We start from the raw sequence: 68,156 nt of genomic DNA, 5'->3' as shown, positions 1-68,156 counted from the left end.
CTTGACTTTAAGGGTTCTCGAAGACTGGCAAAGGTTGCTCAGGGAGGTGGTGGAGTTCCCATCCCTGGAGGTGTTCCCATCCCTGGAGGTGTTCCAGAAACCTGTGGCCATGGCAGCTGGGGCCATGGTTTAGTGGCCACGGTGGTGTTGGGTTGATGGTTGCACTGGATGATCTTAGAGGCCTTTTCCAACCTGAATCATTTTATGGCTCTCTAACAGTCATGCTAAAAGGTCCATGGTGTAGGCCAGATGTGCACCATCAAGGACAAGGAGCAGTGATGCTCTTCTCCCTCCCTTACCTTTTCTTGGGGGCCATAAGGGAAGCCCCCTCCCAAGTGCCCTTCCTTCTTCTTCCCAGATTCCTGCAGGAATGCCCTGTTGTGTGCTTTATGTGCACATGGGTGTTAGGCATGGGCCCAGGCTCTACCCTGGCATCCATGGGAGCTCTTCCTTCATGTGGATAACCAGGCCTGCTGCAAGCTAGAACTGATAGAACTGTTGGCCTGAAATGGTGCCAGGGGAGGGGTAGGTTGGAGAGGAGGAAAAATTTGTTTGCTGCAAGCATGGTCAGGGATTGGCAGAGGCTGCCCAGGGAGGTGGTGGAGTCCCCATCCCTGGAGGTGCTCCAGAAAGGTATGGCCATGGCACTTGGGGCCATGGTTTGGTGGCCATGGTGGGGTTGGTTTGCTGATTGGATTCCCAGAGATCTTTTCCAACAGAAGCAATTCTAGGATTCTAATGTCTGGCTTTACTTTGGTTTCCACATTAGCAGCAAAAAAAAGCTATGGAAATTGAACAGACATAGCTGGAGCTTTCCTGTGGTTTCCTTAGGTCTGTGAGGAAGATATTTAGGACAGGATGTCACCCATATCGATCCTGCAGCAGCCTCCTGAGGACATCAGCAGAGAGCTCTGCCTAGAAATTGTTGGCACAGGGTGGTCCAGTGTCAGGGAACTGGAAATCATTAAATTGATGAGCTAATGGGGGAAGCAGCAGCAGCAGCCCTGATGTGCAGACTTTTTTATGATCTTTTTATCACATTTTAGTGCTTTCCATCACAGCAGGGCTGGAGGCCTGCAGACGCTACAGAGTCACAGAACCACAGAGTGCTCTGGGCTGGAAGGGAGCTCCAAGGCTCCTCCAGGCCAAGCCCCTGCCCTCAGCAGGGACATCCTCCACTGCAGCAGCTTGCCCACAGCCCTCTCCAGCCTCCCCTGCAAGCTCTCCAGCCAGGGGGCCACAACCACCTCCCTGGGCAACCTCTTGCAGGCTGCCAGCAGCCTCCTGGGGCAGAACTTGTTCCTCACATCCAATCTCCATCTGCTCTGCTCTCATCTCCAACCATTGCCCCTGGGGCTGTCCCTGCAGCCCTTTGGCAGCAGTCCCTCTGCAGCCTGCTTGCAGCCCCTGCAGGGCCTGGGAGCTGCTCTCAGCTCTGCCTGCAGCCTTCTCTTCTGCAGGCTCAACACCCCCAGCTCCCTCAGCCTGGCCCCACAGCAGAGCTGCTCCAACCACCTAATAATTGTTGTGGCCTTCTCTGCTCCTTTGGGCCCATGTTGAGGGCTCAGACCCAGGGAAAGGAAAAAAATTGTGGGGAATGGTGCACTTCGGACATGGTTTCCCTCAAAAGAGGTTTGGGGCCGTTCCCAGTGCTGTGGGATGGTTCCTGCTGCTGCAGGAAAGGTCCTGGCGCTGCCAGGATTGTCAACAGTGTGTTCCCAGCATTACCAGTGTTGCAGGTCAGGCTCTGGGGCTGCAGGTGAGTTTCAGGCTCTGCAGGACAGTTTCAGGTATTGCACACTGGGTCCACGTGCTGTCAGTGATGTTCGTGGTGATGCCAGTGATGTTCCCAGTGCTGTCAGTGATGTTCTCAGTGCTGTCAGTGATGTTCCCAGTGCTGTCAGTGATATTTTCAGTGCTGTCAGTGATGTTCCCAGTTCTGTCTGTGTGTTTCTAGTGCAATCAGTGATGTTCCCAGTGCTGTCAGTGATGTTGCCAGTGCTATTAGTGTGTTCCCAGTGCTGTCAGTGTGTTCCCAGTGCTGTCAATGATGTTCCTTGTGCTGTCAGTGATGTTCCTAGTGCTGTCAGTGATGTTTCCACTACTGTCAGTGTGTTCCCAGCGCTGTCAGTGATGTTCCCAGTCCTGTCAGTGATGTTCTCGGTGCTGTCAGTGATATTCCTGGTGTTGTCAGTGTGTTCACATTGCTGTCAGTGATGTTCCCAGTGCTATTAGTGTGTTCCCAGTGCTGTCAGTGTGTTCCCAGCGCTGTCAGTGATGTTCCCAGTCCTGTCAGTGATGTTCCCGGTGCTCTCAGTGATATTCCTGGTGTTGTCAGTGTGTTCACATTGCTGTCAGTGATGTTCCCAGTGCTGTTAGTATGATCCCAGTGCTGACACTGATGTTCCCAGTGGTGTCAGTGATGTTCCCAGTGCTGTCAGTGATGTCCCCAGTGGTGACAGTGATGTTCCCATTTCTGTAAGTCTGTTCCCAGTGCTGTCAGTGTGTTCCCATTGCTGTCAGTGATGTTCCAAGTGCTTCCAGTGATGTTCCCAGTGCTATCAGTTTGTTACCAGGGCTGTCAGTGATGTCCCCAGTGCTGTCAGAGATGTCCCCACTGCTGTCAGTGTGTTCCTAGTGCTGTGTGTTCCCAAGTCTGTCTGTGTGTTCCCAGTGCTTTCAGTGAAGTTCCCAGTGCTGTCAGAGTGTTCCCAGTGCCTTCAGTGTGTTCCCAGTGCTTTCATTGATGTTTCCACTGCTGTCAGTGTGTTCCCGGTGCTGACAGTGATGTTCCCACTGCTGTGAGTGTATTCCAAGTGCTACCAGTCATGTTCCCATGGGTTTCAGTGATGTTCCCAGTGCTGTCAGTGATGTTCCCAGTGCTGTCAGTGTGTTCCCAGGGCTGTCAGTGATGTTCCCAGGGCTGTCAGTGTGTTCCCAGTGCTGTCAGTGATGTTCCCAGGGCTGTCAGTCTGTTCCCAGTGCTGTCAGTGATGTTCCCAGTGCTGTCAGTGATGTTCCCAGTGCTGTCAGTCATGTTCCCAGTGCGGTCACTGTGTTCCCAGTGCTGTCAGTGATGCTCCCAGTGCTGTCAGTCTCTTCCCAGTGCTGTCAGTGATGTTCCCAGTGCTGTCAGTGTGTTCCCAGTGCAGTCAGTGTGTTCCCAGTGCTGTCAGTGATGTTCCCAGTGCTGTCAGTGATGTTCCCAGTGCTATCAGTGTGTTCCCAGTGCTATCAGTGTGTTCCCAGTGCTGTCAGTGATGCTCCCAGTGCTGTCAGTCTGTTCCCAGTGCTGTCAGTCTGTTCCCAGTGCTGTCAGTGATGTTCCCAGTGTAATCATTGTGTTCCCAGTGCTGTCAGTTATGTTCCCAATGCTGTCACTCTGTTCCCAGTGCTGTCAGTGATGTTCCCAGTGTTATCAGTGTGTTCCCAGTGCTGTCAGTGATGTTCCCAGTGTAATCATTGTGTTCCCAGTGCTGTCAGTTATGTTCCCAATGCTGTCACTCTGTTCCCAGTGGTGTCAGTGATGTTCCCAGTGTTATCAGTGTGTTCCCAGTGCTATCAGTGTATTCCCAGTACCATCAGTGTGTTCCCAGTGCTGTCAGTGATGTTCCTGTTGTTGTCAGTATATTCCCGGGAGGTTTTCAGGAGGAGACTTGATGGGGTGCTTGGTGCCATGGATTGGTTGTTTAGGTGTGTTGTAATGGTTGATGGGATGGACGTGATGATCTTGAAGGTCTCTTACAACCTGGTTTGGTCTATTCTATTCTATTCTATTCTATTCTATTCTATTCTATTCTATTCTATTCTATTCTATTCTATTCTATTCTATTCTATTCTATTCTATTCTATTCTATTCTATTCTATTCTATTCTATTCTATTCTTTTGTCAGTGATGTTCCCACTGCTGCCAGTGATGTTCCCAGTGCTGTCTGTCTGTTCCCAGTGCTGTCAGTGATGTTCCCACTGCTGTCAGTGTGTTCCCAGTGCTGTCAGTGTGTTCCCAGTGCTTTCAGTGACGTTCCCAGTGCTGTCAGAGTGTTCCCAGTGCCTTCAGTGTTGTGGTGGTTTAGGCTGGGTGCTGGCCCGGATGCCACTGCACAGAACACACCTGGGAGGTCCCAAGGGGTGGGCCCAGCCCAGGGGGTGGTCACAGGCAGGTATTCCATTCCCATAATGCCCTGCTCCCCTATAAAATGCCCATGTGGGGTCTTCACTTCCTCTTTCGTCCCCAGCTGCAGCCTAGGTAAAATGGCATGAGCTGCCTCCCTTGGGCCTGCCCCGGCCCAAGGCTGGGTTGGGGGGGAAGAAAGAGCCCTGGGCAGGGGGTTGGGTGTACCCCCAGGTGGGGATGGGATGTTCTTGGGCACGTTCTGGGATCTCTCTCTGTGTCACGGTGCTTGTGGTTCTCTGCAAAGCTTTCATTGGTGTTTGGTTTTAAACTGTTTTCCTATTTAAACTTTCCATCACTTTGCAATCCCTTTGTCTGAGTCGTTGTTTCTGCCTGTGGTGGGGAGGGGGTTTGCCCCAACCCATTGCAAGTGTGTTCCTGGTGCTTTCATTGATGTTTCCACTGCTGTCAGCATGTTCCCAGTGCTGTCAGTGATGTTACCACTGCTGTCAGTGTGTTCCCAGTGCTGTTCCCAGTGCTGTCAGTGTGTTCCCAGTGCTACCAGTGATGTTCCCATGGGTTTCAGTGCTGTTCCCAGTGCTGTCTGTGTGTTCCCAGTGCTGTCAGCATGTTCCCAGTGCTGTCAGTGATGTTCCCTGTGCGGTCACTGTGTTCCCAGTGCTGTCATTGATGTTCCAAGTGCTATCAGTGATGTTCCAAGTGCTGTCAGTGATGTTCCTGGTGATGCCAGTGATGTTCCAATTGCTGTCAGTGATGTTCTCAGTGCTGTAAGTGTGTTCCCAGTGCTGTCAGTGTGTTCCCAGTGCCGTCAGTCAGTTCCCAGTGCTATCTATGTGTTCCCAGTGGTGTCAGTGTGTTCACAGTGCTGTCAGTGATGTTCCCAGTGCTGTAGTGATGTTCCCAGTGCTATCAGTGTTTTCCCAGTGCTGCCAGACTGTTTCCAGTGCTGTCAGCGATGTTCCTGGTGATGCCAGTGATGTTCCAATTGCTGTCAGTGATGTTCCCAGTGCTGTCAGTGATGTTCTAGTGCTGTCAGTGTGTTCCCAGTGCTGTCAGTGTGTTCCCAGTGCTGTCAGTGACGTTCCCAGTGCTGTCAGTGATGTTCCCAGTGCTGTCAGTGTTGTTCCCAGTGCTGTAGTGATGTTCCCAGTGCTATCAGTGTTTTCCCAGTGCTGCCAGACTGTTTCCAGTGCTGTCTGTGTGTTCCCAGTGGAGTCAGTGTATTCCCAGTGCTGACAGTGATGTTCCCAGTTCTGTAAGTCTTTTCCCAGTGATTTCAGTGTGTTCCCAGTGCTGTCAGTGATGTTCCCAGAGCTGTCAGTATGTTCCCAGTGCTGTCAGTGATGTTCCCAGTGCTGTCAGTATGTTCCCAGTGCTGTCAGTATGTTCCCAGTGCTGTCAGTGATGTTCCCAGTGCTGTCAGTATGTTCCCAGTGCTGTCAGTGATGTTCCCAGTGCTGTCAGTGATGTTCCCAGTGCTATCAGTGTTTTCCCAGTGCTGCCAGACTGTTTCCAGTGCTGTCAGCGATGTTCCTGGTGATGTCAGTGATGTTCCCAGTGCTGTCACTGATGTTCTAGTGCTGTCAGTGTGTTCCCAGTGCTGTCAGTGTGTTCCCAGTGCTGTCAGTGACGTTCCCAGTGCTGTCAGTGATGTTCCCAGTGCTGTCACTGATGTTCTAGTGCTGTCAGTGTGTTCCCAGTGCTGTCAGTGTGTTCCCAGTGCTGTCAGTGACGTTCCCAGTGCTGTAGTGATGTTCCCAGTGCTATCAGTGTTTTCCCAGTGCTGCCAGACTGTTTCCAGTGCTGTCTGTGTGTTCCCAGTGGAGTCAGTGTATTCCCAGTGCTGACAGTGATGTTCCCAGTTCTGTAAGTCTTTTCCCAGTGATTTCAGTGTGTTCCCAGTGCTGTCAGTGATGTTCCCAGAGCTGTCAGTATGTTCCCAGTGCTGTCAGTATGTTCCCAGTGCTGTCAGTGATGTTCCCAGCGCTGTCAGTATGTTCCCAGTGCTGTCAGTGATGTTCCCAGCGCTGTCAGTATGTTCCCAGTGCTGTCAGTATGTTCCCAGTGCTGTCTGTGTGCTCCCAGTGCTGTCAGAGTGTTCCCAGCGTTGTCAGTATGTTCCCAGCGCTGTCAGTGATGTTCCCAGTGTAATCATTGTGTTCCCAGTGCTGTCAGTTATGTTCCCAATGCTGTCACTCTGTTCCCAGTGGTGTCAGTGATGTTCCCAGTGTTATCAGTGTGTTCCCAGTGCTATCAGTGTATTCCCAGTACCATCAGTGTGTTCCCAGTGCTGTCAGTGATGTTCCTGTTGTTGTCAGTATATTCCCAGGAGGTTTTCAGGAGGAGACTTGATGGGGTGCTTGGTGCCATGGATTGGTTGTTTAGGTGTGTTGTAATGGTTGATGGGATGGACGTGATGATCTTGAAGGTCTCTTACAATCTGGTTTGGTCTATTCTATTCTATTCTATTCTATTCTATTCTATTCTATTCTATTCTATTCTATTCTATTCTATTCTATTCTATTCTATTCTTTTGTCAGTGATGTTCCCAGTGCTGCCAGTGATGTTCCCAGTGCTGTCAGTATGTTTCCAGTGCTGCCAGTGATGTTCCCAGTGCTGTCAGTATGTTTCCAGTGCTGTCAGTGATGTTCCCAGTGCTGTCAGTATGTTTCCAGTGCTGTCAGTGATGTTCACACTGCTGCCTGTGTTTTTCCCAGTGCCATCAGTGATGTTCCCAGTGCTGTCAGTGTGTTCCCAGTGCTGTCTGTGTGTTCCCAGTGCCATCAGTGATGTTCCCAGTGCTGTCAGTGATGTTCCCAGTGCTGTCAGTGTGTTCCCAGTGCTGTCAGTGATGTTCCCAGCGCTGTCAGTATGTTCCCAGAGCTGTCAGTATGTTCCCAGTGCTGTCAGTGATGTTCCCAGTGCTGTCAGTATGTTCCCAGCGCTGTCAGTATGTTCCCAGCGCTGTCAGTATGTTCCCAGTGCTGTCAGTGATGTTCCCAGTGCTGTCAGTATGTTCCCAGCGCTGTCAGTATGTTCCCAGCGCTTTCAGTATGTTCCCAGTGCTGTCAGTGATGTTCCCAGTGCTGTCAGTATGTTCCCAGCGCTGTCAGTATGTTCCCAGCGCTGTCAGTATGTTCCCAGTGCTGTCAGTATGTTCCCAGTGCTGTCAGTGATGTTCCCAGTGCTGTCAGTATGTTCCCAGTGCTGTCAGTGATGTTCCTGTTGTTGTCAGTATATTCCCGGGAGGTTTTCAGGAGGAGACTTGATGGGGTGCTTGGTGCCATGGATTGGTTGTTTAGGTGTGTTGTAATGGTTGATGGGATGGACGTGATGATCTTGAAGGTCTCTTACAATCTGGTTTGGTCTATTCTGTTCTGTTCTGTTCTATTCTATTCTATTCTATTCTATTCTATTCTATTCTATTCCTTTTGTCAGTGATGTTCCCAGTGCTGCCAGTGATGTTCCCAGTGCTGTCAGTATGTTTCCAGTGCTGTCAGTGATGTTCACACTGCTGCCTGTGTTTTTCCCAGTGCCGTCAGTGATGTTCCCTGTGCTCTCCATGTGTTCCCAGTGCTGTCAGTGATGTTCCCAGTGCCATCAGTGATGTTCCCAGTGCTGTCAGTGTGTTCCCAGTGCTGTCAGTGATGTTCCCAGTGCCATCAGTGATGTTCCCAGTGCTGTCAGTGATGTTCCCAGTGCAGTCAGTGTGTTCCCAGTGCAGTCAGTGATGTTCCCAGTGCTATCAGTGATGTTCCCAGTGCTGTCATTTATTTTCCCAGTGTAATCAGTGTGTTCCCAGTGCCATCAATGTATTCCCAGTACCATCAGTGTGTTCCCAGTGCTGTCAGTGCTGCCGGTGCGCTCCCGCTGGTGTCCCGGGGCTGCGATCCGGGTCCCGGTGCTGCCGGTGCGCTCCCGCTGGTGTCCCGGGGCTATGATCCGGGTCCCGGTGCTGCCGGTGCGCTCCCGCTGGTGTCCCGGGGCTATGATCCGGGTCCCGGTGCTGCCGGTGCGCTCCCGCTGGTGTCCCGGGGCTATGATCCGGGTCCCGGTGCTGCCGGTGCGCTCCCGCTGGTGTCCCGGGGCTATGATCCGGGTCCCGGTGCTGCCGGTGCGCTCCCGCTGGTGTCCCGGGGCTGCGATCCGGGTCCCGGTGCTGCCGGTGCGCTCCCGCTGGTGTCCCGGGGCTATGATCCGGGTCCCGGTGCTGCCGGTGCGCTCCCGCTGGTGTCCCGGGGCTATGATCCGGGTCCCGGTGCTGCCGGTGCGCTCCCGCTGGTGTCCCGGGGCTATGATCCGGGTCCCGGTGCTGCCGGTGCGCTCCCGCTGGTGTCCCGGCGCGGCGGTTGCAGCCCAGTGCTCGCTCCGGCAGCTCCACCTAGCGAGAAGCGCTGTCCCCAGCCGGCTCTGCTGTGGTGCTGGGATCCAAAGCGGGTCGCCGTCTTGCTGTCCTCAGTCCTGGTCCTCCCCGTCCCATCCAGAGGTCCGGCAGAGGCAAGCTGCCCTCCAGCAATGCCACCCGAAGCCCCCGGCTCTCCTGGCCGAGCCTCTCCAGGAGCTAGGCTGGAAGAGAGAAGATCTGGATGGACTCGATGGTCCCCGGAGGTCCCTCCCACCTCTTAACATCCTCTGATCTCAGAGAAGAGTACGAGGAACCTGTTGGGAAGTGTTCTCAGGCTTTACGCTCCAGGACACCACCTGGAGTCCTGTGTCCAGCTCTGAGCCCCCAGCATGAGAAGGTCATGGAACTGGAGAGGATCCAGAGTAGGCCACAAAGATGATCAAAGGCCTGAAGAACCTTCCTTATGGGAACAGGCTGATAGCTGGAGAAGAGTAGGCTGCAGGGAAACCTCAGAGCTGCCTTCATGAAGGAGTCCTCAGGAGAGCTGGGGAGGGAAATCTGACAAAGGCATGGAGTGGCAGGCTGAGGGTGATGGTTTCAAACTGTAAGGAGCTGGATTGTGATGAGATATGAGGAAGCAATTCTTGCTTGTGAGGGTGGTGAGGCACTGGAACAGGCTGCCCAGGGAAGTTGTGGAGGCCCCACACCTGCCCATGGCAGGGGGTTGGAATTAGAACACCTTTAAAGATCCCTTCCAGTCCAAGCCTGCTGTGATCCTAGGGAACATGATGCTGTCAGCCTTTCTCTCACAGCCTTCTGGCAAAGCTCTCAGCTGAGGCATCTCAGTGACAGCTCCAGTGGCCTACAGCAGTTCTATCTCAATACTGCTATGCCTTAGCTTTTTGCTTGTGAATCACATTCATGCCTTACCAACCTTCTCTTGCTCCAAGACTCGTCTCTGAACCCAGGCAAGCTCAGCAGGGCCCTGATGGCTTGACCCTGCTGGTCCTGGCCTGGCCTAGGCCAGTGACAGGAGGACAAGAGGCTGGTTAGTCTCAGTGTGTGGGCAAATCTTGAAGGGATTCACTATGGGCTGCCTGGGCCAGTCCCCCTGCCCCATCAGAGCAGATCTGGGGTTCTCCCTCCCATCACCATGAAGTGTGAGCATGTCATGTCTTGCACGAGACCAAATGCTGGACTGCAACTTTAGTACTTCAGAACAATTTGATTGACAGAGGAGCCAGGGTGTGCCCAGGTGGGCAAGAAGGCCACCAGCAGCCCGGCCTGGATCAGCAGTGGTGTGGGCAGCAGGAGCAGGGCAGGGATTGTCCCCCTGGACTCAGCACTGGGCTTGACCCTGATGATCCCCCAGCTTGGTCCTGAAGATGCCATCCATGGGCTGCAATCCCTTTTTGAGCAGTTTGAGCTCACCTAAGCTGTCTGCTGCTCCCCACATTTGCCACCTCTGCCTTCCTGCATCCCCAGGTGGCACCCAAGGTGGAGGAGTGCCCTTGGTCTGCAGGCCAGCCTTTGGTAGGAGCTCTCCCACCAGGTTCTCAGTGTTCGTATGAGAAGTTTCAGGGGAAAACTGAATGAAGTTTCAGAGAAAAACTTCAAGAAGGGCAAGGGTAAAGTCTTCCACCTGGGAAAGAACAGCCCCATGGAGCAGGACAGTTGGGGACTGAGCTGCTGGAGAGCAGTGAAGGGAAAAGGATCTGGGGGGTCCTGGTGGATGGGAGGTTGACCTTGAGACAGCAATGTGCTCTTGTGGTTGGGGAGGCCAAAGGCATCCTGGGCTGCATTAGAAGGGCTATGCTGAGTAGGTCAGAGAGGTTCTGCTGCCCCTCTGCTCTGCCCTGCTGAGGCCACAGCTGGAATCATGTGTCCAGTTCTGGGCCCCTCAGAAGAAGACAGAAGGGGGGCCTGAAACTTTCCCACCTGTGCTGCAGGGCTGCCTGCTGGGCTCAGGCTGGGAGCTGCTTGCTCCCTCTCCCCAGGAGCCTCTTGCAGTGCCACGAGGAGGAGAAAACACACCAAGAGGCTGGAGACAAAGGGCAGGGAGAGCTTCCTCCCCACATCTGCTCCTGGGGAAAAGACAGTCTCGATCTGGGGAAACCAAATGAGCTGAACTTAGACCAAACCAGCCCCGATTTCCCAGCTGAATCACAGCAGGAGCTGGAGGTCTGGAATACAACCTGGCCTCCCAGCCCCTGCCCGCTTCCTGGGGCCAGCTCTGCTCTCTCCTTGCCACCAGTGGAACAGAGAGGCAGGCAAGGGAGGTCCTGCTCAGTGCCAAGCCACTCCGTGTTGCTTCCTCCTCAGGAGGAAAGCTCCTCAGGGTGCTGGCCTGCAGCAAGGGTTGTGTCCCTGGCACAGCAGGCCCTGGGCTGCAGTGCTCTCAGCCCCGCAGCGCTGCAGCGGTGCTGTCCTCTCCGAGGTGCTGGCTGGCTCGGCCTTGGCCACAGGCAGCTGCAGTCTGAAGGGCAGGAAGGAAGCTTCTGGCAGCTTCTGGCGTGAGCTCTGCCCTAGTCCCTGCCCTGCTGCCAGAGGCCTGTCAGACACGAGCCCGGCACATCCATTCAAGCCCAGAAGTCTGCTGCATCCCCCTGCAGGGGCAGGGAAGAGTTCCCCGAGGGAGCTGCAAGTGCCTCAGGTGCTGTGCCCATCCCCGTCGGGCAGCCAGGAACGGCCCCTGGGCAGCAGCCCCTGCCGGCCCCTGGCAACGGGCACAACACAGCCCCTCTGCCCTGCTGCCGCTGCAGCCCTTCAGCCCTGCTCCTGGCCCAGCCCTCTGCTGCCAGCGCCTCCAAGCCCCCCCCCCCCCCCCCCCCGCCCCTTCCCCACTGCCTGCCCACATCCCAGCCCAGGATGGAGAAAGGGAGGAAGAGGAAACTTGCACTGCGAGAGGTGGGCAGCCCGGGGTGCAGCTGGCTGGGCAGGCCTGAGCGTGCCCCCTGGGGGTGGCACGGACTGGGGACCCTCCTCTGGGGACACCGTGGGGGCGGGAGCCCTGAGTGTGTCGGACTGACGGCACAGGGCTGCTGGCTGGCAGCAGCTGCCTCTTGCCCGCAGCCTGAGCTGCTGCCTTTGCTGCCCCTTGCCAGGCTGGCCCCTCGGCATCCCGGGCCTCCCCGCAGTGCAAGAAAGTGCAGGAGCCACCAGCACAGGGTAAGGAGCTTCTGGGTGCCAAGGCAGGCTCGGGGCCAGGCTCTGTGCCCAGGGCCCCCCAGGGGCGGTCAGCAGGAGCACTCAGCCCTGCCCTCCCTGCTCTGGCAGATCCAGAGGAGCTGGAAGGCATCCAAGGAGAGGAGGAAGGAGATGAAGAGGAGAAGGTGGCTGCAGAAACGCACCGGTCACTGCCGGTGGGTGCTGCTGAGCAAGGAGCTGCCCTAACCGCAGCCAGCTCCTGCTGGGGGCGTGCCCAGGGGCCCCGGGGCACGACAGCTCCGGCCAGGCACCAAAAGGAGGCAGGGGTGCCCAGAGCCCCGTGCCACAGGTCTGCTTGGCTGCCAGGGCAGGGCCAATGACCTTCCCTGCTTGACTTTTGGCTTAGGCTGTGCCTAACAAGTGTGGAGGAGAAGGATGTTGAGATGAAAGAGGTGAGGATAGAGGTGGATGGCTGCTGGGAGGAGCCAATGGAAGTAGAGCAGGATGGACAGGAGCCAATGGAGGTAGACCAGAGCTCCCCCCCCAGACAGGCAAGTATTGCCCACCCTGTGCCCACAGCTGGGTTGGGTCATCCGTGCCATGCTGGGGGTGTGGCAGGGGTGGGTAGTCCCCACTACAGGGACACAGCAGCCTGTCCCCTTGTCCTGCTGGCACCACTGCCACCGTTGCCCTGCCCTGGGCACCTGTCCTGTCCCCTTGTCCTGCTGGCACCACTGCCAGGGTTGCCCTGCCCTAGGCACCCACCCACCTTGGGCAGGCAGCCATTCCTTAGGGCTCAGCAACCCAAGTGTTAGCCAAGGCCAGCGGCTCAGTGCCAGCAGCAGAGTGCCGCTCTGCCCAGCATGTGCCAGGGCTGTGGCACCTCCAGTGCCTGTCAGGACAGAGCCCAGCCTGCAGCTGAGCCATGCAGGAGCCCCCAGCTCTGCTGGGCAGGGGCTGCTCCTTGGGCTAACAGCTCTCTTGCTGCCTTTGCTTCCAGGGTCTGTGGAGAGTTGGAAGCCGCTGCCAAAGGAGGTTGTTTTAGGCAGAGCTGCTGTTGGCTTCTCTCTGCTGGCTTGGTGCAGACATTGACTGAGGTCTGCTGTAAATAGGTTTGCTTGGAGCTGCCTTCGATGTGTTTGCTTAGAGCTCCTGTAGATATGTTTGTTGAGGTCTTTCATAGATTCATAGATTTCATAGGTTCAGAGTTCATAGATTTCATAAATTCACAGATTCTTAGACTTTAGACATTCATAGGTTCAGAGATTCCATAGTTCATAGGTTCAGAGACTTTATAGTTCATAGATTTCATAGTTTTATTAGAATAGAATAGAATAGAATAGAATAGAGTAGAGTAGAGTAGAATAGCATAGAATAGAGTAGAGTATAATTAACCAGTTTGGAAAAGACCTAAGCAAACAAGCAAGAAGGTCTCCTCTGAGCCTCCTCTTCTGCAGGCTAAGCAACCCCAGCTCCCTCAGCCTCTCCTCACAGGGCTGTGCCCCAGACCCCTCCCCAGCTTTATTGCCCTTCTCTGGACACCTTCCAGCAGCTCAACCTCTTTCCTACCCTCAGGAGCCCAGAGCTGGACACAGGACTCAAGGTGTGGCCTCAGCAGTGCTGAGCACAGGGCACAAGGACTTCCCTGCTCCTGCTGGCCAGAGTCACAGATTCTTAGACTTTAGATATTCATAGATTCATAGAACAGTTAGAGGTGGAAGGGAGCTGAAAGCTCCTCCAGTGCCAACCCCCTGCCATGGGCAGGGACACCTCCCACCAGCCCAGGTTGCCCAAGGCCTGCTCCAGCCTGGCCTTCAACCCCTCTGGGAGGAGGCTTCCATCAGCTCCCTGGGCAACCTGTGCCGGTGCCTCCCCAGCCTGACTGTACAGAACTTCCTCCTCCTCTCCAGCCTCAATCTGCTCTCCTCCAGCTTCACTTGGTTGCCTCTCGTCCTGTCCCTCCCAGCCCTTGTCCAAAGCCCCTTCCTGGCTTCCTTGCAGGCCCTTTCAGGCACTGGGAGGCTGCTGGGAGGTCTCCCTGCAGCCTTCTTTTCTCCAGGCTGAGCAGCAATCTGTTTCTGTGTTTCTCTCCAGCCCTTTGTTTCTCTTTTGCCAGCAAGAGATTTGTTTCTGTGTCACAACCTCAGGCTCTGTCTCATCCTTGCCTTTCCTTTGGTCCCTGGGGGGGTTTGCCCACTGGGGGTTGCCACTTGCTGTGGGGTGCTGGGCTGGGTGTGCTGGCAGGCCCCCTCCGGGGGTAGGGGGAGGTGAGCAGAGCAGGGAGGGTCTCAGGGTGCTGAGCAGGGGCTGCTTGTCCCTGCTCCATGTCCCACTGTGCTGCAGGGCCGGGGCTGCTGCTGGTGTCTCTGGCACAGGGGCAGCTGGGCTGAGGAGGGGCCATGCCAGTTGCCCCAGGGCAGGTTTGGCTTAGGGAGGAGAAGAAACTCCTTCCCTGCAAGGGCTCTGCAAGCCTGGCCCAGGCTGCCCAGGGAGGGGCTTGAATGCTCATCCCTGGAGGTGTTTCCAGGAGGCAGAGCTGTGGTGCTGAGGCTGTGGTTCAGCCCCAGCCTGGGCAGAGGCAGAGAAGGGTTAGAGTGGAGGAGTTCCAAGGGCTCTTGCCAGCCCCAGCCTTCCATGGCTCTGTAGTGTGTGCTGTTCTCATCCGGCTCCTGCACTGCTCCTGGGGCAGGCTGGCTGCTTCCCAGTGGCAATTTCAAGAGGAGCCTTGGGCTGCCAGGGAAGAGGCTGTGGAGCTGCCCTTGCAGAGCAGTTTCTTGCCTGTCAGCTCATAGGGAGCTGTCTTCTCTTGCTGTGCAGGCTGGTGGCACCACCTTGGCAGGGGCTGTGGCATGATGAGGCAGGAACGGGGCCAGCAGGAAACCTGCCACTGACACGGACAGCAGCATCCCAGAGGAAAGCCAAGCACTCCCTGGCTCCCCTGCAGTGCCTGTGTGGGCTGCAGTGCCCATGGTGCCAGGGCTGTGCGCAGATGCTTGCCCCTGGCTGCCTGGGGACTTGGCCGGAGGGCAGCAGGCATGCAGAGGGTTGGGGCCATGCTGAGAGCCGGAAGAAAACAGCCTTGAGGGCCACGCTGGCATTGCAGGGGCTTGTGGGCATACGGGGGGGTGGTGGATCAGACGTGCTGCCCTTGCCCAGATCAGGCTCTGCTCACCGAGGTGCTTCCTGCAGCTCAGGGCAGGCTGGCACAGCCAGGGGCTGCTGCTGGCACTCAGAACCTGATGGCAGAGCTCCTGCCAATGGCTGGCCTGCAGACCAAGGGCACGGCTCCACCTTGGGTGCCACCTGGGGCTGCAGGAAGGCAGAGGCGGCACCTGTGGGGAGCAGCAGACAGCTCAGGGGACCCCAAACTGCCCAACAAGGGATTGCAGCTCATGGATGGCATCTTCAGGAGCAAGCTGAGAGATCACCAGGGCCAAGCCGCTTCTTCCCTGACTGCTGTCACGGGAGCGCTCTGTCCCCTCCGCCTTTCATCTCCATCCTTGAGTTCCTGAATCGAGGTCCAGAATCCAGCTCCTGAGCCCAGTTCCTATCTGATGCTGAGCCCAGCCTGGGACTTGTGCCCAGCATCAGTGGTACCAGAGGTGATTCCAGGTGTTCGAGCCCAGCCGAGCTGGAGCCCTCGCTCCCCGAGCCGAGCAGAACCCCATCCGCCGCTCCCCGAGCCCAGCCGACCAGAAGCCGTCGCTTTCCGAGCCCAGCGCAGCCGACCCCGGTAGAGCCGGTACTGCTGTCAAGCATCAGTGGTGCCTCTGGTGTCTCCTTACCATCAGGGGTTGGTTCCCACTTTGCTTTTTGTCTCTCAGTACCCAGCTGCTTTAGTTTCTTTCCCACTCCCTCAGCCTCTCTCCCTTCTTCCCTTTCTCTTCTCTTTGGGAAGCAGATGGGTTCGAGCGAATCGAGCCCAGCTGAGCCGAAGGCACCCGAGCCCAGCCTAGCTTAACCTCTTTCGAGCCGAGCCGAGTCGAGCCGAGCCAAAGCCGTCGCTCCCCGAGCCTGGCCGCCAGCCCCCGGACTGACCCCGCCCCGCCCCTTTGCAGCGTCCCGGGGCGGGGCCATGGCGGGGGGCGTGGCCATGGCGGGGGGGCGTGGGGCCATGGCGGGGGGCGTGGCCATAGAGGGGGCGCGGGGCCATGGCGGGGGGGGGGGGCCATGGCGGGGGGGGGGGGGGCCATGGCGGGGGGCGCGGCCATGGCGGGGGGCGCGGCCATGGCGGGGGGCGTGGGGCCATGGCGGGGGGCGTGGCCATAGAGGGGGCGCGGGGCCATGGCGGGGGGGGGGGGCCATGGCGGGGGGGGGGGGGGCCATGGCGGGGGGCGCGGCCATGGCGGGGGGCGCGGCCATGGCGGGGGGCGCGGCCATGGCGGGGGGCGCGGCCATGGCGGGGGGGCGCGGCCATGGCGGGGGGCGCGGCCATGGCGGGGGGGCGCGGCCATGGCGGGGGGGCGCGGCCATGGCGGGGGGCGCGGCCATGGCGGGGGGCGCGGCCATGGCGGGGGGCGCGGCCATGGCGGGGGGCGCGGCCATGGCGGGGGGCGCGGCCATGGCGGGGGGCGCGGCCATGGCGGGGGGCGCGGCCATGGCGGGGGGGCGCGGCTCCGCGCGCACCTGGGCGCTCCCGCCCCGCCCTCTGCTCCCCCGCGCGGCGGGGACGCGGCGGTTGCTCCGCTCCCAGGGCGCTGGGGTCCGGACCTGGCCCCAGCCAGAGAGCCCCCGGCCCCGGCGGGCGTGGCGTCAAGATCCTCAGCGGCGAAGGAGGACAAGGAGAGGGAGGAGGAGGAGGAGAAGGCGGCCGGGCTCCGCGGCGCGGCCTCCTCGCAGTCCCCGTCCTGGTCGGCCCGGCCCGGCCCGGCCCCGCCGAGTGAGCGCTGGGTCCCCGCGGCGTGATGTCTGCGCGGCGGCGGAGGGCGGCCGCCGAGGAGAAGGAGGAGGAGGAGGAGGAGGAGGCGGCAGCCGAGGCGGGGTAGCGACAAGGTGAGGGCTGCGGGCCGGGGAGGCAGGTGTGCGGGCGGCGAGGGCAGCGGGCCGGCAAGCGACGCTGCCGCACCCCCGCCCCGGGTCTCCGGCCCTGCCTCGGAGAGCCTCTGGCGGGGCCCTCCCCGCGCTGCCGGGGTGCTGCTGGCGGAGCGGCCGGCCGGCGGCGTGCCAGGTGGCCTCAGCGCCCGGTGGCGCGGGGGGGTAGGAGCCCACGCGTGTCCTGCTGCCGCGCTGCATCCTCCCGGGCCTCGATGAGAGCCGAGCAGCAGCGGCCGGGCTCGGTGCGGGCCGAGGGCGCTCGGGCTGCCCCCTGCGGAGTTCGGCCCTCGCCCGAGGAGCTGGACCAGGAGGTTGAGGGTAGCCGGGCCAGGGGCACGGAAACAAGCCCGGGGAAAGGCCGTGTCAGCACTCGGCCGGCCACCGCTCCTGCTTTATGGCTTTGGGAGTGGTAGGCATTCACCTCTGGCCTGGAGAGGACTCCTGGCGTTTCTGCTAAGGCAGGAGCTTTTCAGAGCCCTGCGCCTGTGCATCAGGTTCATGACAGCGGCAAAACTGCCACCGCGCTGTTCTTTTGTGTGCCGGGGCTGAGGGCTTAGCCCCGGCAGGGCTGCTGGCTGCATCCAGCCAGAGAGGAGCTCTCGCTTTGGCAGCTACGACTGAAAGAGCAGAAAAGCTTTCTGGTTGCTTAATTGAGTTTGCAAGACTCGCTGGAGAACTCCCCATGCATCCCTGTGCATGTGGAAGCTGCGGAGCCTGCCCTGCGCATTGTGGCCAAGGACTTGCGGACTGGAGCTCGAGAGTCAGTTTGTTTGGTTGCCTGAACTCCAAGGCGATGAACTTGAAACTCCGCAGTGTGGTGCTGCAGTGAGGACAGCGATTGTCCTCTTGTGCTCAGCACTCGGGAGGCTGCCCCTTGCATACAGGGTTCAATTTTGGAGCCCTCACTGCAAGAAGGACATTAAGGAGCTGGAGCAGGGCCAGAGGAGGGCAAGAAAGGTAGGGAGGGGTCTGGAGAAGAGGGCTGGGGAGGAGCAGCTGAGGGAGCTGGGGGTGGGGAGTGTGGAGCAGAGGAGGCTGAGGGAGACCTCCTTGCTCTCTGCAGCTCCCTGAGAGGAGGCTGCAGCCAGGGGGGGTTGGGCTCTGCTCCCTAGGAACAAGGGCCAGGAGGAGAGGCAATGGCCTCAGGCTGCCCCAGGTGAGATTTAGGCTGGACATGAGAAACTTCTTCCCTGCAAGGGTTCTGCAAGCCTGGCCCAGGCTGCCCAGGGAGGAGGTTGAATGCTCATCCCTGGAGGTGTTCCAGAAACTTGGCCATGGCACTTGGGGCCGTGGTTCAGTGGCCATGGTGGTGTTGGGTTGATGATTGGGACTGGGTTTTCATCAGTTCTGTGATTCTATGCTAAGTTAACCTTTAAACTCTAGGTGTGCAGTTAGCATTTCTCTGTGGATGTGAATTAACTTCTAAACAGGATTCTTGCAGCAGGCTGCTCAAAATCTGTTTTTCACTGGTGGTGTTCAGGTTTGCTTTATTTTGTAGGCTAAGCTCATTTCTGAGGGGCACAGTGAGCTGTCCTCAAAGAAGCCTTTCTGTTGAACACCTCTTCTGCTCACCAGATCTCAGAAGGGTGCTCCTAAATGTGGCTGCTGTGCATCTTTGCTTGCCTGTGAGATTTCCAGAGCCAGAACACAGGTTTGACCACAGGCCTGCAGCATTTTTTATTTAGCTGCTCAGCAGCCTAGAGTTCGATTCAGTCTGGGATGCTGCTGCTCTGTGCCTGTCTAGGATGTTGGCTGTAGGAGACCAATGGTGACAGGCACACCTGACCTGGCCAGGCTGCATCAATGGGCTAAGGCCAGTGGGGTGAGATTCAACAAGGCCAAATGCTGGGTTCTGCATTTGGGTCACAACCACCCCAGGAAGGCTCCAGGCTGGGGGCAGAAAGGCTGGAAAGTGCCTGCTGGAAAAGGACCTGGGGGTGCTGGGTGACAGAAATGAGCCAGGCGGTGGGCAGGGGGGCAAGAAGGGCAGCAGCATCCTGGGCTGGAGCAGCAATGGTGTGTGCAGCATGGGGGAGGGTTTGCAGGTGCTTTGCCCTCCCTGCAGGGCGTTTTCCTCCTGGGAAACTGAGTCTGTTCCACTCCCCCCTCCCTGCCCAGCTGGGGTATCAAAAGCAGGGCATGGCAGTCATTAGCTCCTTTTGGCTCCTGCCTCTCCTGGATGAGAGCTACTGCGGCTACCCTCCTGCTCCTCTGCCATGTGGTTAGGCCTGATCCTTCTCCCTGCTGCCTCTGTGCCCCTTCAGAGAGAGAGACTGGTTCTGTATTCTTGCTCTTTGTCCCCCTCCCATCCATCCTTGTTGCTTGCCCTTGTGAACCTTTCCTGTTATTGAGAGATATATTATATATGTTTGTTTTGTTTAAAGAAAACTCTTTACCTCTCTACTTCCAGGCCAACTCCAAATGATTGCTTGGTGGATTTGCTCCTTCCCTTTCCTTCCCCCCCCCCCCCCCTGTTGGGAGGGAGGAGGGGGGAGCAGGGGAGGGATTCTCAGCCTTGCCCCCATCTGAGCTCTTAACTCCCAGTTAAGGCTTAAACCACTACAGCAGGGCAGGGATTGTGCCCCTGGGCTCAGCACTGGGGAGGCCACAGCTTGAGGGCTGGCTTGAGCTTTGGGCTCCTGGCTGCAAGAAGGAACTGGAGGAGCTGGAGCAGGGCCAGGGAAGGGCAAGGAAGGTGGGGAAGGGTGTGGAGAAGAGGGCTGGGGAGGAGCAGCTGAGGGAGCTGGGGGTGGGGAGTGTGGAGCAGAGGAGGCTGAGGGAGACCTCCTTGCTCTCTGCAGCTCCCTGAGAGGAGGCTGCAGCCAGGAGGGGTTGGGCTCTGCTCCCCAGGAACAAGGGCCAGGAGGAGAGGCAATGGCCTCAGGCTGCCCCAGGGGAGGCTTAGCTTGGAGAGGAGAAGAAACTTCTTCCCTGCAAGGGTTCTGCAAGCCTGGCCCAGGCTGCCCAGGGAGGGGGTTGGATGCTCATCCCTGGAGGGGTTTCAGAGCTGTGGTGCTGAGGCCATGGCTAAGCCCCAGCCTGGGCAGAGGCAGAGATGGTTGGGCTGGAGGAGCTTAGAGGGCTTCTCCAAAGTGATTCAGTATGGGATGATTGGTTGAACTATTACCCATGGCAAACCTTTTCCACCACACAGATGACTTTTTGCTGCATTGTGTGGAGGAGCTCTCTTGTTCTCCTGGGGGTTGTTCAATCTGTCTGTGCACAGCATGCCTGGGGTCACAGGTGCCCCTGGGGATGGAGGCTGTCTTTAGTGAAGATAAAGCAGCATTTTGTGCTGGTTCCTATCAGCTGCTCACACTTTGAGTCCCTGTTTAGAATTGTAGAATGGGTTTGGTTGCAAAAGGACCTTTATGCTCACTCACTGCAACCATTCTCTAACTGCCATGGCTGGGGCTAAACCATGGCCCTCAGCACCACAGCTCTGCCTCTTTGGAGCATCTCCAAGGATGGGGATTCATGCACTACATGAATGTGAGTACACAGGTGATGCCTACAGGGGATTTGATGGGGAGCTTCTGGTCATCCTGTTTCATGTATACCTTCTTGGGTGGTTGTCTTTCTGCTCTGCCTCTTGCCTGACCTTTACAGTATGTGGAGAGCTTCTTGTCCTGTGGCTATTCAGAGCTGCCCTATTTGGCATGGTGATTGCACATTCAGAGCCCAAACTGCTGAGGCCTGTCACGATGCAGTTTGGTTTGCACTGCTTCCTGGTACAGAGCTCAGCACCTTCCCCTTCCGCTTCCCTTGGAATGAAGGAGCAAGCTCGGTTGTCTCCTTGTGTGGTAACTGCTTTGTGCTGCTTCTCCTCTGGCTGACCCACTTACCTCAGGCTTGCAGGGGCAGGGACGTGTTGTGTTTCCAGGCATCTCATTTGCCAAGGTAGAGAAGAGCTCTGCTGCAGAGCTGCATGAGCACCAAATGTGTCTGCATGGTTTTACCTTGGTGCTTCCACTCCTGTGCTCAGGGTGTGCACTGATGCTTTCCATGGCCACAGGTGTTCATTGCTCACTGAGTGCCAGGGAAGCTGCAGGGCTGTTTTTGCTCCTTGCAGAGGTTTTTGTTAACTGGCAATAACTGCTCCATAGGGCTTCACATTTCTGCTCTGCTCCCACCTCCAGCACTGCCTCTAGCTCTGGGGCCCCCAGCACATGAAGGTCATGGAACTGTTGGAGAGGCTCCAGAGGTGGCCATGAAGATGATCAGAGGGCTGGAGAACCTCTGCTGTGGGGGCAGGCTGGGAAAGTTGGGGCTGCTCAGCCTGGAGAAGAGAAGGTTCCAGGGAGACCTCAGAGCAGCCTTGCAGCACCTGAAGGGCTCCAGAAGAGCTGAGGAGGGACTTTGGACAAGGGCTGGGAGTGCCAGGCTGAGGAACAATGGCTTTGAGCTGGGAGAGGAGAGACTGAGAGTGGAGAGGAGGAAGAAATTGTTGACAGTGAGGCTGGGGAGACTCTGGCACAGGCTGCCCAGGGAGGCTGTGGCTGTCTCCTGCCTGAAGGGGTTCAGGGCCAGGCTGGATGAGGCCCTGAGCAAGCTGGGGCTGGTGGGAGGTGTCCCTGCCCATGGCAGGGGGTTGGTTGAAGGTCCCTTCCAACCCATTCTGTGATTCAAGGACCAGCTTCCTTGCTGTTGTTTGAAGGCATGCTGTGTGCCCTCCTTGAGGTCTCTGCCTGAAGTTCCCAAGCTCTTCAGGTCTCATTGTCTTGGGGTGCTCAGTAGCTTGCTGAGCTGCTGGCTGCCAGCTACACAGCCCATGCCTTTGCCCTCAGGGCTTTGCAGTGTTGTGGCTTTGTTGTTTCTTTCTGCTGTCCTGTGGTAGACAGGGGTGTCAGTGTGGTTGTCCTAGGTGTCCCTTCCTTGCCACTGCTTGCCCTGGAGGCTCTTTGCTCCTGCAGGAGTGCCTTCAGAAAGCTCTGCAGCCCTTGGCAATGAGGGGAAGTTTCATAGTTTCATTCAGGGTTGGAAGGGACCACAAGTTGACATTCAAGTACTTAATTTATATGGCAGGTGGAGATCTGAAGATTGAACTTTGTGTTCATTGAGCTGCTGGAGTGGGTCTAGAGAAGCTGGTGAAGGGTCTGGAGAGCAGCTGTGATGAGAAGCTGAGGTCATGTAGTCTGCAGGAGGCTGAGGAGAGACCTCCCTGAGTGGAGGCTGCACTGAAGGGGGGTTGAGCTCTTCTACCTAGTCTCAGGTGATAGAAGGAGAGGAAATGACCTGAAATTGTGCCAGGGGAGGGTTAGGCTGGAGATTAGAAGAAACTTCTTCCTTGAAAGCATTCTCAAAGCCTAGCACAGGCTGCCCAGGGAGGTGGCTGAACCGCCATCCCTGGAGGTGTTCCAGAGATCTGGTGCTGAGGCCATGCTAAACCATCAGCTGTGGCAGAGCTGGGGAATGGTTGGACTGATGCTTTGAGAGGTCTGTTCCAACCAAGACATTGCTGTGCTCATGCCTCTTAACAACCTGAAGCTCTTTGCATTCTGTACTACAAAGCAGGTCACTGCTTCCCAGCACTGCCCAAAGGATGTGCCCTGCAAGTCACCACACGGCTGCGCCGCCACGGCCTGGGGCTGTGCAGAGCTGTTGGAGTAGGGCAGGGGCAGTGGAGCTGTGGTACATTTCTGGCTGTGGGCATCAGCTCCTAGTTGCTTGAGGTCACTGTTAATGGTTTGTGACTAGAGCAAGGCCCAGCTGCTCTGCCAGTGAAGGAGCTGCTCCGGGTGTGGGACAGCCCTTCCCAAGAGCCACAGCTGGAGCAGGAACCGGCCCCAAGTCACACAGCAGAGAGTATTTTGGTAGCCTCTTTCACCTGAGCTGGTCAAAAATGTCTCCACTTGCCCAGTTGCTCTCCAAGTAGATAGAATAGAATAGGTTGGAAGAGACCTTCAAGATCATGGTGTCCAACCTATCATCCAACACCACCCAATTAACTAAACCATGTAACCAAGCGCCCTGTCAAGTCTCCTCCTGAACACCTCCAGCGATGGTGACTCCGCCACCTCCCCGGGCAGCCCATCCCAATGGGCAATCACTCTCTCTGTGTAGAACTTCTTCCTAACCTCCAGCCTAAACCTCCCCTGGTGCAGCCTGAGACTGTGTCCTCTTGTTGTGGTGCTGGCTGCCTGGGAGAAGAGACCAACCTCTCCCTGTCTACAGCCTCCCTTAAGGTAGCTGTAGAGAGCAATAAGGTCTCCCCTGAGCCTCCTCTTCTGCAGGCTGAGCAACCCCAGCTCCCTCAGCCTCTCCTCACAGGGCTGTGCTCCAGACCTCTTACCAACTTCGTTGCCCTTCTATGGACTCGCTCCAGCAAGTCAACCTCTTTCCTAACCTCAGGAGCCCAGAACTGGACACAGGACTCCAGGAGTGGCCTAACCAGTGCAGTGTACAGGGGCAGAATGACCTCCCTGCTCCTGCTGGCCACACTGTTCCTGATGCAGGCCAGGATGCCCTTGGCCCTCCTGGCTGCCTGGGCACACTGCAGGCTCATGTTCAGCCTACCATCACCCAGCACCCCCAGGTCCCTCTCTGCCTGGCTGCTCTCAGCCACTCTGACCCCAGCCTGTAGCACTGCCTGGGGTTGCTGTGGCCAATGTGCAGAACCTGGCACTTGGATGTGTTCAGTCTCCTGCCCTTGGACTCTGCCCATCTGTCCAGCCTGTTGAGGTCCCTCTGCAGAGCCTCTCTACCCTCCAGCAGATCAACTCCTGCCCCCAGCTTGGTGTTGTCTGCAGATTTACTGCTGATGGACTCAATGCCCTCATCCAGATCATCAATAAAGATGTTAAAGAGGATGGGGCCCAGCACTGATCCCTGGGGCACACCACTGGAGCCTGGCTGCCAGCTGGCTGTGGCACCATTCACCACCACTCTCTGGGCTCAGCCTCCAGCCAGTTCCTAACCCAGCTCAGAGTGCTGCTGTCCCAGCCAGGGGCTGACAGCTTGGACAGGAGTTTGCTATGGGGGATGGTGACAAAGGCCTTGCTGAGGTCCAGGTAGACCACATCCACAGCCTGCCCCACGTCCACCAGGCAGTCACCTGGACATGGAAGGAGCTCAGGTTGGTCAGGCAGGACCTGCCCTTCCTGAATCCATGTTGGCTGGGCCTGATCCCTTGGCCATCCTGTCAGTGCTGTGTGATTGCACTCAGGATGACCTGTTCCATGATCTTGCCTGGCACTGAGGTCAGGCTGACAGGCCTATAATTCCCTGGCTCATCCAACCGGCCCTGCTTGTGGATGGGCACCACGTTGGCCAGCTTCCAGTCCTCTGGGACCTCGCCAGTGAGCCAGGGCTGCTGAAAAATGTTGGATAGTGACCCAGCCAGCTCCTCTGCCAGCTCTCTCAGCACCCTAGGATGGATCCCATCTGGTCCCATGGACTCGTGGGGATCCAGGCGGCTGAGCAGATCACCAACTACCCCACTCTGGAACAGAGTAAAACTGTGCAGCCCCGGCTCCTTCTGCCAGCTCTGCAGGCCAGCTGTCTGGAAGACATTCTGTCCTGCTAGTAAAAATTGAGGCAAAGAAGGTGTTAAGTATCTCTGCCTTTTCCTCATCCTTTGATACAACATTTCCCTCCATGTCCACCAAGGAGTGGAGGTTGTCTCTGCCCTTCCTCTTGCTATTCATGTATTTATAGAAGGACTTTTTGTTGTCCTTCACAGCAGAGGCCAGGCTAAGCTCCAAATGTGCTTTTGCCTCCCTAATTTTCTTCCTACAAGACTTAGCAACATCCTTAAACATTCCATGGGTTGCCTCACCTTTCTTCCAAAGGTGATACACCCTCTTTTTTTCCCCTTAGTTCCATTAAAAGTTCATTACCCATCCAGGCTGGCCGTCTGCCCCGGCGGCTCATCTTCCGGCACATTGGCACAGCCTGTCCCTGAGCCTTCGACAGTTCTTCCTTGAAGTAGGTCCAGCTCTCCTGGACCCCTTTGTTTTTAAGGGCTTTATCCCAAGGAACCTTCTGAGTTAGTTCCTTGAGTAGCCTGAAGTCTGCCCTCCGGAAATCCAGAGTGGAGGTCTTCTTGCTGCCCCTCTTAGCTTGACCGAATACTGAACACTCAATTATCTCCTGGTCACTGGCCCCTAAGCACCCTCCAACCACCACATCCCCACCAGCCCTTCCCTGCTGGTGAAGAGGAGGTCAAGCATAGCCTTGCCCCTGGCAGGCTCTCGCAGCACCTGGGATAAGCTGTCCTCCATGCACTCTAAGAACCTCCTGGACTGTCTCCTCTCTGCTGTGTTGAGATCCCAGCAGATGTCAGGCAGGTTGAAGTCGCCCATGAGAACAAGGTCAGAAGATCTTGAGACAGCCTTAAGCTGCCTATAGAATGCTTCATCGACATCTTGCTCCTGGTGGGGTGGGCTATAACAGGCTCCAACCAGGGTGTCAGCCCTGTTGGCCTTCCCTCTAATTCTCGCCCACAAGCACTCAACCCTATGGTCCCTGATCTCCATCTCAATGGCATCTAGTGCCCCCCTGACGTACAGGGCCACCCCTCCACCCCTTCTCCCTTGCTTGTCTCTCCTGAAGAGCATTCTCCAAGATGCAGCATTCTCCAAGAAGAGCATTTGCTGCCTGCTTGGGAGCTCCTTGCTGTGTCCTGGAAAAAATGCAGCACAGGCAGCAGGCTCAGGCGGGGCAGGGCAGGAGGAGGCAGCTCTGGGAGCCTGGCTGCCCAGTTCATTGCAGTGCAGGCCCTGAGCTGCAGCCCAGGTGCCTGTGTCCTTTTGGCATGAAAGGGGCACCTGTCTGTGGCTTTGTGTCTGCCTGACAGCTGCCTTCTGGGAGCTGCTGTGAAGCAGCCAGGCAGCAGATGAGTTTGTGGCAAGGGGTCACAGCTTTCTGGGCTCCTGTTAGGGAGGCTCAGGCTTTTCACTGGGTTCCTCCTTTCTGTGGCTGAGCATCTGTGGTCTTGTGCAGAGGATTTGGCATGTGGATGAAAGTCTCGTCTTTAAGAACACCAAAGCCTACAAATAAAGAAACCTTTGGGTGCTTTGGAAAGCTGAACACCAATGAGCATGGCAGAGTCAGGAGGTGATTGATACCTGCTGAGCTGTTTGCCATGTGGCAGTTTGCCGTGTCCTGTTGGCCTCTTCCCTCTGCTCCTTAGGCTGCATCAGCAGTGACACTGGACTGGGGGGAATGTTGGTCTGCTGGAGGCCAGGAAGGCTCTGCAGAGGGACCTGGCCAGGCTGTATCCATGGCCTGAGGTCAGTGTGTGACATTTAACAAAGCCAAGTTCTGGGTCCTGCACTTGGGTCACAACACCACCATGAAGGCTCCAGGCTCCAAGCTGGGGGCAGAGTGGCTGGACAGCTGTCTGGTGGGAAAGGACCTGGGGGTGCTGGGTGCCAGCAGCTGGAGAGGAGGCAGGGGGTGGCCAGGTGGGCAAGAAGGGCAGCAGCAGCTTGGGCTGGAGCAGCAATGGTTGGGCAGCAGGAGCAGGGCAGGGATTGTGCCCCTGGGCTCAGCACTGGGGAGGCCACAGCTTGAGGGCTGGCTTGAGCTTTGGGCTCCTGGCTGCAAGAAGGACCTGGAGGAGCTGGAGCAGGGCCAGGGAAGGGCAAGGAAGGTGGGGAAGGGTGTGGAGAAGAGGGCTGGGGAGGAGCAGCTGAGGGAGCTGGGGGTGGGGAGTGTGGAGCAGAGGAGGCTGAGGGAGACCTCCTTGCTCTCTGCAGCTCCCTGAGAGGAGGCTGCAGCCAGGGGGGGTTGGACTCTGCTCCCTAGGAACAAGGGCCAGGAGGAGAGGCAATGGCCTCAGGCTGCCCCAGGGGAGGGTTAGGTTGGACATTAGTGCAAGGGTGGTCAGAGATTGGAGCAGGCTGCCAGGGAGGTGGTGCAGTCCTCATGCCTGGAGATGTTCCAGAGCTGTATGGCCAGGGCCCCTGGGCCGTGGTTAGTGGCTGTGGTGGTGCTGGGTTGATGTTAGCCTGGATGAACTTAAGAGGTCTGTACCAACCACATCAGTCCCATGGTTCTGCATTTCTCTCTGCAGTGTTTCACACCAGCTGTCTCTTAGGCTTTTCACTGGAAGCAGTGTTTTAGGTTTGCTGCTTCCAACAGCTGAATTCCCAGCTCTGAACGTGCTGAAGGTGCAGCCTGTGCTTATCCCTTGTGGTTTTCAGTGGCTTATGCTTCATCCAGCTGCTCCTGGGAGCTTGGCTGCTGTCCTGGGCTATTTGGTCACTTTTTACTCTGCATTGCCACAAGAACCAGTGGAAGACAAACCCCAAACTACCTTCAGCTTCCCTTTGCAGCACAGCTCAGAAATGCCCAAGGAAGATCCAGCAGTGTGGCCTTGAGGCCAAGAAAGGGAACGATAACCTGGGGGCAGGAAGGAGAGTTTGGCCAGCAGGCCAAGGCAGGTTCTTCTCACCCTCTGCTCTGCCCAGGCAAGGCCATATCTGGAGTTCTGGGTCCAGTTCTGGGCTACGCAGTTCAAGAGGGAACTGCTGGAGAGAGTCCAGGGGAGGGCCATGAAGATGATCAGGGTCTGGAGCATCTCTCTGATGAGGAGAGGCTGAGAGCCCTGGGGCTGTTGAGGCTGGAGGGCAGCCTGAGAGGGGATCTGATCAGTGCTGCTCAACAGCTAAAGGGTGAAGGTCATGGGGATGGGGATAGGGTCTTCTCAGTGGAGCGCAGTGCCAGGACAAGGGGCAGTGGGCACAAACTGGAACCCAGGAGGTTTCACCTGAACTTAAGGAAAAACTGCTTTGGTGTGAGGCTGCTGGAGGCCTGAGGCAAGCTGCCCAAAGTTGTTGGGGAGTCTCCTGCTCTGGAGAGCTTCCAACCCCCCTGGAGCCATTGTGCTCCTGGGCAAGCTGCTGTGGGTGCCCTACTTTAGCAGGGGGGTTGGACAGGATGATCTCCAGAGGTGCTTTCCAACCTCACCCTGCTGGGACTCCATGGTTTTCCAGTTAATTGCTAAACTGACCACAGCCATTTCCTGAACAGGACATTTCGTGGTCCAAGTCGGAAGCCAAGGAGGAAATTGGTCACTGAAACCCAGTGAATTGCCTTCTGCATCGTGAAGTGCTCACAGAACCCCAGCAATGGGGACAAGTCCTTCCTGCTGACTGTTTTCCTAGTGGCTGTCCATGGCTGACCCTAAGCACCCTGACCCTGACCCTAAGCACCCTGACCTTGTTCTCATGGGCGACTTCAACCTGCCTGACATCTGCTGGGATCTCAACACAGCAGAGAGGAGACAGTCTAGGAGGTTCTTAGATTGCATGGAGGACAGCTTCTTATCCCAGGTGCTGCGAGAGCCTGCCAGGGGCAAGGCTATGCTTGACCTCCTCTTCACCAGCAGGGAAGGGCTGGTGGGGATGTGGTGGTTGGAGGGTGCTTAGGGGCCAGTGACCAGGAGATAATTGAGTGTTCAGTATTCGGTCAAGCTAAGAGGGGCAGCAAGAAGACCTCCACTCTGGATTTCCGGAGGGCAGACTTCAGGCTACTCAAGGAACTAACTCAGAAGGTTCCTTGGGATAAAGCCCTTAAAAACAAAGGGGTCCAGGAGAGCTGGACCTACTTCAAGGAAGAACTGTCGAAGGCTCAGGGACAGGCTGTGCCAATGTGCCGGAAGATGAGCCGCCGGGGCAGACGGCCAGCCTGGATGGGTAATGAACTTTTAATGGAACTAAGGGGAAAAAAAGAGGGTGTATCACCTTTGGAAGAAAGGTGAGGCAACCCATGGAATGTTTAAGGATGTTGCTAAGTCTTGTAGGAAGAAAATTAGGGAGGCAAAAGCACATTTGGAGCTTAGCCTGGCCTCTGCTGTGAAGGACAACAAAAAGTCCTTCTATAAATACATGAATAGCAAGAGGAAGGGCAGAGACAACCTCCACTCCTTGGTGGACATGGAGGGAAATGTTGTATCAAAGGATGAGGAAAAGGCAGAGATACTTAACACCTTCTTTGCCTCAATTTTTACTAGCAGGACAGAATGTCTTCCAGACAGCTGGCCTGCAGAGCTGGCAGAAGGAGCCGGGGCTGCACAGTTTTACTCTGTTCCAGAGTGGGGTAGTTGGTGATCTGCTCAGCCGCCTGGATCCCCACGAGTCCATGGGACCAGATGGGATCCATCCTAGGGTGCTGAGAGAGCTGGCAGAGGAGCTGGCTGGGTCACTATCCAACATTTTTCAGCAGCCCTGGCTCACTGGCGAGGTCCCAGAGGACTGGAAGCTGGCCAACGTGGTGCCCATCCACAAGCAGGGCCGGTTGGATGAGCCAGGGAATTATAGGCCTGTCAGCCTGACCTCAGTGCCAGGCAAGATCATGGAACAGGTCATCCTGAGTGCAATCACACAGCACTGACAGGATGGCCAAGGGATCAGGCCCAGCCAACATGGATTCAGGAAGGGCAGGTCCTGCCTGACCAACCTGAGCTCCTTCCATGTCCAGGTGACTGCCTGGTGGACGTGGGGCAGGCTGTGGATGTGGTCTACCTGGACCTCAGCAAGGCCTTTGTCACCATCCCCCATAGCAAACTCCTGTCCAAGCTGTCAGCCCCTGGCTGGGACAGCAGCACTCTGAGCTGGGTTAGGAACTGGCTGGAGGCTGAGCCCAGAGAGTGGTGGTGAATGGTGCCACAGCCAGCTGGCAGCCAGGCTCCAGTGGTGTGCCCCAGGGATCAGTGCTGGGCCCCATCCTCTTTAACATCTTTATTGATGATCTGGATGAGGGCATTGAGTCCATCAGCAGTAAATCTGCAGACAACACCAAGCTGGGGGCAGGAGTTGATCTGCTGGAGGGTAGAGAGGCTCTGCAGAGGGACCTCAACAGGCTGGACAGATGGGCAGAGTCCAAGGGCAGGAGACTGAACACATCCAAGTGCCAGGTTCTGCACATTGGCCACAGCAACCCCAGGCAGTGCCACAGGCTGGGGTCAGAGTGGCTGAGAGCAGCCAGGCAGAGAGGGACCTGGGGGTGCTGGGTGATGGTAGGCTGAACATGAGCCTGCAGTGTGCCCAGGCAGCCAGGAGGGCCAAGGGCATCCTGGCCTGCATCAGGAACAGTGTGGCCAGCAGGAGCAGGGAGGTCATTCTGCCCCTGTACACTGCACTGGTTAGGCCACTCCTGGAGTCCTGTGTCCAGTTCTGGGCTCCTGAGGTTAGGAAAGAGGTTGACTTGCTGGAGCGAGTCCATAGAAGGGCAACGAAGTTGGTAAGAGGTCTGGAGCACAGCCCTGTGAGGAGAGGCTGAGGGAGCTGGGGTTGCTCAGCCTGCAGAAGAGGAGGCTCAGGGGAGACCTTATTGCTCTCTACAGCTACCTTAAGGGAGGCTGTAGACAGGGAGAGGTTGGTCTCTTCTCCCAGGCAGCCAGCACCACAACAAGAGGACACAGTCTCAGGCTGCACCAGGGGAGGTTTAGGCTGGAGGTCAGGAGTAAGTTTTACACAGAGAGAGTGATTGCCCATTGGGATGGGCTGCCCGGGGAGGTGGTGGAGTCACCATTGCTGGAGGTGTTCAGGAGGAGTCTTGACAGGGTGCTTGGTTGCATGGGTTAGTTGATGGGTGGTGTTGGATGATAGGTTGGACACCATGATCTTGAAGGTCTCTTCCAACCTGGTCTGGTCTGGTCTGGTCTATTCTATTCTATTCTACAGCCATGGACAACAACAGCAATGCAAGGAAACACAAAGTTACTCAAAGCCCTTAAGAAGAAAATTGGCTTGGAGAACCCTTTCAGGGAAGAAGTTTCTTCTCCTCTCCTACCTAAAGCTCTCCTGGGGCAGCCTGAGGCCATTTCCTCTCCTCCTGTCCTTTGTTGCAGTGCCCATCCCTTGGGGTGCTCCAGCAGCATGGGGCTGTTGCTTAGGGCCATACATTGGTGCTGCCTGCAGTGCTGGGCTGAGGCTGGGCTGGAGGAGCTTGGAGGCCTCTGCCCTCATCTCTGTTCTGTGATTTCTGAGAGTCAAAGAGGCTAAGCTGTGATCTGAGGGCAGGGGTACTGCCTATCATCTGCACAGTGAGGAGCGTCCTCTAGAAACCACACAGACTGCAAGTGGTGGGAACAAGGCTTTGGGAGAGACCTGAGATCCACCTCCCCTTGCACCCCTGGTTCCCAAGCTGTGGTGCAGCACTGGGAGACCAACCCTGAGTGACCAAACAGGAGGCACAGGCTTATCTTTTTCCATCTGTGTGCTTTTCCAGGTGCAGGCCTGCATGCACCACAGAGTCCTTGCCCTGCTTTGCTGCTACAGACAATCTCTACCTAATGGCTCTGCAGGTCCAGGGAAGCCTTGCAGCAGTCTGCCAGCAGCTGAAGGGACCTCCAGAAACGCTGGGGGTGGACTGTTGAGGAGCAGCTGTAGTGGCAGGACAAGGGGTGATTGTTTGAAGCTGGAGCAGGGGAGATTTAGGTTGGACATCAGGAGGAAGTTCTTTCCTGTAGGGCTACTGGAACACTGCAACAGGTTGCTCAGGGAGGTGGTGCAGGCCCCATCCCTGGAGACATTCAAAGTCAGGCTTGATGTGGCTCTGAGCAACCTGCTGTAGGTCAAGCTGTCCCTGCTGCCTGCAGGGGGTTGGACTAGACTTTGAATGGTCCCTGCCATCCCAGTGCATGCTCTGGTTCTATGCAGTGTGGGGTTTCAAGGCACAGGAGAGGCAGGGATCATGTCTTTCAAAGTGAATGATGTAAGATCCATTGGAGACTTTTGCCTTGGGCATGTTCTGTGTGTGTGTGAATCAAGTGAAGCAGAAACCCACAGGCCTGACATGAGAGAGGAGAGAATGGCTCTGCCTGTGAGCTTCCCCTGGGGCTGGGGCAGCCTGGGCTGCTAGAAGAACCATAGAGTCCCAGAGTGCTCTGGGCTGGAAGGGAGCTCCAAGGCTCCTCCAGGCCAAGCCCCTGCCCTCAGCAGGGACATCCTCCACTGCAGCAGTTGCCCAGAGCCCTCTTCAGCCTCCCCTCCAAGCTCTCCAGCCATGGGGCCACAACCACCTCCCTGGGCAACCTCTTGCAGGCTTCCAGCAGCCTCCTGGGGCAGAACTTGTTCCTCACATCCAATCTCCATCTGCTCTGCTCTCATCTCCAACCATTGCCCCTGGGGCTGTCCCTGCAGCCCTTTGGCAGCAGTCCCTCTGCAGCCTGCTTGCAGCCCCTGCAGGGCCTGGGAGCTGCTCTCAGCTCTGCCTGCAGCCTTCTCTTCTGCAGGCTCAACACCCCCAGCTCCCTCAGCCTGGCCCCACAGCAGAGCTGCTCCAACCCCCTCAGCATCTTGCTGGCCTCCTCTGGAGCTTCTCCCTCAGCTCCAGGTCCCTCCTGTGCTGAGGGCTCCAGCTCTGGCCCCAGCCCTGCAGGTGAGGTCTCCTCAGAGCAGAGCAGAGCAGAGGGGCAGGATCCCTTTCTCCAGCTCTGGCCACCCTGCTTTGGGTGCAGCCCAGGCTGCCCTTGGCCTCCTGTGCTGCAGTCTCTCACTGCCTGCTCCTGGCCAGCTTCTCCTCCCCAGCCCCCCCAAGGCCTTCTCCTCAGGGCTGGTTTCTCTCCCCTCCTCCCCCAGGCTGTGCTGGCAGTGAGGATTATTTCAGCCCAGTGCCAGGACCCTGCCCTTGCTCTGGCTGAGCCTCAGCAGCTTCCCCTGGCACCACCTCTGCAGACTGCCCAGGGCCCTCTGGATGCCCTCCTGTCCCTCTGGCCCATGGACAGCACCACTCAGCCTGGTGCCAGCTGCACACTGCTGCTGCTGCCTGGAGCCTGCTGCCTGCAGCAGTGATGCAAATATTGACCAGCACAGGCCTCAGACCCCTGGGGGACAGCACTGCCCCTGCTCTCCAGCTGGGCTTGGAGCCCCTGAGCAGCACCCTCTGGATGTGTCCACCCAGCCAATTCCTTACCCACTGAACATCCACCCAGCAAATCCACAGCTCTCCACCTTGGCCAGCAGGATGCTGTGGGAACTTGTCCAAGGCCTTGCAGAAGTGCTGATAGAGCCCACCCAGGAGGTGTCCCTGCCCCTGCCTTGAGGCTGGAACTGGCTGATCTTTAAGGTCTCTTCCATCCCAACCCATTCTGTGAGAGCTGGAGGTATAGGCTACTGTCATGGAGTGGGGTCTTGTGGAGGGGAGAAGAGGAGGGATCTGCTTCTATTTTCTACCACAGTGCTCAGAACAAGGGAAGAAGTTAAGGAGAAGCAGAAAAAGGAAGTCCTGTTCAGTCCTCTCCACAGCTCCCTGAGAGGAGGCTGGAGCCAGAGGGGGTTGGGCTGTGCTCCCTAGTGTCAGGTGCCAGGAGGAGAGGCAATGGCCTCAGGCTGCCCCAGGGGAGGCTTAGCTTGGAGAGGAGAAGAAACTTCTTCCCTGCAAGGGCTCTGCAAGCCTGGCCCAGGCTGCCCAGGGAGGGGGTTGGATGCTCATCCCTGGAGGGGTTTCAGAGAGGCAGAGCTGTGGTGCTGAGGCCATGGCTCAGCCTCAGCCTGGGCAGGGATTGGTTGGGCTGGAGGAGCTCCAAGGGCTTTGACAGAACCATTCTGTGATACTGTTTCATGTTGCTTTAAGATCCACTTGTTTGCACTCTTTGCTCAAAAGCAAGTTCTGTGCAGCTGCTGTGGTTGTGTGAGTCTGGGGTGGATGGGAATGGACAAGGAGAAGCAGCAGGGATCTGTGATGAGGAAGCTGGGGACGGCCAGGGCCTGAGAAGCAGCAGCAGAGTGGGAGTGAAGGAAGTTCCCAGCACTGTTACTTCACAGTGGCCAGAGCTGTTAGGAGATGACGAATCTGAGGTGGCAGAGCAGCCTGGGAGCTGTTTGGGATTGTAAGGGGATGAAGTGAGTCAGAGAGGGAAGGTGGAAGCTCAGGCCTGGGAAGAGCTGGAGACATCTCCCTGCCCTTCTGCTGTGCCAGGGCTGAGTGCAGCCTTGGACTCCTTAGAGCTGGGGCATTAGGGCTTGTGACATGAGGACTGAAGTCAGTCAGCAGCACCACCAGCACTGGCTTTCCCTGAGGGAAAAGGAGTCCTGACAGTCCCCTCTTGAGTGTCCTGCTGCCTGTTCTGCCTTAGGGTTCCACACAGCTGTGCAGGGATCCATTCCTGAGGGCTCCTTAGGGAGTGCTGAGGAAGCAGAGCAGTGCTGGGCTCATGCACTCTGTGGCTCCCCAGGAGGATGCTGTGGCTCACGCTTTGCCAGACAGAGTTCAAGTCCTGTGCTGTCAACCTCTTTCCATTGTGCCAAGGGATTGTGTTCTCATGCATTCAGTTTCCCTGTTCCCCCTTCATGTGGCATCAAACCACCAGAAGATACTTTCCTTATTTCATCAGAGGTTAGTTTGAGGTGCAGGTGAGGGAATGTGTAAGAGGAATGTAAGGTGCTGTTCAACTTGTGTGTCCTGTCTCAGTTGGAGTATTCCTGGAAGCTATTTCTGAACTCTAAGTCCAGAGGAGGCCACCTAGGTGATCAGAGAGCTCTGGGGCCAGGCTGGAAGAGCTGGGGCTGTGCAGCCTGGAGAGGAGAAGGCTCCAGGGAGACCTCAGAGCAGCCTCCCAGTACCTGAAGGGCTCCAGGGGAGCTGGGGAGGGACTCTGGGCAAGGGCTGGGAGTGCCAGGCTGAGGAACAATGGCTTGGAGCTGGGAGAGGAGAGACTGAGAGTGGAGAGGAGGAAGAGATCCTTGAGAGTGAGGCTGGGGAGACTCTGGCACAGGCTGCCCAGGGAGGCTGTGGCTGCCTCCTGCCTGGAGGTGCTCAGGGCCAGGCTGGATGAGGCCCTGAGCAAGCTGGGGCTGGGGGGAGGTGTCCCTGCCCAGGGCAGGGGGCTGGGGCTGGCTGATGTTGAAGGTCCCTTCCACCTTAAACCATTGTGTGTTACATTCCTGTGCTTGGTTTAAGAGGGTGCCTTGAGCATAGCAGGCAGCGTGCCCCTGCTGGGCAGTGCCCCTCCTGGGCACTGCGGGCGCTGTGCCCCTGCTGGGCATTGCAGGTGCTGTGCCCCTCTGGGCAGTGCCCCTGCTGGGTGCTGTGGGTGCTGTGCCCCTGCTGGGCAGTGCCCCTGCTGGGTGCTGCAGGCGCTGTGTCCCCCTGGGCAGTGCCCCTGCTGGGTGCTGTGGGTGCTGTGCCCCCTCTGGGCAGTGCCCCTGCTGGGCACTGCGGGCACTGTGCCCCTGCTGGGCAGTGCCCCTGCTGGGCACTGTAGGCACTGTGCCCCCCCTGGGCAGTGCCCCTGCTGGGTGCTGTGGGCACTGTGCCCCTGCTGGGCAGTGCCCCTGCTGGGTGCTGTGGGTGCTGTGCCCCCCTGGGCAGTGCCCCTGCTGGGTGCTGTAGGCACTGTGCCCTTGCTGGGCAGTGCCCCTGCTGGGTGCTGTAGGCACTGTGCTCTTGCTGGGCAGTGCCCCTGCTGGGTGCTGCAGGCGCTGTGCCCCCCTGGGCAGTGCCCCTGCTGGGCACTGTAGGCACTGTGCCCCCTCTGGGCAGTGCCCCTGCTGGGCACTGTAGGCACTGTGCCCCCTCTGGGCAGTGCCCCTGCTGGGCATTGCAGGTGCTGTGCCCCTGCTGGGCAGTGCCCCTGCTGGGTGCTGTGCCCCTGCTGGGCATTGCAGGTGCTGTGCCCTTGCTGGGCAGTGCCCCTGCTGGGTGCTGTGGGCGCTGTGCCCCCCCCGGGCAGTGCCCCTGCTGGGTGCTGTGGGCACTGTGCCCCCTCTGGGCAGTGCCCCTGCTGGGTGCTGTGGGCGCTGTGCCCTTGCTGGGCAGTGCCCCTGCTGGGTGCTGTGGGCGCTGTGCCCCTGCTGGGTGCTGTGGGCACTGTGCCCCCTCTGGGCAGTGCCCCTGCTGGGTGCTGTGGGCGCTGTGCCCCTGCTGGGTGCTGTGGGCACTGTGCCCCTGCTGGGTGCTGTGGGCGCTGTGCTCCCTCTGGGCAGTGCCCCTGCTGGGTGCTGTGGGCGCTGTGCTCCCTCTGGGCAGTGCCCCTGCTGGGTGCTGTGGGCGCTGTGCTCCCTCTGGGCAGTGCCCCTGCTGGGTGCTGTGGGCACTGTGCCCCTACTGGGTGCTGTGGGCGCTGTGCTCCCTCTGGGCAGTGCCCCTGCTGGGTGCTGTGGGCACTGTGCCCCTGCTGGGTGCTGTGGGTGCTGTGCCCCCCTGGGCAGTGCCCCTGCTGGGTGCTGTGGGTGCTGTGCCCCCCTGGGCAGTGCCCCTGCTGGGTGCTGTGGGTGCTGTGCCCCCCTGGGCAGTGCCCCTGCTGGGTGCTGTGGGCACTGTGCCCCTGCTGGGTGCTGTGGGTGCTGTGCCCCCCTGGGCAGTGCCCCTGCTGGGTGCTGTGGGCACTGTGCCCCCCCCGGGCAGTGGCCTCCTTAGGAGCATTCCGCGGGGTCCATTTGTCTCCTGCCCGCTCTGCAGCTTCCCTGGGGCCTCCCTGTTGTGCTCTGGGAAGGTGCTGTGGCTGCTGGCAGGCTGGCAGGCAATGCCAGTGCTCTGAACGCTGCCTTTGGCCTGGCAGCCGGTAACCTCTGCCTTGTGCTGTTTGCTCTGCTGTGGCTCTTTTGCTTGCCATAGGAAGCCGAGCTGGACGAAGGACTTGTGGAGTTGGATCTTAGGAATGATTCAGATGTTCCTGATGTTCCTCCAGCCTCAGACAACACTCCAGAGATCCTTAAGCCTGCTCTGTCAGGCTTGTCTGCCAGGTACAGTCAAACACAGAGCTCTGCAGTGTGTGAACTGCTGCCTGGAACCCTTACAGGCTGTGTGGCATCCCAGTTCTCAGTGGCATGTCAATCAGAATTCAAGGGCTAATTTTATGGCATGTCCTTGATTTATTCCTGCTGTGACAGTCCCTGCAGTGTAGTATTTGTTACCTGAGGGTTGCCCATTGCACACAGAATCACAGAGCACATCTGTTGGCTCCAAGCCAAGTCTCTTCTCCCAGGCAACCAGCACGAGAACAAGAGGACACAGTCTCAAGCTGCGCCAGGGGAGGTTTAGACTCGAGGTGCAGAAAAGTTCCTCACTGAGCGAGTCATTGGTCATTGGGATGTGCTGCCCAGGGAGGTGGTGGAGTCCCCATCCCTGGAGGTGTTCAGGAGGGGATTGGATGTGGCACTTGGTGCCATGGCCTAGTCATGAGGTCTGTGTTGATAGGCTGGACTCGATGATCCTCGAGGTCTCTTCCAACCTTGGTGATACTGTGAGACTGTGAGACTGTTGGCCTCCAAGCTCATCCAGTCCAAACCTCGACCCAGTTTAGGGTCAATCCTAAACCATGGCCCTAAGCAGCAGCTCCATGCTGCTGGAGCACCCCCAGGGATGGGCACTGCAGCACTGCCCTGGGCAGCCTCTGCCAGGGGCTGAGAACCTTCCAGGGCAGAAACATCTCCTGAGCTCCAGCCTGAGCCTCCCTGGGGCAGCTTGGAACCATTGCCTCTGCTCCTGGCCCTTGCCACCAAGGAGCAGAGGCTGTCCCCTCCTCACCCCAACCTCCCTTCAGGGAGCAGTAGAGAGCAAGGAGGTCTCCCTCAGCCTCCTCCTCTCCAGCCTGAACCCCCCCAGCTCCCTCAGCCCTCCTCTAGCCCAGGGGCTCCAGGCCCTTCTCCAGCCTGGCTGCCCTGCTCTGGACACCTCCAGCCCCTCAGTGTCCTTCCTGCAGGGAGGGCCCAGAGCTGAGCACAGCACTGCAGCTGTGGCCTCCCCAGTGCTGGGCACAGGGGGATGGTCACCTCCTGTCCCTGCTGCCCACCCTGCTTCTGCCCCAAGCCAGGAGGCCTTTGGCTCTCTTGGCCCCCTGGGCACTGCTGGCTCCTGCTCAGTGACTGCCAACCAACACCCCCAGGTCCCTCTCCAAGCTGCAGCTTTCCAACCATGCATCCCCAGGTCTGGAGCTCCCCATGGCGTGGTTGTGACCCAGGTGCAGGACCTGGCCTTTGGCCTTGTTGAGCTTCACACAGTGAGCCTTGGCCTAGGTCTAACCTGTCAAGGTCCCACTGCAAAGCCTCCCTGCCCTCTAGCAGATGGGCAGAACCCCCAGCTTGGTGCCCTCTGCACACTGGCACACACTTCTGAGCAAGCTACTGCAGTGCTTATCTGCAGGTGACTTACCTGTTTGCCATGGGCACTGCAGTCAAGTGGGCTGTGGAGCACTCACTGGCTTTGACATCCAGCAGGGCTGTTTATGGGGCTTAAAATCAAACTGTTTCATACCCCTAAGGGCAAGAGGTGGGCAGTGTTTTTGTATGAATGGAAAGGGGAGACACACAAACTCTCTGGGTGAGCTTTGCTAGCTTCTTGTGGCACCATTTCCACTCCAGAGGATCCTTTTTCACAGCTTCTGTTTTCATACTCTCTAAAGCAATGTTTAATTCTTTTTCCTGCCCTCTCTTTTCAGACCTAGAAACCTGGTGCCTCCAAAGCTTGTTCCCAGGAGCTTCAGGACTAGCAAATGCCTCTGGGTTGATAGCTGTTGGACCCTGCATGGGGCCAGCAGAGCTCCTGGCACTGCTTCACACAGCCCCTTTACAACCCTTGGCCAGTCAAACCCTCTTGGGGTGGCAGTTTGCACTGCACTTGAGGGAATGGCCTCAAGCTGCACCAGCCAAAAGGCTGCCCAGGGAGGTGGGTGAGCCACCATGGAGGGATTTACATGGCACCTCTGGACATGGTTTAGTGGTGGGCTTGGCCTGGGCTGGAGGGGAACTCCAAAGCTCCTCCAGTCCAAGCCCCTGCACTCAGCAGGGACATCCTCCACTGGGTCAGGTTGCCCAGAGCCCTCTCCAGCCTCACCTGGAAGATCTCCAGGGATGGGCCCCAAGCACCTTCCTGGGCAGCCTGTGGCAGTGTGTTAGGTTAACTGTTGGATTCAGTGACCTGAAAGGGCCTTTTCCAAACTAAATGATCCTTTGGCTCTGTGGGAGCAGGGATTTCTGTTCTGCTTTCTTTGCTGGCCATAAGCAGCTGCAAAGGTCTAAAAGGGCAAAAGAGTCCAGCTGGCTTGACCCAGCCCCCCTTGGCAGAGGTGTTCCTGTCCTGGTTCCCGTGCTCACACAAGCCCAGGACTGCCTTCAGCAGCTAACCTGCTGGGGAGTGAGCTGCTTTGCTGCTGTGGGAAGTTGGTGCCAGTGGGTTTTTGTGGGGCTGTTGCGCTGTGTGGGAGTGTGTGTGAGCCTTGGCAGAGCTGGGCTCCGTCAGTTTGGCTGGGGCTGTGATGCCTTTGGAGAGCTCTGCTGGATTTGGAGAGTGGTTTGGACACCAGGTTGAATAGCAGATGACATCTGGGGCAGGGGGAAGAAGGAAGGTGACCTGAATTGCTGTTCTTGTGTGTCCTGTTGGGTTGGCTGGCTGATTCTGAGGCCCTTGCTCTGTGTTCCTTAAGCACAAACACTTCTGGAGCTGCCCTGTGCCTGATGCCCTGCAGCCCTCAGCAGCATCAGTGGTGGTGGCTGGTAGCTGCCTGCTGCTCATTCTCCTTTTGGTTTTCTCTTTCAATAGATGGCAGAACTGGTGGCTGCGTGGGATTCTCACTCTAGCAATGATTGCTGGCTTTTTTCTGATCATCTCCCTGGGATCATTCATGCTGATGCTGCTGGTAAGTTTGGTGCTTTCTGACAGGCAGGAGCTGCTGGATCCCTTTGTGCCCAGGAGGGCAGAGAGCAAACTGCAGAGGCAACTCAGAAGGACCTCTCCTGTGTCAGTGTAAATCCTTCTGGCAAGCACTGGGCTGATTCCTTCATTCAGAACTTTCATTGAGTCCAACATTAACCTAACACTGCCAAATACATGTCCCTGAGTGCCACATCTACATGGTTGCAACATACCTCCAGGGATGGGGACTCCACCACTTCCAGCCTGTTCCAATCCCTGATCACCCTTGCACTAAACCCATCTTTCCTAATGTCCAACCTAACCCTCCCCTGGGGCAGCCTGAGGCCATTGCCTCTCCTCCTGGCCCTTGTTCCTAGGGAGCAGAGCCCAACCCCCCCTGGCTGCAGCCTCCTCTCAGGGAGCTGCAGAGAGCAAGGAGGTCTCCCTCAGCCTCCTCTGCTCCACACTCCTCACCCCCAGCTCCCTCAGCTGCTCCTCCCCAGCCCTCTTCTCCACACCCTTCCCCACCTTTCTTGCCCTTCCCTGGCCCTGCTCCAGCTCCTCCAGGTCCTTCTTGCAGCCAGGAGCCCAAAGCTCAAGCCAGCCCTCAAGCTGTGGCCTCCCCAGTGCTGAGCCCAGGGGCACAATCCCTGCCCTGCTCCTGCTGCCCAACCATTGCTGCTCCAGCCCAGGCTGCTGCTGCCCTTCTTGCCCCCCTGCCCACCCCCTGGCTCATTTCTCAGCACCCCCAGGTCTTTTCCCACCAGACAGCTGCCCAGCCACTCTGCCCCAAGCCTGGAACATTGCTTGGGTTTGTTGTGTCCCAGCTTCAGGACCCAGCACTTGGCTTCAGGCCATGGATGCAGCCTGGCCAGGTCCCTCTGCAGAGCCTTCCTGGCCTCCAGCAGATCAACACTGACACCCAACTTAGTGTCATTTGCAAACTGACTGAGGGAGCCTCAATCCCCTCTCCCAGGTCAGTGATGAAGTCATTAAAGAGAACTGGTCCAGTACTGAGTCCTGGGGACTCAGCTGGTGCCCAGCTGCCAGCGGGAGGTCACTCCCTTTCCCACCACTCTTTGGGCTCAGCCATCAGCCAGCAAAGCATCCACCCACACAAGCCATGAGCAACCAGTTTCTCCAGAAGGATGCTGTTAGAGACAGCCTCAGGAGCTGTCCTGAAGGCCAGGCAGGTGCATCCCAGCCTGCCCCTTGCTCACTAAGCCAGGCACCTTGGCACAGAAGGGAGAGCAGTCGAGCAGGACCTGCCTTTTGGAACCCCCTGCTGCCCAGGCCTGGAGGATTTTCTTTGTGTGAAGAAACCACCAAAAAGCCCTTTGAAAGTGTCAGCAGAGAGATGATTTCTGTTCCCACACTCCCTCCTTCAGTGTTCTGTTACACTGGGAAGTGGTGACACAGGAAAAGGGACTGAGCAGTCTGTGTGTTTGCTGCCTTCATGCTCATCCTCAAAACTGCCCAGTGGTGAACCAAAGAGTTCCAAAGAAGTTAGCATAGAAATGGAAGGGAGTTTCCAGGGCCAGGAGGAGGAGCAGAGGGCTGGAGCTGCTCTCTATGAGCACAGCCTGAGAGAGTTGGGGTTGTGCAGGCTGGAGAAGAGAAGGCTCCCAGGAGACCTTATGGAGGCCTTCCAGGGTCTGCAGGGGACTGCAAACAAGCTGGGGAGGGACTTTGGAGGGGGTGAGGGAGGGCTAGGAGTGGGGGGGCTGGAGCAGAAGTAGAAGTGGGGAGCTGGAGATTGGCTGTGAGGAAGAAGTTGTTGGCCAGGAGAGTGGTGAGAGCCTGGCCCAGGCTGCCCAGGGAGGTGGTGGAAGCCTCCTGGCTGGAGGTGTTTGCAGCCAGGCTGGAGGTGGCTGTGAGCAAGCTGCTGTGGTGTGAGGTGTCCCTGCCCATGGCAGGGGCTTGGGGCTGGCTGAGCCTGGAGCTCCCTTCCAGCCCTGGCAGCTCTGTGACTCTGTGTTCTTCCTGTGTTCTGCCATCAAGCAGAAGCTCTCTTTAAGCTGTTCATGAGCTCAGCATTTGAGACTGTTGCAGAAGGAAAATGGAGGGAAAAAGTTTGATTCATCATTTCATTCCATGGGAATCAAAGAGTTCCCATTGAAAGCAGAGCTTTGGCTAAACCCAAGCCTTAATACTGAGACTGAGGATGCCCAGAGACCTGTAGGAAGGGCAAGGCTGGGAGTCGAGGCCTGTGGCTGCTCTAAGGAGCTGGGAGACTGCTTTGTGTTTGCTTTTGGAGCTTGAGCACTGCCCCTGTGCCTCACTGTGAGCACTGTAAGGCCAAGCAGCAGACAGCAGGAAGGGGGGAGCTGCCACATGAGCTTGCTGGGGTGGTGTAGGCCTGGTGCAAAGCGTGTGCAAAGCTGGAGCAAGATTGGCTCTCGGGGGATGCAGGGCGAGGCGACGCTGCGGTGCCCAGCGTGCACCGGAGGCAGCGCTGTGGGCGGCTCCTCGCCGCTGCCCCTGCACAGGGTTGCTACTGCCTGGCATTGGGCAACGCCTGCTGCTGGGCAGGGTCACCTGCCTGGGCACAGAGCTGGCACAGAGTCCTCTGGGCAGCCCGGAGGCCGGCGGGATGAAGGGGTGGACGTGCGCAGGCAGGCCCCGGCGGGGCGAGGTCGGCACAACTCAGTTAAGTTAAGGCCTTGAAGCCCTGGGTTAGATGAGCTTTGCTGCTAATCATCAATGCTAATTGCCCCTAATGAGATGCTTGCAAGAGGAAGCCCTGGCTGTCCAAAGCTGTGTCACACCTGGGGTTTCCATCGGGCCTGGAAAATTCCTTCAACTAAACTGAAGGACAAAGCCAAGGCCAAAGAAATGGAAGAGTGCTCCAGAGGAGAGCTGCTCCCAGCTGCTGGCAGCCTGCTGGGCAGTCAGAGCCAGGAGACTCCTGGGATGCTTTGGGTTGGAAGGGACTTTAAAGATCAGAGACTCCCAGCACAGCTCAGGCTGGAAGAGGCCTCAGAGATCATCTGCTCCTACCCCTGCCATGGGCAGGGACACCTCTCAGCTAGCTCAGCTTCCTCAAGGCCCCATCCAGCCTGGCCTGGAACATCTCCAGGGAGGAGGCAGCCACAACCTCTCTGGACAATCCACTCCAGAGCCTTGGCACCCTCCTAGTGAAGAAGTTCTTCCTCAGATCCAGTCTAAACCTATTCTCCTTCAGTTTGAATCCATTTCCCTTGTCCTATCCTTGGACACTCTTGGAAAAAGTCTCTCTGCAGCCTTCCTGCAGGATCCCTTCAGGTCCTGGCAGCAGCTCTGAGGTCCCCCTGGAGCCTTCTCCTCTGCAGACTGCACAGCCCCAGCTCCCTCAGCCTGTGCTCACATCAGAGCTGCTCCAGCCCTTGGATCATCTTTGTGGCCTCCTCTGGACTGTCTCCAGCAGCTCTGTGTCCTTTTCCTGCTGGGGACAGAAGAGCTGGAGGCAGGATTGGAGCTGAGCAGAGCAGAGCAGAGCCCAGGGGCAGGATCCCCTCTCCTGCCCTCTGCCCACCCTGCTCTGGCTGCAGCCCAGCACTCAGCTGCCTGAGGGCTGCAGGAGGCACTGCTGGCTCCTGGGGAGCTGCTCAGCACCCAGCACCCCCAAGGCCTTCTTTTCAGGGCTGCTCTCAGCCCACTCTGTACCCAGTTTATATTTGTGCCTGGGATTGCCCTGACCCAGGTGCAGGACCTGGCACTGTGGCTGGCTGAACCTCCTGCAGCTGGCACCGGCACATTTCTCCAGCCTGTCCAGGGTCCTACCCCCTGCCATGACACCTTCCCTCAGACCAGGCTGCTCAAGGCCTTTCTCTTGTTTCAGGACCATGCTCTTGCAGCCCAGTGTGGGTTTTTCTCAGCATGCCCAATGGATTTTGAGTGTTTGGGGGTTTTAGAATGGAGCTTCAGATTATTTTGGCCTTGCTTTGAAGCTGCCTATGTGGGATTGGGATTCAGAATAATGCAGGTTGCAGTGCTGCTCAGTGCCTTTGAGAAGCCACTGACAGATGTTTCCCTCTCTTATTTTAGGTGCTGAGCATCCAAGTGAAATGCTACCATGAAATCATTACTATAGGTTACAGAGTCTACCACTCCTATGACTTACCCTGGTTTAGATCCCTCAGCTGGTGAGTAGCAAGCAAGGGTGTCAGGGAGTAGGGATGTGTTCTTCACATTCTTTCATGGTGGAATACCTCTGGAGGCCATGTGTGGGCCCAGAATTTGCCATCTGTCTCTAATCCAGGGATCTGTAGGTATCTGCCACCTGGGAACTGGGACAGGCCAGTTGGCCTTCACTCCTCCCATGGTGTTCCTTGCTGTAAACGTGGATCTGTGTTCACTTGTGTGCATGCATGGCATCACAGAATGCTTTGGGTTGGAAGGGACTCTAAAGATCAGCTGGTTCCAACCCCCTGCTGGGGACACCTGGGCAGGGGCACCTCTTGCTACCCAGCTTGCACAAGGTCCCCTCCAACCTGGCTCTCAACACTTCCACGCTTGGAGCCTCCACTGCTTCTCTGGGCAGCCTGGGCCAGTGCCTCACCATCCTCATGGGCAGGAATTTCTTCCTCATGTCTCATCTCAGTTCAGCTTCTTCCAGTTTGAAGGCATTATCCCACATCCTGTATCAAATGCCTTTGTAACAAATCCCTCTCCAGCTCTCCTGAAGCCTCCTTCAAATCCTGCCCTAAGGTCTCTCCACAGTCTTATCTTCTCCAGGCTGAGCAGCCCTAACTCTCTCAGCCTGTCCCCATAGCAGAGGTGCTTGAGCCCTCTGCTGTTCATCTCTGTGGCCTCTTCTGGAAGCTCTCCAGCAGCTCCAGGTCCTTGTGCTGGGGGCTGCAGAGCTGCCCCAGCCCTGCAGGGGAGGGCTGAGCAGAGCAGAGGGGCAGAATCCCCTCCCTGCCCCTGCTGCCCACACTGCTGGGGCTCAGCCCAGCACAGGGTTGGTCTCAGGCACAAACATGCTTTAGGTCAGAGTTGAAGAGGTGCAGAGCCAAATCATCACCTGAAGTCTTACCTCAACTACCTGGAATTTTAATTGGTTTTAATTATTTTTGTGTCTGTTAACCTTGAGCAGGAGCTGGAACAGGACCCTTAAGGGCTCCTCTCCATACACAGAGAATTCACATTCCATGCAGGTTTGAAATCCTTTCTGATTGTGCACTGGGTTCCAGGGCTGCACAAGTCCAGTGCTGAGGCATCTCCTGAAAGACAAATTGGTCTGGGAAATGCTGGATCCTTACAGCAGTGTCTGGGTGAAACTGGGGAATCGACTCTGAGTGCTGGGAGAGAAAATAAAGGCTTTTGGAGAGCGTCAGTGTGATGGGAAAGTGCTGGGCAGGTGAAGCCTCTGAGGTGCTTCAGAGGTAATCCTTCAGAGGTGGTATTCTGGGTTGGGTTTATAAGTGACTGAAATGCCCAAGTTCCTCCTTGGCTCTTCTCATGTTGCTTCTTCCTTTCTAGAAGCAACCTGTCTGTGTGAGTGCTGCTGCCAGCTCTGCTGGGAGAGCAGATCCTCTGCTCACTCCTGGCTTACCCAGGGCACTGAGCTGTTACCTGCTTCATTCCATGCCTTCTGGATCCACAGCCAGAGCAGACTCAGACAGAACTGATTCTGCAGTCTTGCCAACATTTCTGGAGTAGGAGATGTGCCTTCTTACCACTTAGTCTGCTTTGGCAACTGGCCACCAGCACTGAATTTCAGATGTGGAACTCAAAATCCACTCCTGCATTGCCATTCAGGTTACCATCAGAGCTCCTTTCAGTACAGCAACTTGCCACTGAGACTGAACATAGAGTCAGATGAGAGGATCCTGCCAGTAACCTGAGCATCAACTCACACAATCACAGAGCTGCCAGGGCTGGAAGGGAGCTCAAGGCTCAACCAGCCCCAACCCCCTGCCATGGGCAGGGACACCTCACACCACAGCAGCTTGCTCACAGCCACCTCCAGCCTGGCTGCAAACACCTCCAGCCAGGAGGCTTCCACCACCTCCCTGGGCAGCCTGGGCCAGGCTCTCACCACCCTCCTGGCCAACAACTTCTTCCTAAGCTCTGATCTAAATCTCCCTTCTTCCAGCTTGGATCCATACCCCCCACTCCTATCCCTCCCTCACCCCCTCCAAAGTCCCTCCCCAGCTTGCTTGCAGCCCCCTGCAGCTCCTGGGAGGCCACCAGAAGGTCTCCTGGGAGCCTTCTCCTCTCCAGCCTGCACAAGCCCAACTCTCTCAGGCTGTGCTCAGAGCAGAGCAGCTCCAGCCCTCTGCTCCTCCTCCTGGCCCTGCTCTGGACACCTTCCAGCCCCTCCAGAGCCTTCCTGGCACAGAGGCTCTTTGGCTGGTTTAGAGATGGGAAGCCTTGGGAAGGGAATGTTAACATCTGCTGAGGGAGAGGGAATTGGTACTAATTGCTCTGAGACTATCTGGGGATCCAGTCCTGAATCACAAGTTTTAGTCTTCTGTGGCTTCCTTTGATGTGTTGCCTGGAGAGGTGCAGCCCTGAGGGGTTTGGAGGTTGCTGTTCTTTGGTTTTTACTGAGTGCTGCCTTGGTGTTTGAGGGTCCCAGCATGACTGAGCTCTGGAAGGCACAGGGAGTGAGCTTCTGCTGATCCTTGGGACTGAGAGGAGTCTCTTTGAAGATCCTTCAGGAAGGGAGAGCTGAAGGTGACATTTCACCTCAGCTGAACCTAGGGTGTGGACATGTTCCTGCAAAACTGGTTGGAAGTAGTTGCAGCAATAGCTGTGCTTAGTAACCAGCTGCTGGATTTAACCCTGTAAGGTTATTGTTTGGTCAAGGAAGGTAAGGGCAAAGGGCAAGGTGGAGTGGAGCAGGGGGTGCAGCAGTAGCTCTTCCAGATGAACAGAATAGAATAAACCAGGCTGGAAAAGGCCTCAGAGCTCATCCAGGACAACCTCTCCCCCAGCACCATCTGAGCAACTCTGCCATGGCTCCAAGGGCCTCATCCAGGCTCTTCCTAAACACCTCCAGGGCTGGGGACTCCACCACCTCCCTGGGCAGCTCAGCCCAGTGGCCAATCTCTCTTTCTATGAAGATCTTTCTCCTCCCCTCCAGTCTCAGCCTCCCCTGGCACAGCTTGAGACTGTGTCCTCTTGTTCTGGTGCTGGGGGCCTGGCAGAAGAGACCAACCCCCCCCTGGCTCCAACCTCCCTGCAGGGAGTTGGAGAGAGCAAGAAGGTCTCCCCTGAGCCTCCTCTTCTGCAGGCTAAGCAACCCCAGCTCCCTCAGCCTCTCCTCACAGGGCTGTGCCCCAGACCCCTCCCCAGCTTTGTTGCCCTTCTCTGGACACCTTCCAGCAGCTCAACCTCTTTCCTACCCTCAGGAGCCCAGAGCTGGACACAGGACTCAAGCTGTGGCCTCAGCAGTGCTGAGCACAGGGCACAAGGACTTCCCTGCTCCTGCTGGCCACACTCTGCCTGACCCAGGCCAGGATGCTCTTGGCCCCCTGGGCACACTGCTGGCTCCTCTTCAGCTCCTCTCCCCCAGCACCCCCAGCTCCCTCTCTGCCTGGCTGCTCTCAGCCCCTCTGTCCCCAGCCTGTGGCACTGCCTGGGGTTGCTGTGGCCAATGTGTAGAACCTTCAGGACAGATGACAAAAGTGTAGTTACAGAAAGAAGTGATGGTTAAGGTTCCTTCCAACCCAAACCACTTCATGATTCTCTGATTCATATTCCCAAGCCCCATGCTAGATTCACTGCTCTGTAACCTCACAGGGACTGCTGGGGCAGTGCCTTTGTCCTGTTTGTAAGGCAGAAATCACAAATTACCCTCACTGGGATGCAGGGAGAGAAGAAGCAGAATTGCTTGTGTCCCAAGAGATGTGTTGGGATCAGAGTCTGTGCTTTAGAGTGACTGAAAGGGGCTCCCAGTCCCTGCAGGGGCTGCAAGCAGGCTGCAGAGGGACTGCTGCCAAAGGGCTGCAGGGACAGCCCCAGGGGCAATGGTTGGAGATGAGAGCAGAGCAGATGGAGATTGGATGTGAGGAACAAGTTCTGCCCCAGGAGGCTGCTGGAAGCCTGCAAGAGGTTGCCCAGGGAGGTGGTTGTGGCTCCATGGCTGGAGAGCTTGGAGGGGAGGCTGGAGAGGGCTGTGGGCAACTGCTGCAGTGGAGGATGTCCCTGCTGAGGGCAGGGGGTTGGCCTGGAGGGGCTCTGCAGCTCCCTTCCAGCCCAGAGCACTCTGGGACTCTGAGCTGACTTAGATGTGTCAGTAAGGGTGAAATGAACTTCCCAGCTGCATCCTGCAAGGTCTGTTTGCTTCTGCAATTGCTTTAGAAAAAGGCAGAGATGTGGCTGGGCAGAGGCAGGCACTGCCCCAGGAGCCTCACCTGGGATTCCTGCTTCAGTTGTGTCTTCATCTTGTTCTGCTTTTCCCTTTGGTGTGGTGGCTTTCTCCTGGGGATGCCTTTGGTTTGGGGTTTCCTTTGGTTTGGTTTTGGTTTTTTTTGGTTGGTTTGGGGTTTTTTTTCTTTGGTTTTGGGGTTTTTTGGTTGGTTTGGGGTTTTTTGGTTTGGGCTTGGTGGTTTGGGGGTTTGGGGGCTGGGGGTTTCGGGGCTAGGGGTTTCGGGGCTGGGGGTTTCGGGGCTGGGGGTTTGGGGCTGGGGGTTTCTGGGCTGGGGGTTTGGGGGCTGGGGGTTTCTGGGCTGGGGGTTTGGGGACTGGGGGATTGGTGGCTGGGGGTTTCAGGGCTGGGGGTTTGGGGCTGGGGGTTTGGGGGCTGGGGGTTTGGGGCTGGGGGTTTCTGGGCTGGGGGTTTGGGGGCTGGGGGTTTGGGGGCTAGGGGTTTCTGGGCTGGGGGTTTTGGGGCTGGGGGTTTGGGGACTGGGGGATTGGCGGCTGGGGGTTTCGGGGCTGGGGGTTTGGGGGCTGGGGGTTTCTGGGCTGGGGGTTTGGGGGCTGGGGGTTTGGGGGCTGGGGGTTTCTGGGCTGGGGGTTTGGAGGCTGGGGGGTTTCTGGGCTGGGGGTTTCTGGGCTGGGGGTTTGGAGGCTGGGGGTTTCTGGACTGGGGGTTTCTGGACTGGGGGTTTCTGGACTGGGGGTTTGGGGGCTGGGGGTTTCTGGACTGGGGGTTTCTGGACTGGGGGTTTGGGGGCTGGGGGTTTCTGGACTGGGGGTTTGGGGGCTGGGGGTTTGGGGGCTGGGGGTTTCTGGACTGGGGGTTTGGGGGCTGGGGATTTCTGGACTGGGGGTTTCTGGGCTGGGGGTTTCTGGGCTGGGGGTTTGGGGGCTGGGGGTTTCTGGGCTGGGGGTTTGGGGGCTGGGGGTTTCTGGGCTGGGGGTTTGGGGGCTGGGGGTTTGGGGGCTGGGGGTTTCTGGGCTGGGGGTTTGGAGGCTGGGGGGTTTCTGGGCTGGGGGTTTCTGGGCTGGGGGTTTGGAGGCTGGGGGTTTCTGGACTGGGGGTTTCTGGACTGGGGGTTTGGGGGCTGGGGGTTTCTGGACTGGGGGTTTCTGGACTGGGGGTTTGGGGGCTGGGGGTTTGGGGACTGGGGGTTTGGGGGCTGGGGGTTTGGGGGCTGGGGGTTTCTGGACTGGGGGTTTGGGGGCTGGGGATTTCTGGACTGGGGGTTTCTGGGCTGGGGGTTTGGGGGCTGGGGGTTTCTGGGCTGGGGGTTTCTGGGCTGGGGGTTTGGGGGCTGGGGGTTTGGGGGCTGGGGGTTTCTGGACTGGGGGTTTGGGGGCTGGGGGTTTCTGGACTGGGGGTTTCTGGGCTGGGGGTTTCTGGGCTGGGGGTTTGGAGGCTGGGGGGTTTCTGGACTGGGGGTTTCTGGGCTGGGGGTTTCTGGGCTGGGGGTTTCTGGTTGGTTGGGTTTTGTTGTTTTTTTTGGGGGGTACTTTGTGGTTTTGCTTAATCTTTGTTGGTGTTGAAGACTGAGACCTCTCCGTTCCCCTGTGCAATAACTGCTGGCTGCTGCAGGTACTTTCTGCTGTGTGTGAATTACTTCTTTTACGGAGAGACTGTGGCCGATTACTTTGCTGCCTTTGTCCAGAGAAGGGAACAGCTCCAGTTCCTCATCCGCTACCACAGGTTTATCTCCTTTGCCCTCTATGTAGCAGGTAAGTGTGGGAGCTGCTCAGCCCCCAGAGCTTTCTGCTGCATTTGAGTCTCTGCTTCCTTCTTTTAACCACAGAAAACCAAACCAAATGAGAAAACCACTCCCCAGCTTTCTGCCTCTCAGTTTGGTTTTGCTCTTGAAGCCTGGGGACTTGAGGTGTTTGCAGCTGTGTTGTGTGCAGCCTCCACACATAGATGATCTTGGGAACACTGAGCTAAGAGTGCTCCAGGGCAGCTGGCATGAGGTCAATATTGGTTGCTGCAGAACTGGGGCTCAGCATCTGAGACCTTTAGCAGGCTGTGGAGGTGATTTGTGTGTCAGATTGTTGTGCTGGGCTGCTGCTTTACTGTGCAAATGTCCTGCTAGCTCTACAGCTATAAGATTTACCAATATGCTTTTAAACTCAGAATGCCTGAGGCTTTATTTTGCCTGCAAGATGTTCAGCTGCTTGCCTCCTGGGTAGATTTCCATCCCTGTCCAGAGAGAGACTCTTTGGAAGCCTCTTCTCTAGGAAGAAGAGATCTGAGCAGGCAGTCTGGTGGGGTGTTGCTTTGGGAACATGCAAATGCAGTGCACAGTGTTTTCAGCAGTGCAGGTCAGATCATTTTAGCCTAAAATTCAATCACCTGAAGAGCCAGGTTGGCTGAAGGGCCAGGACACTGCTGTGCTACAGGAAACAAGAAACCCTGTGCTCAAGGTGAGCTGCCAGGCCTTCCCTGCTGCCCTGGCTTTTTAACCAGGTACAAATTCTATTCACTGCTGAGACTGCAAACTTGAACCTAGCTTTGCAAGGCTTGACCTTTTTCAGCTGGCTTTGGCTTGAGGAAACTGAACTAATACCTCCTGACTGCTGAAGGGTGGTGAAGGGAGAGAGCAAAAGCAGGAGGTAGAGCATAGCTGAGCCTCTTGGTGGCCATTGCATTGAGCTGCTGGGGTGACTAAGGGGATGTCCCCAGGGTTGAGGGTCTTTTGAATGCTCTGACCCCTGGTAGTGCAGGAAGTTGCCTTGCTGGGAGGAGAGGTGCTCTGTTAGCCACCCAGAGCATTCCTCTCAGGCAGCTGAATTCACCAAAGCCTGCCCTTCATGCTTGCACTGCATGCAGCTGTGTGCCTGTCTGGGGGACAGGGGCAAGCTGGTCTTTGCCTTTCAGAGATTTCTGTTCATTATTCAAAGCCAGCTTCTCAGCTTGGTTTTCTGAGTGGTTTGTGAAGGGGGTGGGCTCCTCCCCTGAAAATGGATGTCTAGGATGAGAGCTTGAAAGTAATGACAGGGCTGCTCTGCGCTGACCTGACCTAAGCCTTGTGCTCTGGTAGTTCCCTAGGGACACTCGGTAGGTGCAAGGAGGTGCAAAGCTGCTTCAAGGGAGGCAAGTCAGAGCTCTGCCCCAGTGTGGTGTGATTACATGGGAGCTGGTACCAACTGCCCTTGCTTTGTTTTACAGGCTTCTGCATGTTTGTTTTGAGTTTAGTGAAGAGGCATTACCGGCTGCAGTTCTACATGGTGTGTATGACCCTCCTTGCTCTGCTCACTCACCTGCTCAGGGGCACTGCAAACAGCCCTCTCCAGAAAACAGCTTAGAAGAGGGGTATGGAAAGTGGGCTTAAACCAACAGTAATGTGAGACCAAGTGGTATAGAGCTGTTGGTATCTGTTCACCTTGCAGCTTATGGCTGGTATGCCATGAGCCTTGGAGTGCATACAGGGTGCCACATACCAGGAATGTGTGTCTCTGGAGATTCCTGGAGGAAGGGTGCATCTCCCTTCCAGATCTGGAGCCAAAGAGTTCAGCATAGTGTGGGAAGTGGTTCTTGTGACTCAAGAGTTGCTTTGTAGAGGCCTCACTGAAGTACTATGAAGGGAGCTTGATTTTAACCCCTGTGTAGGAGATTTATTCTGTGACACTTAACAGCACTTCTGGGCACTGCAGACCACTCACCTGGTCAAAGAGACCTGTGTGCTGATCTCCTGTGTCTGTCCAGCTAAGAGACAGCATGGGAGCTAAGCAAGAGCAAAAGCCTCCTTCTAGTATTTATCTTTTGGGCCATCACAGGTGAGAAACCCCCAAAGCTCAAACCAGACAACCAAAAACCCCCAACCCCCTCAAACCAACCAAACCACCACAAACCAAGCAACCAACCAGAAAACCCCAGCAAACAAGCCAAAACCCAACCCACCAAACCCAACCCAGCCAAAGAAAGCAGCCCTGACCCAGCCAAACCCAACCAAACGAGCAAACAAACCCGGAACAAAAGACAACCAAAGGCAACCTCCCCCTCAGATCCCCCTGACCCCTCCCCACCCATCTCCAGTGCAGGAAGGATTGAAGGATCAGAAGCAGCCATGCAGTGAAGCAGCAATGCAGTGAAGCAGCAATGCAGTGCAGCTCTTGGCTGTCAGAGCTTGAGCAATCAGGGCCTTGTGCAACCTGCCAGGCTTCCTAAAGCTCAGAGGATGGTGCAGTTCACCCCTGCAGGGCTTTGGGCAGCACTTTACCGCTGAAGATCCCCAATTCCAGACTGGGATTTAGCTGAGCCCTGAGTGAGCAGGTAAAAAACCTGCTCCAAAAACCTTCACCCTGTGTATGGAAGAAGTTGCCTGGCAGGGGGATGCAGCTTCTCTGGAACTGGTCTTTTCTCTTCTCCTCTGCCAAAGCCAAGTCTTCATCTTGAGGCTGGCCCAAGGGAAATGGAACCAATTCCCAGAAGTTTTCTCTGTTTGCATGTTTTGCCCTTTTGAAAAGAAGGCAGAAGCAAATTCAGGTCAGTTATGGGGCTTGGTGTCTGCAGGTGTGGCAGCCTGAGGAGTGCAGTGAAGCAGAGGGAAGCTCTGTGTGCAGGACAGGCCAGGATGGCAGCCATCTGCTCAAGCTTCTGCTGCAGGGGTGCTTCCACTGACCAGCAGGGAAGATTTTCAGGGAGCCTTAGGCAGTTCTTGCACAACCTCTCCACCCTTTCAACCCTGAAGTACTTGATGTGGCCCTCAGCAGCCTGAGCTAGTTGGAGATGTCCCTGCTCACTGCAGCTAGGTTGGAGCAGGTGACCTTTGAGGGTTCCTTCCAGGTGCATTCTGTGATTCTAAGTTGGTGTGATCAGAGAGTTCCAGAAGTGGATGGGAGCTGCCAGAGCAGAACAGGCGGTAAGAGGATTCCAGAAGCAGGGTGTCCAAGTATTCAAGCACCCAGACAGCAGAGTGCTCACCTTTGGGATTCCAGGCAAAACTGACCAGGGCTTGGTGGGGAAGGTTTGGGGAAAACCAAAAGGTGTGGGAGAAGCTTTCCTGGTAAAGTGTTTGGAAAGCACTGGATTGCATGGAGGTGGTGCAGAGTAAATACCAACCTGGGGGGACTCAAGATGACTCTAGGCACACTGCCTGTCAGTGCCCATGTGCACAGAGGTGACCCTGAGAGTAGCTGTGCTCCATCCGAGGCCTGGGGCAGTGCTGAGAGCACCAGGAGTGTGCTGTGCCTCTGGTGAGCAGCTCATGGCCATCCTGCTGTGACAGGTCCAGTGCTGTGCAGCTGCAGTGGCACAGTGCTCACCTGTCCCCTCTGGAGGGGCTCAGGGGTGCAGCTGCAGTGGCACAGTGCTCACCTGTCCCCTCTGGAGGGGCTCAGGGGTGCAGCTGCAGTGGCACGGTGCTCACCTGTCCCCTCTGGAGGGGCTCAGGGGTGCAGCTGCAGTGGCACGGTGCTCACCTGTCCCCTCTGGAGGGGCTCAGGGGTGCAGCTGCAGTGGCACAGTGCTCACCTGTCCCCTCTGGAGGGGCTCAGGGGTGCAGCTGCAGTGGCACAGTGCTCACCTGTCCCCTCTGGAGGGGCTCAGGGGTGCAGCTGCAGTGGCACGGTGCTCACCTGTCCCCTCTGGAGGGGCTCAGGGGTGCAGCTGCAGTGGCACAGTGCTCACCTGTCCCCTCTGGAGGGTGGCAAACTGCAGGCTATGCAGTCCTGGTGGAGGTAGGTGCTGGGGAAGGCTGCAGAGAGCTGCCCTGTGCAGGCTGTGCAGGCACAGCTGCTGCCTTGTCAGCAGGGCCGGCCCCTGGCAGGTGTGGGAGCTGTGGGGCCAGGCCAGGCCTGCGGGGGGCGCTGCTGTCACTAACTGTCGTCCTGTTGTTGACAGTTTGCATGGACTCACGTCACTTTGCTGATCACTGTCACCCAGTCTCATCTTGTCATCCAAAATCTCTTTGAAGGCATGATCTGGTAAGGGCACAGCCGCGCCTGCTCTGTGCCTCTTGCTTGGGGAGCCTGGGGCTTTCCTGCACAGCTTTGCTTTGCAGGTGACTGTGGGAGCAGTTCAAGCAGCACAGGTTGCCCAGGCAAGTTGTGGAGGTTCCAAGCCTAGAGGTGTTGAAGGCTGGCTGGATCTGGAGCAGGCTGGGCTAGTGGTGCCCAGTGACAGGACAAGGGGGAGGAGGCACAAGCAGGAGCTGGTTTAAGGGTGCCAGAGCCCTGGAAGGCTGCCCAGAGAGCTGTTGGAGTCACAGAATTGTCAGGGCTGGAAGGGACCCCAAGGATCATCCATTCCAACCCCCCTGCCATGGGCACCTCACACTACAGCAGGTTGCTCACAGCCTTCAACACCTCCAGGCAGGAGGTTTCCACCACCTCCCTGGGCAACCTGTGCCTGTCTCTCACCACCCTCATGGGAAAGAACTTCTTCCTAGGGTCTAATCTAAATCTCCCCTCCTCCAGCTTGGATCCATTCCCCTCAGTCCTATCACTCCCTGCCACCTTAAAAAATCCCTCCCCAGCCTTCTTGCAGCCCCCTTCAGATCCTGGAAGGCCACAAGAAGGTCTCCTGGGAGCCTTCCCTCCAGACTGAACAACTCCAAATCTCTTGGCCTGTCCTCAGAGCAGAGCAGCTCCTCTGGAGACATTCCAAACCCACCTGGATGTGTTCCTGTGTGACCTTCTCTAGGTGACCCTGCCTTGGCAGTGGGGCTGGAATTGATGATCTCCAGAGGTCCCTTCCAGCCCCTACCATTCTCTGTGCTTTATGTCCCTGCCCATGGCAGGGGGTTGGAATTGGATGGTCTTTAAGGTGCCTTCCACTCTAACCCATTCTGGTCTATGCAGTTCAAACAGCATCAGTGTGTGTTTAGAAGGGGAGTCAGAGGCCTTGGGTGAAGGGTCCAGGAGAGGAAGCAGAACTCTCTAACTATATTGGCAGCCACCAGCAGGATCCTTGTGCACAGCACTTCATTCTCTCCCAAGGAGCAGGCTGGGGGTGGAAGCACATCCAGCAGCTCTGGTCCAGTGCCTTGGGGGCTTCAGTTTGCTCAGAGCTACTGAGGTTGGACCATTTGATTTGAAGTCCTCAATCTGACCACCTTCCTCTTCAGATTAAGCAACTCACATTGCTTAAAATATTTGAAGAGGTCAAACCTTGGATCTTGTTGAGTCATCTTAATGTTGTCTGTAGAGCTCTGCTCCTGCAGTTCAGCCTGACCACTGGCACGCCCTCAGAGCAGAGGAGCCCTCCCTCCCCTCCCTTCTCTGCCTTCTTCAGGGGCAGGGGGAATGACAAGTGGAGAGGGAAGGAAGAAGTAAGTGGAAGATGATTTGTGTTCTTCCAAGGACACAACCCTCTGCATTCTCCTTCTCCTGGGGCCTGTGCAGCTGGGGAGCTGACTGCAGCAGAGCCCTGAGGCCAGTGAGGGCAGCCCCAAAGCCTTGGGTAGGAACAAGCCATGACGTGCCAAACCCCGAACCCAGTTGCCTTTAGCCTTCTATTTCTTGTGCCCACTGGTGCTAGGCAGTTTGGCAGCTGGTCACAAATGCTGCTTTGGAAAGGGGAGGCAGAGGTTAGCAGGCCTGAGTAACATCCAGCTGCTGGCTTCATCTGAGCAGACGCTTCCCGCTTCGCTAAGGGAGCAAACACAGACTGCTCCAGACTGAAGAGGGGGAAACCATGCACACCTTGTCACCTTGAAATGCAGCTGCCATTAAATTGAAGGAGGGATTTGCTTGCTGTGGTGTTAGCAGTGGCATTAACCAGTGGCACGAGCCAGCAATGTGCCCTTATGGCCAAGAAGGCCAATGGCATTCTGGGGAGTACCAAGAAGAGTGTGGCCAGCATGTCAAAAGAGGTTCTCCTTCCCCTCTACTCTGCCCTAGTGAGCCCACATCTGGTGTTCTGGGCTCCTCAGTTCAAGAAGGATAGGGAGCTGCTTGAGAGGGTACAGCAAAGGGCTACAAAGGTGATTAGGGGACCAAAACATCTCTGTTATGAAGAAAGGCAGAGGGGGTTGGGGAGTTTTAGCCTGGAGAAGAGAAGACTGAGGGGGATCTCATCAATGCTTCTCAAGGGTGGGTGTCGAGAGGATGCTCATGCACCAAAATCCTGTTTTAACTGGGAGTAGCCTGGGTCTGGAATGGTCTTGTTTGGCCAAGGACTAAAACCAGCACAGCTGAATGTGCTGCTTGGGGGGGGCACCAGAGGGGCAGGCTAGGAGACAGAATTCCTTCTAAATACTGCAGGAAAGCCTCCCGGAAGGAGCTGCTGCTGTGGCAGGTTCTGCACTGTCTTTAGCTTCCAGCAGCTTTCCTCTTGGTTTTTATTTCTACAAGAGCCTGTTCATATCTTTCTCTAGGTTTCTGGTTCCAATCTCCAGTGTAATCTGCAATGACATCGCTGCTTACATCTTTGGGTTCTTCTTTGGCAGAACTCCATTGATTAAGGTATGTTCTTAGGCACTTCCTTGCAAGCTGCTGCAGTTGGGAGCATTTTTGCTATCTGTTCCAAGACCTGGTGATGGAAGAAAGGCCTTCTGCTGTCCTGCAGAAAAAAAATGCCTTTCTGCTCTGCTAAATAAAAGCCAATTGACTATCCTGCTTCTGAAGGCTGGACAGGGCTCTGGGCAGCCTGCTCTAGTGGAGGATGTCCCAGCTGACTGCAGGGGGTTGGACTGGATGAGCTTTGGAGATCCCTTCCAACCCAACCCATTCTGTGATTGTGAGGGTTTGTAAGTGGGAACTGAGGTTAATGCAGTGACACAGCCTGAGCTTATTGCATCATTTACAGCTCCAGTTTTGGAGCTCATGCAGGTTTAACTGCCTGCTTGCTGCACAGAAACTGCAGTTTGGAGTAAGCTGCTAGATTCTATCTAGCATCCTAGACACCCCTTTGATCTCAGGCAGGCAGCACTGGTAAGAGCTCAGGCAGTGGTCTGGGGGAATATCCAAGGCCCCCCAGTGAGCCATGAGTTGTTAATGCCACACTCACCTCTGAGGATTCAGTGGGTTCTGATATTGAACTGCTCCTAAGTGAGAATGTGATGAGGATGGTGAATGAAATCTCTTGCTGCCTTGGTCTCTCTAGAGCTGAGGTTATCTTCTGGGTTGGTCTGTCAGGCTGTGTGTAGGAAGCTGGTGTCTGCCAAGGAGAGTCCCCAACAGTGGTTGTCAAGCCCCCAGGCTTCTGTCACTATCTAACCCTGCAAGTGCTGGCAGAGGTCTCCAGCAGAGCCCTAGCAAGCTCCTGCAGGCCTTCAAGTCTTCTGCTCGGAGGGAGCTCAGCTGCTCAACCAGATTCAGCTTTGGCTAGAGGCAGGCAGCAGCAGATGGGAAGGGAGGTCTCTGGTGCTCCAAGCCGCTCCGTGGCACCAACCAAACTGGGGCTCTTGCCAGGGACAGGTCCTAGCCACACTCCTGTATTTATCATGTCAATGGCTGCTGGCATTCAGTATTCCACATACACCTTTGGAAAACCAAGAAGGAGCAAATTATTTGCACAAATAAACCCCAGAAATGGAGTTAAAAAAGGCTCAGTGATGCAGCAGGAGGGGCTGACCCCATGTCTTCTGTGCCTAGCTGTCTCCCAAGAAGACCTGGGAAGGATTCATTGGAGGCTTCTTTTCCACAGTCATCTTTGGATTTGTTGTAAGTAATCACAAGACTTTCTTTGTGTAGCTTCAGCCTTCAGCTTCCTGATTTTCCCTGAAGTACAATTCCTGACAGCCTGGCTCACCTCACACTGCTGAAAGTGTAGGGGTGAGGAGAATTCTGCTCACTCACAACTAGCTGGAGAGGTCAGGCAAGGCTTGCACGTCTCCTGAACAGGCTGCATTGGTCATTGTTGCTATTACTGCTACTGTGTCTGGAAGAGGGACAGGGACAAACACTGGGGAGAGGCCAAGGGGGGCTATGAGGATGATGAAGGGCCTCCTGTGTGAGGAGGAAAAGCTGAGAGCCCTGGGGGTGGTTAGCCTGGAGAGGAGAAGGCTGAGAGGGATCTGATCAATGCCTATCAATAGCTGGGGGCTGGGGGCCAAGCAGCAGGGGTCAGACTCTGCTCAGTGGTGCCCTGGGACAGGCCAAGGGGCAGGGGACACAGACTGGAAGCCAGGGGGTTCCACCTCAGCAGGAGGAGAAACTTCTTTGGTGTGGGGGTGCCAGAAGGCTGGAGCAGGCTGCCAGAGAGGTTGTGGAGTCTCCTGAGCTGGAGACTTTGCAGACCCACCTGGGTCTGGATATGTTCTGTGTGCCCTGCCCTGGGTGACCCTCCTCTGGCAGGGGGGTTGGACTCTATGATCTTTGGAGGTCCCTTCCAACCTCTGTTGTTCTGTGATTCTATTTATTAGTTGCATCCCTGTTTGGATCTTAGAGTTCCTGCAAGCATTGTTTCTGCTTTGCCCAGCAGGGCTCTGCTTTGCACACCTGGAGATGCAGCTTGCACTAATGGTTTGCAGAGGAGATAACCACAGCATCTACTTTCTGATAAGGAGATTATCAGCAGGGCCTGCACCACTTGTACCTGTCCAAGTGGGCAGAGGTGAGGGCTCAGATTTTAGTGAGGTGAGCTGCAGAGCAGGGAGTGGTTGAAAATGCAAAAGCATCTCTGAGAGACATGGACAGGAAACCACCTTGGGAAGTCCTCACCAAGCACAGTGGATGTCCACCTCTGCCTGCCCTGTGGGGGCATTCTGCAGCTTGCTCAGGCTGGTTGCACTCCATGCTGGGTCCCTGTCCACAGGGCCATGCAGTGCAGGGTGACTGTTAACTCTAACAGCAGAAGCCCTTCTCAGGAGTCCTTTTCTCTTTCAGTTTGCCTATTTCTTGGCTCAGCATCAGTACTTTGTCTGCCCTGTGGAATATAACAGTGAATCCAACAGGTTTGTCACAGAGTGTGAAGCTTCAGAGCTCTTCCAGATGACGAAGTACTCCGTGCCACCAGTGCTTCAGGCTGTGCTGGGATGGGTAAGGAAGAAATCCAAAGCTTTGGTTAAAATGGAAATCCTCCTTCCTGGGTTTCTGAACCTTTGTAAGATGGTGATGAACACTGGTGAGGCTTGGAGGGTGAGAACTGGGTGGGTACCATGGGCCTCTCTGCTGCTGAGCTGGGGATGGAGGCCACCCAAGAAGAATTCAAATGCATTGCTGGAGTCACCCATGGAGCCTGCCTCTTGCTGTGGCCTGAACCCTCTGGCTGCTGGACATGGATGGCACTTAACCAATATGTAGACAAAAAGCACCTTTAGGTTTCTGTGGAAAAGGGCCAGAGGCTTCTTAGGGCCCAAATTAGCAGCAAGCTTAACTAATCTGATAGAACCTCATTCAGTTTTCAGCTAGTAGGCAGCTGCTGTTGGGACTGTGCTTCACCATGTGTCCTGGTTTGAGGCCAGGCAGATCCTCTCTTGCCCCTGAGAGGGGCAAGAGAATGCCACTCCTCACACCAATGGATTGCAGAAGTGATGGAAAGTGTAAATGGAAAGCAGGAAGTCTCTTACAGAAGCTGCAAGCACAGTGACGAAAGAATCCCAAAGCACACAGAGTCCCTTCCAACACATCCTAAGCCTCCCAACACTTCCCCTTCTCCCCACCTGAGGGTCTACCCAAACCCCCAGGACTCTTTTCTTCCCCCCCCCCCCACTGCTAGGCTGGTCTCAGGCTGGCCAGGTCTGAGACTGTCCCAACCCCTTCTCCCCATGGCATTAGGCCCAGCCAAGCCCAAGAGGCCTTGAGATACTCCCCCAGTGTTACCTGATAGGGAGCATCTCCCACGGGAGCAGAGAGGGGAGGAAGAGGAAGAGAAGGACTTTGCAGATGGATTTATAGGGAGCAGGATATTATGGGTATGAAGCACACAGCTTCCTGTGTCCAGATGCTGGACTGCACCCTCAGGGCACCAAAGGTGTATGTGGCAGGAGCAGGAGGCACCCAGCCTGAGCTGCCACACCACGGAACAGCCTGGTGCCTTGGTGTCTTTACTAGTGTGCTGTTCCATGAGATGATGTCAGCAGAACCTTCTTCCTCACACCCAGCCTGTGAGCACCTGTGTCAGGATAAAGGATGTCACAGAATGCTCTGGGCTGGAAGGGAGCTCCAAGGCTCCTCCAGGCCAAGCCCCTGCCCTCAGCAGGGACATCCTCCACTGCAGCAGCTTGCCCACAGCCCTCTCCAGCCTCCCCTGCAAGCTCTCCAGCCAGGGGGCCACAACCACCTCCCTGGGCAACCTCTTGCAGGCTTCCAGCAGCCTCCTGGGGCAGAACTTGTTCCTCACCTCCAATCTCCATCTGCTCTGCTCTCATCTCCAACCATTGCCCCTGGGGCTGTCCCTGCAGCCCTTTGGCAGCAGTCCCTCTGCAGCCTGCTTGCAGCCCCTGCAGGGACTGGGAGCTGCTCTGGGGTCTGCCTGCAGCCTTCTCTTCTGCAGGCTCAACACCCCCAGCTCCCTCAGCCTGGCCCCACAGCAGAGCTGCTCCAACCCCTGAACATCTCTGTGGCCTCCTCTGGAGCCTTTCCAGCAGCTCGAGGTCCTTGTGCTGGGGGCTCCAGAGCTGCCCCAGCCCTGCCGGGGAGGGCTGAGCAGAGCAGAGGGGCAGAATCCCCTCCCTGCCCCTGCTGCCCACACTGCTGGGGCTCAGCCCAGCACAGCCTTGCTTTCTGGGCTGCCAGCTCCCCTTGCTGCCTCCTGGGAAGCTGCTTCCTCCCCCAGCACCCCCAGGGCCTTCTCAGCACTGCTCTCTGCCCATTCTCTGCCGAGCCTCAGTTCCTGATCTCCTGGAGGTGTGATGTTATGTTCAGAGGACACTTTGCTCGGTGCCTAAAGATGTTTGGCTTTGTCTTCTCCCCACAGATCTGACAATAAATCCAACTCTTCTGTTTGGTCAACTGTATGGTTTAGCCTAAAAGTGTGTTCAGATAAGTGCTCAGGGTGGTCAAGCTCTGGTGTTGGTCAGCCATGGTACAAGTCAGGGACACAAGGTAGAGGATTTTTCAGCTACAGGTGGTGGTCAAGACTTGCCAGGTGAGACGTGCTCTGCTTGCAGGGGTGAGGCCAGCAGGGTGTTTCCTCTGAGGCTGGAGCTTGTACCATTGACTTGGAAGGAATCAAAGCTAAGCTATGAAGAAATCTGCCCAAACCCCAACCCTAGAAACCAGAAAGCCAAAACCAATCTCTGATCCAAGCCCCCTAACCAACCCAAAATGCCTTAACCAACCAGAAGACACTGTTGGTCTGGTCTGTCAGAAAGGAGAGCACAGCTCCTTATTGCCAGTGAGCTCTTTAGGAGGAGCCAGAATGGATCCAAACAAATCCCATGGAGTCACCATCACTGGAGGTGTTCAGGAGGAGACTTGTTGGGGTGCTTGGTGCCATGGGTTAGCTGTTTGGGTGGGTTGGATTGGTTGATGGGTTGGACACGATGATCTTGAAGGTCTCTTCCAACCTGGTCTATCTAGTCTAGTCTAGTCTAGTCTAAAATCATGGAATGGTTTTGGTTGGAAAAGTTCTTTGAGCTCATCCAGTCCAACCATTCTCTAACTCTACCAAGACTGGGCCTTGGCACCACAGCTCTGCCTCTCTGAAACCCCTCCAGGGATGGGCATTCAACCCCCTCCCTGGGCAGCCTGGGCCAGGCTTGCAGAACCCTTTCTTCATGATTGTGAACAGCCTTAGGGCAAAAAAGATCAATTCAAATGCATCCCAAAGAGTATCCCTGGGGGCAGATTGTCTATCCCCTGTCACTGCCATGTGTACACCGAGGTGACAGTGTGGTGGGCTAGTGCCAAACTCACACTTGAGAGCACTTGAAAGGAGCATCAGGAGTGCCATGAAGGTGACAGGTTTGTTTTGGAGGGCACTGGAGCAGCTGTTAGAGCAATACTAGGACAGCATCCAGCCCAGAGCCACAGAGCTGCTGCAGGCAGTGGAACATCTGCCTGTGAGCACAGGCTGAGGGAGATGGGGCTTGAAGCAGAGCAGCCTGAGGGTGACCCCATTGCTGGGGATAAAGATGTGCAGGGCTGGAGCCAGGGATGTCCAAGGACAGCACAAAGGGCACTGGGGGCAAGCTGGAGCAGAGGAGGAGCCACAGGAACAGAAGGAAAAACTTTGTCACTGTGAGGGTGCTGGAGCCTGGAGCAGGCTGCCCAGAGAGGCTGTGGAGTATCCTGCTCTGGAGATGCTCAAAACCAACCTGGATGTGCTCTGTGTGCCCTACCCTGGCCAAGGGATGGGACAGGATGATCTGCAGAAGTCCCTTCCAATGCTTGGCACTCTGTGAAGTTCTGGCAAGCTGCTCATCTACAGAGAGCCAGGGAGGAGCAGAGAGCCCCTGCATACACGGTGGGGTCAGCAGCTGTGCTGGAGTCAGCTCAGGCCTGGCTGTAAACCACCCCACTGGTGGAGGTGAACTGCTCCAGCGCCACTAAACATTTCCTCCTCTCCTTTTGGCCAGGCCTCCCAGCAGCTTCCTGCAGTTTTCCTTTCCTTCCAGCATCACTTTATGCCAGGAAAACTGCAGCTTTGGGGGAATGTGCTCTGCAGCAGCCCTGTGTGAATGCAGTCTGCGGGGAGCTGCCCAGGCCCAGCACACAGCAGCTCAGTGCTGGTTGTTTCTCTTGCAGGAAGCGGTGACCCTGTACCCGTTCCAGCTGCACAGCGTCGCCCTCTCGACCTTTGCCTCCTTGATTGGTCCCTTTGGAGGCTTCTTTGCCAGTGGCTTTAAAAGAGCTTTCAAAATCAAGGTGTGTAGTGATCCCTGGGAGCTGCTCTTGGGTTGGTTTTCTCTTTGGGTTGGATAAATTCATGGGCTGGGGCTGGGGTTTGGGTTCATTCACTGTAGCACACAGAAGGGTGATGATGTTCCAGATGGGTTTTAGCATCAGCAGCTTGTCATCAGAGAGTCATGGGATGGTTTGGGTTGGAAAATGCCTCTAAGCTCATCCAGTCCAGCCATTCTCTAAGTGTAGAAGCCTGGTGCTAAACCACGGCCCTCAGCACCACATCTGGGCCTCTTGGAAGCACCTGGTTGCAAGTGCTTCAGCAGCAGCTAACAGGAGAAGATAAAGCAATAAGTAGAATTAGATTCTGCAGGGCAGGTGTGGTGCTGAGGGGCATGGCTCAGCCCCAGCCTTGGCAGAGTTACCTGATGGTTGGACTGGGTGATCTCAGAGGTCTTCTCCAACCAAAACATTTCTCTGGTTCTCTGGCAGCCGTTGGCTTCAGAGCTGTGCTATACCCTGATGCCCAGGCACACAGATGTGCTCAGCACTGCAAACCTGCACCTTCCACTGTCCTCTTGTCTGTGTGAGACTGAACAAGTCACTTCATCTCTTCTGTTTCCCCTCGACCCCTGACTCAACCTCTGCAGTTAAAACTCCTTTAGCAAAGGTGGCTCTTGCAGAGTCATTTAGGTGGGGAAAGACTTGGATCATTGAGTTCAACCATTAACCATGCTCCACTAAATCCCCACGCCCCACATCCACGCTGCTTTTAAACATCTCCAGGGTTGGTGGCTCCACTACCTCCCTGGGCAGCCTGTTCCAGTGCCTGATGACCCTTTCAGGGAAGAATTTTCTCCTAATGTTTAACCTGAGCCTCCCCAGTGCAGCCTGAGGCCCTTTCCTCTTGTTCTGTCACTTTGGAGCAGAGCCCAACCTCCACTTCATTGCAGCCTCCTCTCAGGGAGCTGCAGAGAGCAAGGAGGTCTCCCTCAGCCTCCTCTGCTCCACACTCCCCACCCCCAGCTCCCTCAGCTGCTCCTCCCCAGCCCTCTTCTCCACACCCTACACCAGCTTGGTCGCCTTTCTTGTGCTGACTTCTGGCTCCTGCAGTGCAAACAGTGTGCCTGCAGGCTCAGCAGGCTGCTGCCAGGTGCTGCTGGCCTGCTGGAGTGCTTCACTGCAGCCACTCACCCTGGGCTTTGTCGTTGTTGGGGTCTGCTGCCATCCTGGTTCTGCGCACCCGGAAGGATTTTGCTGACACGATCCCTGGGCACGGAGGCATCATGGATCGCTTCGATTGCCAGTACCTGATGGCCACATTTGTTCATGTCTACATCACCAGCTTCATAAGGTAGGAGCTGTGTGCTCAGTGCTTGCTAACTCCTTCATGTTGCAGCTCAGCTGCAGCAGTGGCTTCACATGAGCTGTGCCCTGTGCTGCTGGTGTAGCTGGGCCTGCGTTCCTCAGCCTGATCCGTGCGATGACAGAAGACAGAGGACTCTTAAGCTGTTACTGCCCAAGGTTTGTGTCAGGTTAAACCTGTGCCTCCAGGAGTTTGTGGCTGCTGCTAAAGGTAACCTCTGTGCCCTAAATAACCACGAGGTTTTGCATACCAGCATCTTAAAGGTTTTACTCAAATTTACTGACTACAGGGAGGTGTGAGGATGGGGCTTGGGGTAGGAGGGTTGCTGCTTCCCCTCTCTGGTTGCTGAAGAATCCAGAGGTTGTGAGCCTGAAGCTCCTCCTGGCAGTTTCAGTAGCTGTTAGTCACTTGCCTTGGTATTTTCTGTTCAAGATGAAAGCTCAAGGACCTTATGTGCTGGGTGACTTGGTTCAAAACATATTCTTTCTGCTTGTCTGACTTTTAATTCTGTTACCTGAGTTTGGCAATTTCAGCTTTTTCCCAACATCAGCTATGGTCAGAGAGAGAACTTCCAAGTCCTGCTCATCATCTCTGAACCACAGCAGCTTTCAAGAAGAAACCACAGTGCTGACAGTTCTCTTGCAGTCAGTCTCTCTAGTTCCTGAGCTGGGGGCTGTGGTGTCCAAACTGACACAGCCCTTAGTTCTGTGACTGCAAGTAGATACCTGATCAGCAACAGATTTTCTGCCTCATGTTTAGTCCAGCTTAGAAGCAGACTGAAATCAGTGAGTAGCTAAAAATGAGGCTGTTAGTTAGGAAAATTTGGACTAACTTCAGACTTTCTTTACTGACTTGGCCAGCTTGCCACTTACTGCACTATGACACAGCTCAGCTGGCAACAGACACCAGGCTGTTGATGGAACTTGTAGAGTACAGTGACCACTGATGGATCAGTGCAGGTTATTTGCCAGAAGCCTCCTTCCTATCTCCATCTTGCCCAGGTGGCCAAGAGCATCCTGGCCTGCATTAGGAAAGGTGTGGCCAGCAGGAGCAGGGAAGTCATTGTGCCCCTGTACTCTGCATTGGTTAGGCCACACCTTGAGTCCTGTGTCCAGTTCTGGGCCCTCAGTTTAAGAAGGACATTGAGACACTTGAAGGTGTCCAGAGAAGGGCAATGAGGCTGGGGAGGGGTCTTGAGCACAGCCCTGTGAGGAGAGGCTGAGGGAGCTGGGGTTGCTTAGCCTGCAGAAGAGGAGGCTCAGGGGAGACCTCATTGCTGTCTACAACTACCTGAAGGGAGGTTGTAGCCAGGAGGGAGTTGGTCTCTTCTCCCAGGCACCCAGCACCAGAACAAGAGGACACAGTCTTAAGTTGTGCCAGGGGAAGTTTAGGCTGGAGGTGAGGAGAAAGTTCTCCACTATGAGAGTCATTCGTCATTGGGATGAGCTGCCCAGGGAGGTGGTGGAGTCCCCATCCCTGGAGGTGTTCAAGAGGGGATTGGATGTGGCACTTGGTGCCATGGTCTAGTCATGAGGTCTGTGGTGACAGCTTGGACTTGATGATCTTTGAGGTCTCTTCCAACCTTGGTGATTCTGTGATCTGACAGCAAATACAAGAAATGCTTTGTAGCTTCTGCTCAGGTTCAGCTGAGGAGTCTGCTGTGCCAGCACTGCTGAGGAGGGAAACTGGGGGAAATCCTTAGCTTGGTGCTGCATTGTTTGTGCAGCAAGAGGACATTGGAAACCTGTTGAAAAGTTTCTTGGGAGCTGCTGCTCACCAAAACAATTTATTATTTTTTTTTCTCATTGACAGAGGCCCAAACCCCAGCAAATTACTGAAGCAGCTGCTGATCCTCCAGCCTGAGCAGCAGCTCAGCGTCTACAGAACCCTGAGGTCTCACCTTGTTGAAAAAGGCATCCTGCAGCCGTCTCTGAGGGGGTAGTTTGTCAAAACAGAGCACGGGAAGAAGCCTCCATCTGCAAGAAGCCTGTGGGAAAAGCATTGCAAGGGTGCAGCTAGGCAGTGGCTCAAGGTCGAGAGGGGTCTGTGGGCTGGGGGCGGGGAATGAGGTGAGCTTGCGTGCTGTGGCTTCCTGCGGGCACAGAGCAGATCTCTGGCTCCTCTCAGCAAGGCAGAAGCTTGCAAAGCAAGAGAACTCCTGCTGAGTGTTTTAGCTCCTGGAGTGGATGGCTGCAGCCTGCCTGCAGCACCCAGCCTGGCAGGCTTTGGATTGGGAAATGAAATAAAATTCACTCTTAGTTTTTAATGAGTTATTTAAAATGCTCTATCTTAGCAATAGGTTTGGCTCGGCTGGGGGTTGGGTCCCAGTGGTTACTGAGGCACGAACCGATGAAGCATTTTTATCTAGCCCAGTGTTGAAACTGCAGCTGACCAGAAGTCTTTATTAGCCTGGTCAGAGAGGTGCTTGGAGCCTGCTGTCTCAGACTGGCTGCATTTGCTGAGTGGCCAGGAAGGTTTAATTCAGCTCTCTTTAGAGCCATACAGCTTTCTCAGGAAACTGTTGCATGCTTTCAAGAGAAGAGTCCTTTGCTGCAGGGTAGCTGGGCTGTTTGGGCTGATGGGGTTAGTCTTAGGGATTCTAAACATGTGTCTGGCTCCAAGAGCAGGGTTGAGCTGAGGAGATGGGATCCTCCCACCCAGGAATTAGCCTGGGGTGAATCTGGAGTGGAAGCCCTTGGTTTCCATGCCCTGAAGACAATCTTGTGCCTCCACTACTGTGGAGAGCTGGAAAGGTTTCCTTCCATTTGAAAGCACCTAGGGGTCCTGAGTGAAAAGCACCCTGTAAGTGCTGCTTTGTTAAGTTGTGAAGGCAGGGAAGCTTTACCTCATGGATGTGCAGGGGGCAAGACAGGGTGCAGGGCTCTGCTGCTAGCTGGTAATTAGCAAGAAGATCCTGAAGCACCCACCAAAGTATTGGAGGGGAGGGCTAGTACAGACAGCTGCTCTACCATAGAGGTGTGAGGGAAGCTGAGGTTCAGCAATGCTCAGTCCTGGCTGGTTTCTGACAGTTTCCATCATGTGCTGCAAATGAAAATACAAACGCTTGTTGAAGTGGCAAAGGTGACTCCTGGGCAAGCAGAAACCACAAGTGCCAGCTGGTGTCCTGGACCTTGGAACAACTGAATTTTACCAGCTGGTTGTCAGCAAGTTTCTGCAGGAGTAACAGTGTGGGAGCCGTGCAGAGCTGTCTGTGTGTATGAAATATTAACAGGGGTGTGTGCAGAGAGAGCAAAGGTGAGAGTAAAGAGCTTTACTGCTGTGCTTGAGGAGCAAATCCTCAGGGTGGGTGATAGCTGCATCTAGAAACCTCAGGCTGTTACTGGTTGAGCACCCTGCATCTGAGACTGCTTCCATGCACCCTGTTTTGCACTCAGGGAAAAGCAGCCCTGGGCACGGCTGTGAAACCAAATGAAGTCTGAAGGGATTCCTGTTGCTGTCAGACCAAGTAAATAAGGTCTGACCTGCAGGACTGTGTGGAGGAGCATCCCAAGAGAGGAAAAATGTCAGCAGTCTCTTGTGTGACCTGGCTTCTTTGTGGAAGTGGACTGAATGTGAGCTCTTGCACTGGCAGGGCAGAACAGGCTCAGGTGAAGTGGTGGCACAGAGTGGAGAGGTGCTTCAAGAAGGAAGGGCAGGGAGAATGAGAGCAGCCAAAGGAGCAACCCTGGGAAGCTAAACTTGAGCTGAGGCTGCGGTGATCTGTGGGAGATGCTTGTGAACACACACAGCCATGCTGGGGCTGCACCATCCTCATGGGGGTCAGAAGAGGAATATATGGAATTAAAAATCTATACATGGAAAATATATAAAGGTAATTGGGAAACTTGAACGTTTTTGTGTCATTGTCTGGCAGGTATAATAAGGAGGGGAACTCTATTTTAGCATTGAATACAACAGAGCATTTGGAGGGAGCTGTGCTGTGTGCCTGCACAAGAGGCTGCTGCTGTTCAGTGCTCAAAGGAGGAGACCACCTCCGAGCCGGCTGGGCACAGCAGGAGCTGTCACAGGGAGGTGGTGACAGCCACACTGACTCTCCCAAGCCTCTCGTTCCTCCTCTCAGCTTCAGCCGGACCAGCAGGGCAGCTGAGCTTTCTGCACCCTGCCCTGGGCTGCTTCAGGCTCTCACTGGAGCAGGCACTGTGAACAAAACACCAATAAAACCTGAGACAGAAATCCTCTTGCCTCCTGCTTCCTACAGCAGCTACAGCAGGCAGAGTCCTTGATATGGGTTCCTTAAGGTTGTGTTCCTAACAGCTGAGCCTGCTCCTCATTCCCTCTCTCCAGCCCCTCAAGACTCGAGGCCATCCTTGATGGCTGCTGGCAGCAGCTTGTGTGATGAGCCCCAAAAGATGGGCTTGGGTTGGAAAGGACCTGAAAGATCATCCAGTGCCAACCCCCTACGCTGGAGTTCATCCAGTCTGGCCTTCAACACCTCTAGGCAGGAGGCAGTCACATCCTCTCTGGGCAACCTGTGCCAGAGTCTCCCCAGCCTCACTCTCAAGGATCTCTTCCTCCTCTCCACTCTCAATCTCTCCTCTCCCAGCTCAAAGCCATTGTCCCTCATCCTGACATTCCCA

General features: G+C 56.3%; 1 protein-coding gene across 1 annotated transcript; it reads left to right on the top strand.

Moving 5' to 3' along the window:
- The first annotated feature begins 15,948 nt into the window (after positions 1–15,948).
- On the top strand, positions 15,949–65,824 carry LOC137457663 (phosphatidate cytidylyltransferase 1-like). Its single transcript, XM_068169488.1, has 14 exons — positions 15,949–16,326; positions 16,533–16,616; positions 36,165–36,292; positions 39,087–39,183; positions 43,206–43,303; positions 49,111–49,250; positions 50,692–50,750; positions 53,365–53,447; positions 55,841–55,928; positions 57,060–57,128; positions 58,293–58,445; positions 62,097–62,216; positions 63,443–63,546; positions 65,371–65,824. The coding sequence occupies exons 1-14, from the start codon at positions 15,949–15,951 to the stop codon at positions 65,498–65,500; spliced, it is 1,731 nt and encodes a 576-aa protein (XP_068025589.1). The 3' UTR covers positions 65,501–65,824.
- Positions 65,825–68,156: the final 2,332 nt, after the last annotated feature.

The sequence above is a fragment of the Melanerpes formicivorus genome, unplaced genomic scaffold (genome assembly GCF_026170545.1).
Source record: "Melanerpes formicivorus ecotype bairdi unplaced genomic scaffold, bMelFor1.0.p_v2 SCAF_186, whole genome shotgun sequence".
Classification (NCBI taxonomy): Eukaryota; Metazoa; Chordata; class Aves; order Piciformes; family Picidae; genus Melanerpes; species Melanerpes formicivorus.
Note: the sequence above shows the minus strand (reverse complement) of the source record. Positions and strands in the feature narration are given on the sequence as shown.

What these genes read in the sequence shown, in the direction of transcription:
- LOC137457663 (XM_068169488.1), top strand. Translation starts at nt 15,949, where the DNA reads ATGGCGGGGGGCGCGGCCATGGCGGGGGGCGCGGCCATGGCGGGGGGC. An exon ending in TCCGCTCCCAGGGCGCTGGG is followed by an intron (nt 16,327 to 16,532) that starts GTCCGGACCTGG and finishes GCGGCGTGATGT; the next exon opens with CTGCGCGGCGGCGGAGGGCG. An exon ending in GCAGAACTCCATTGATTAAG is followed by an intron (nt 55,929 to 57,059) that starts GTATGTTCTTAG and finishes TTCTGTGCCTAG; the next exon opens with CTGTCTCCCAAGAAGACCTG.